Below are 72089 nucleotides of genomic sequence, written 5' to 3' on the forward strand. Positions count from 1 at the left end.
TAAGCTGCAGCACGATGGCCAAGACCATACAGCGGTTTAACTGGACAGGTTCTACTCAGAACAGGCCTCGCCATGGTCGACCAAAGAAGTTGAGTGCACGTGCTGAGCGTCATATCCAGAGGTTGTGTTTGGGAAATAGACGTATGAGTGCTGCCAGCATTGCTGCAGAGGTTGAAGGGGTGGGGGTCAGCCTGTCAGTGCTCAGACCATACGCCGCACACCGCATCAAATTGGTCTGCATGGCTGTCGTCCCAGAAGGAAGCCTCTTCTAAAGATGAATATCTATGAATATCGGGTATCGGCTCCGATAGTGCCATTTTTCTCGGATCGGGTATCGGTCAGAGAGAGCCGATCCAAATCCGAGATTTATTTATTTATTTTCGATTGTGCAAATTATTCTGTGTTACTTCTGAAGCCATACAATAGCTTAATGTGAGCTACATATGAATATTTAAGTCCTTACATTAAAGTTCACAAAAACTCTTTTCTCCGCTGTGGCTGTCAGTCATTCGTTCAGACTTTAAACCCTGGTCGCGTTCTGTTACAGCAGTCAGCTCGGTAAAGCTCTCTCCAAGATCATTCTGGGTTTCCATTATACTTGATTTGTAAATACATGTCTATGATTTTGCAAAAAGGACTATCTTCTTGCCGGAGTTTAATGTTGTTTTGTTACTTGCTACCGGGTGTCCGTGAGAACAAAACACGGGCATAGAAAAGACTAAATTGTTTTTAACTTGCACAGTAACTGAAATGTAAAACTGTTAAAAGAAAGGCTCAATAACTGTTGCACAGATATAATACACTACGCATTAATTTATCTTCCCTTTGTGCTTTGCAGTTTTTAACAAGAAGCGCTTACAATGCGATTCGTGCTCATAGACTGTCAACCCTCTACATTGGATGCTGAGTATATGATTAGCACAGATATATTTTCACTCACAGAACACTCCGACTGAGCGCTTCAGAGTTTCACTCTCCGTCAAGCGATCTGATATTTTTCAGTTCATTTGAATGGATGCGCAGCGCACCTGTGTTTGTGTATTTGGCGTAATGTGTTTCTAGTGTGAAGGCGCACGACTCGCCGTAGCTTTCTCTCACACACAAAGAGCGAGAGCGAGCGAGAGTTTACATGACATGCAGAATTGATGCGCTACATGTAAATGATATACTTTGTTGTATTTTCCTGTAAAAATAACAGTTCCTTTGTAATTCTTCAGCTTTAGAACTGCCGGGTTTTCCTGTAGTGGGCGGAACTAATGCGCTAACGACAATCTCATTGGCTGGCGCTCACTAATTATCGTTCCTGTTTAGATTTCAGCGAATCAGTTCGAGCAAACGCACACAACAATATTAAAAGATACACACTCTCTCTCTATGTATATATATATATATATATATGCACACACTGTATACATTGGCTGATGTAAACATGTTACAATGGTAGACACTGTAAACAAACTTTGTGGTCACAATTATGAATATGTGACTACTGATATAAACCTTGTATTTTATATGTACAATAAGCAGAATAATTGCAACATAAAGTGGAGGTAAGATTGCAAAGCATGAAGCTCGAGTCAAGTCCGAATCAAGACACAACCCATTGCAACGCGTTATGACAATGACGTCTCAGAAAGTCTGGCGGCAGATAAAAGTAAACAATAAATGAATGAGAGATCATTACAAAAGTGTGCATCAAATAAACTGAACACGGAAGATCAAACATGTGTGCTTTGCCTAGAACAGACCTGGTTCTCATGCGCCACACATGCACAAGATAAATTGCATTTGCTTCAATATTTTTTAAATATATGTTTTAAAAAGTTAAGTAATTATAAACAAATTAAAAGATTCAATTGCATAGACTTGTATGTATAATATATGTATGATTTGCATTTGCACATTCTACTTGAAATACAAAAAAAAGATCAAATTAATCACAAATTATTAACAGCCCTAGTTTAATTTTCTCAGTTGCCTAAGGGTATTTTATTTATATGTTGCTTAAAGTATTACTTGAGTATCAACGGTTAGTATTGTACCAAAGACAACATTTTGGTACTGATTCAACATTACTGTACATTAACTGAATGCATATTTTAGCATCATTTTTATTTTTGTTGCATGTGAATGCTGTTTATATTTTGCTATCACATTGATCATTTGCATGTTTACTGATCTTGTCCTGCTTTTTGTCTTTCTGTTCTATTTTTATCATTGATCTGCATGCACAAGGCCTTCTGTTTCTTTTACGGAGTCCAATCCCAGCAGCTGCAAAGAAGCGATTCCATCTCCTCCTCTGGCACGTCCTTATCAACAGATTTAGAGAGCGGGCGGCTCCTCAGGGATGACATATGTTCTTCGTGTTAACCACACACTCATATCTGTAAGGGCTGTGTGTTATTTAAAGAAATATAAACTCCTTTCCCTCATTCGCCCATCCACTGGTTACTTCCAAACCATCTGCCCAAACCCTTGACCTTAATCCAGCACCCATGTGGCTCAGAAATTTAGTATGGTTTTCAAGGAGATGAAGAACACTTTAATTTCTCATTGCACCCCCTGTCTGCAGACAGATAAGAAATAGAGTGCTCTCTTGAAACTTTTATTTACTGGTAGAAGCTATTCAATTATGGCCATTCGCAGCACTATTTTAAGTGTGGACCCTCTAGATTTGATGGCCTAAATTCTGCCTTTCATGTTTTAATTTCTCCCTTAAAAGATCGGCCCACACAGTGAGGGTAATGATAATTATAATCAGGGTTATGATAATGATCTGTTCTGCTATACCCCACTGATTCTTGAGTACAGAGACAAAACTGGCTACAAAACAGAAAAAAGTTTGTCTAAAGAAATTATTTTAGATGAATCTATAATGTTCTAGTGTCTATTCAAAATATGTGCTTTTACTTGCCAATTACTCAAGATTGGTCAAGACTGTCATATAGAAAATAATATGAGGATTATTTACTATAATCATTGACAAATCTAGCATTCACTTTAATAAATTAGAATGTAGTATATATATATATATATATATATATATATATATATATATATACGTGTGCATATTTCTTAAATATATACATGTGTGTGTGTGTGTATTTATTTACATTTAGTCATTTAGCAGACACTTTTATCTAAAATGACTTAAAAATGAGGACAATAGAAGCAATCAAACCAACAAAAGAGCAATAATATGCGACACATAGCAAAAAAGAAAACAAGTAGATAGAATAGAAAAAGAATATAGAATGCTAGTGTTAGAGGGTTTTTTACAAACAAAAAGGTTTTACATATAAATATACACATTATGTAAACACAAACTTTTATTTTGGATGCGATTAATTGCGATTAATCGATTTGACAGCACAATATTAAGTAAATTCTTAATAATTAAAACTACTATTTAAAATGGTTTTAGGAGAGTGAGTTTAATGTCAATTTTGATAATGAAATAGTAATGTTAATGAAAACGTTGTGGAAAATGTATTTCCTGTCTCAAGAATCAGTGAACTCCACTCTTTCACTTCTTTTTTGTTCCATAAACACCTGACTATGATATCATTCTCTGGAATGTAATTAACTTTAGCTGTATTTGGCAGAGAAAAGACATCAAGAGAAGAGTCTTCATAATGACTTGATTAAATATTGATGCCCTCGAAAAGAAAGAACAATTAAAAAGTCTTAAGATTACCGTGTCTGAAATTAGCCCATAGGATAACCATAATCAGCCGGGAGCGAATTATCTGCCTCCCACATCCCCGGTGGCGTAGAGCTGTGTCTAGAGCTGTGGCTTTCATGCCTTGAACATCTCATTGCGGACAAGACCAAGACTGGTAGAATCTCTCTGAAACAAAGAATTCTGCGTTATCACAATAGAAAACGGGCTACACAGCAAGTCAAATCTATTGCGTCCATGCAATATAAACCAGATCTTTCTTCCGAAGAGGTATAGGGTGGCAGCTATCTCGTGAGCACAGCATAACATTCACCATATTGTCCCAACCCTGTTCTCACTCTCCACATCAATTTCATGCTTTTTCTACACTATCCTTATAACTAAAAGTAGCAAAGAGGCCTAAAAATAGAATGAAAAACAATTAGATGGAATGCAAATAAAAATCCAAGCAGAAAGTCCTGTTTTATTGCTGTTTTTTATATATATCATGTTTTGCAGTGCAGTGACACTATAAGCATCACATTCACTTGAATAACCAAACTGGACTCTGTTAAGACTGTGTGTATGTACTGTAAGTGTGTCTGTGTGCATGTTTGTGTGTGTAGAGAGACTCACGCAAGCCCTCGTGTTCTTCTTTGACAGTGTGTCTCTTTCAGTGCTGTGATGGAAGACCTGGGCATATCCCTCAGGTGCCACAAGGCGTTGAGGAAGAGAGGCAGACACAGAGGAAGAGCCGGCCTGTCTGGAGTCTTATGTAACCACAAACGCATCCAGAGGAAAGAGACAGTGGCCTAGATCCACCTCCAACAGCCACACGAACAAGGAGCAGCTCTGCTTTTGACGTACCTGCCGGTGAAATCAATCTCTGAGGCTGTTTGTTTTTTCAATCAATTGTTTATGTGCTTTTTACTCATAAATTTGCAGGTTTTTATATTAGTATTATGTGGATTGTGTTGGTCTTGTGTTAAGTACACAGGTAATATCTGAAAATGAAAGGAATTATTTATTTTGAGATATTTATTAAAGTACAAGCACATTGCATTATACGGTAGCATTTTCTTGTGCTGTCCTTAATGTAATAAATAAAAGCGTACATTTTTTACACACATTTGGGCATTTATCTTTTTCCAGGCGTTCTTTTATCAGTGACTCAGGTTCTATTAATTGAAGCATTATATAACAACAGAAAATAACAGAGAAGATGCTTCTAATCCATGACTGTTCCAAAGGGAATGTAGCCATGGTTGTTTCTCCATTACTTTTTCCCCATTTTGACCCTAACAATTTAAAACGTTCTGCCTGCTACACACAAAGCGCCTGCTTCGAGGGACTGACCGAAGTATTCTCCCTCAAACTGAGGCACAATCAAATAAAGTTCAAAGGTCAGCCTCTGCTTCAAGAGCTACCTGCTCCATGACCCAGACAAATTACTCTCTGAAGATGAAATGCCTTTTCGCCCAAAATACATCAGATGTGTCTTGATGCATATCAGAAAAGATAAGACGTTCCAAGATGAGGGCGATCATCTTGATTAGATTTTTGTGCTCCAGATGAATTTTCTCAAAGCAAAGTGTGGCTTAAAAAAACTATACATACATACACATATATATATATAGAGAGAGAGAGAGAGAGACAACTGGACATGCTGGTGTCCCTGTTATACATATCAGCCATGTCTGGACCAGAAAGACAATGCATTTTCTAGCTCAGTTTTGGCCTCTGGGAAATTTAGACATGAAAGATGTTTTGTGGTGTTTGTGAGTTTGAGTTTGTGTACATGTGAGGGGAAGCTCGTGGGCTATTGGCAAACATACAGATATTATAGCACTTCAGAGAGACTGAGGGCCATTCACACTTAAGAAGATAAGGACTGCTCGGGGTTGTTTGGGCCTGGCAGTCAGTTTCAAAGCCCTCAGACTTTGAAACATGTTAGGGCTATTGAAAATGACTTTCATGGAGTCCTTGCTTTAAAAGCAGAAGCTATTATCATGTAGAAGTAGAGTTCAAATGCTTCTTTTTTTTCAGAAAATCTTAATATTTGGTTTGTCACAATGTCACAAACTTACTGATTAGTGGACTAAAAATATAGTTCTGTGTCTATTTTCACCCTAGAAAATTAATATTCTAACTGCATGTTATAGATCTTATTGTGAGATCTTTTTTTGTTTGTTTTCGATATCGTATTAATCAAAATGTGGCAACTGGACCTTTTGTAAACAACAGACTTCTCTCTGGCGACGTATGCCAGACTTCTATTTTATTAAAAATATTCAAATTAATAAATAAAATAACTAAATTATATATGTGTGTATATATATATATATATATATATATATATATATATATATATAATATTCTAATTCGTATATAACTGATTCCAAGATTTTTGTTGTCTCAGACTTCTGTAACCCACTGTATGTTAATGTGTCTATCTACATGAAGAGAATCACCTTATCCTCGTAAATAATTTGTTTGCTCGATTAAGATCAAGTATATGATATCAGTACAATGTAACAACATCTTAGTCATCGCTGAGGGTCAGATCGATGTCCCCTGATAACAAATGTGATCAGCTTTAGTTAACAAACCTTGCAGATCTGATTCTTGTGCTACTAAGTGCCTCTGTGATGATTAATAGCAACATCACATGAGAACAGAAACTATATGGTGTCACTTTCACACTAATGACAGATCACTCTCCTGATTTATGGTTTTATGCTAATGGGAGCTGTTTTGGGACAGCGATATATAAGCTATTTTTCTTTTCTTTTTTTCTGTGATGTGAAGCCTGCATTTAAAGTGTAATCTGACAAACACCTTGATTCATTTTGAAATGAAATCTTTAGTTTAAAAGAGAGGAGGAAATTGCTCTTCTGTTTCAAATTCACCTGTTACTTCACAGACAGTTCTGCTCCAACTCTGTCTGTTGAACTGCTTGGCAAGACCTATGGGACGGTTTATGTCAAAGCAAACACTGAACGTGTTTTTTTTTTCAAGCGAGGTTGAGAGGAAGCAGTGGGGAGAGAGAGAAATAAAGAGAAAAAACGTCAGGTTGTTCCCCAGTGTCATGCATAAACGATTCGTTAAATTAAGTCAAATTAACTTTTTTTACAGTGTATGCAGGCTGAACTGTAATTCAAAGTCTGTTTTCCAAAGAATTGTGCAAATTCACTAAACCAGGCCTGACATTAATCAACTTTCAATGAGTAATTCACTCAAAAATATGAATTCTGTCATGATTTACTCACCCTCATGTCGTTTCAAACCTGTATAACTATAATACCACCACCTAATGGACTGGATGAAGCACTGAATAGCGTACAGGAAAGCAATGGCAGCTCCTACAATTTTACTGTTCCGCTAATTAAATATCGAGTTGTTTTTAACCAAAATCAATTGGAGACAGTCATAACGTGCTGCCATTTAATTGAATTCACCCAACCGGATATTCATTGAATTTCTCTTCCTCCAAAAGATAGTGGGTTTGGAATGACATAAGAGTAAATGAGTACATTTTATTTTATTTTTTATTATATATTTTTTTGTATTCTTTTTATTTTATTTTTTATTTTATTAGTGTGTATATTTTACTGTGTGTGTGTGTGTGTGTGTGTGTGTGTGTGTGTGTGAACTATTCCTTTAAATTATATACAGCATAGTTTCAAGCTAGATTTTATTAAGCGTGCATTATACATTGGTTAACAATTAATCAATAGTCTGCATGGCTTATATGATGTCAGATTGGAAAGATATTTTCAAAGAAAGAGTAACTTGTTGATATATTGTAATTATTACATTTTTTTTCAATAACATAGACTGATTACCAGTGGTGCTTAACTCTTTAGAATTTTCTATATTTCTACATAAATATGACCCAAAAGATCACCAGATTTTCACATCTGAAAGTAGACAAAGAGAATCAAATGAATGAGCCAAAAATATATACTTTGTCATTTATTTATTGAGAAAAATGATCCAGTGTTATACATCTGTCCGTGGCAAAAGTGTGTGAATCTTTGCATTCAGTATACCCCATGTTGCAGCAATAACTGCAGCAATAACTGCAGCTAAACATTTCTTGTAACTGCTGATCAGTCCTGCACAACCGCTTGTAGGAATTTTAGCCCATTCTTCAGTACAGAACCGCTTCAACTCTGTGATGTTGGCGGGTTTTTTCCTACAAACTGCTTGTTTCAGGTCCTTCCACAACATTTTAATTGGACCGGACTTTGACTTTGTTCAACTTTGAACTTTGTTCTTCTTTAACCATTCTTTGGTAGAATGATTTGTGTGCTTGGGGTCGCTGTCTTGCTGCATGACCCACTTTCATTTGAGATTCAGTTCTCGGACAGATGCCCTGACATTTTCCTTCAGAATTTGCTGATATAATCCAGATGCAGCAAAACAGGCCCAAACCATTATACTACCACCACCATGTTTCACAGATTGGATAAGGTTCTTATGTTGGAATGCAGTGTTTTCCTTTCTCCAAACGTAACGCATCTCATTTAAACCCCAAATTTCTATTTTGGTCTCATCCATTAAACCTTTCTCCAATAGCCCTCTGGCTTGTCCACATGATCTGCAGACGGGCAGCAATGTTCTTTTTGGAGAGCAGTGGCTTTCTCCTTGCAACTCTGCCAGGCACACCATGGTTGTTCAGTGTTCTCCTGATGGTGGACTCGTGAACATTTAAGATGCAAAGTCGGCAACACCAAAGCTCCAAAAGTATCAAAAAATTTATTTTTTAAAAAGACTGTCGCATAGCATATGTGACGTTTCGAGCACGCAGGAACTATTCCTTTAAATTATATACAGCATAGTTTCAAGCTAGATTTTATTAAGCGTGCATTATACATTGGTTAACAATTAATCAATAGTCTGCATGGCTTATATGATGTCAGATTGGAAAGATATTTTCAAAGAAAGAGTAACTTGTTGATATATTGTAATTATTACATTTTTTTTCAATAACATAGACTGATTACCAGTGGTGCTTAACTCTTTAGAATTTTCTATATTTCTACATAAATATGACCCAAAAGATCACCAGATTTTCACATCTGAAAGTAGACAAAGAGAATCAAATGAATGAGCCAAAAATATATACTTTGTCATTTATTTATTGAGAAAAATGATCCAGTGTTATACATCTGTCCGTGGCAAAAGTGTGTGAATCTTTGCATTCAGTATACCCCATGTTGCAGCAATAACTGCAGCAATAACTGCAGCTAAACATTTCTTGTAACTGCTGATCAGTCCTGCACAACCGCTTGTAGGAATTTTAGCCCATTCTTCAGTACAGAACCGCTTCAACTCTGTGATGTTGGCGGGTTTTTTCCTACAAACTGCTTGTTTCAGGTCCTTCCACAACATTTTAATTGGACCGGACTTTGACTTTGTTCAACTTTGAACTTTGTTCTTCTTTAACCATTCTTTGGTAGAATGATTTGTGTGCTTGGGGTCGCTGTCTTGCTGCATGACCCACTTTCATTTGAGATTCAGTTCTCGGACAGATGCCCTGACATTTTCCTTCAGAATTTGCTGATATAATCCAGATGCAGCAAAACAGGCCCAAACCATTATACTACCACCACCATGTTTCACAGATTGGATAAGGTTCTTATGTTGGAATGCAGTGTTTTCCTTTCTCCAAACGTAACGCATCTCATTTAAACCCCAAATTTCTATTTTGGTCTCATCCATTAAACCTTTCTCCAATAGCCCTCTGGCTTGTCCACATGATCTGCAGACGGGCAGCAATGTTCTTTTTGGAGAGCAGTGGCTTTCTCCTTGCAACTCTGCCAGGCACACCATGGTTGTTCAGTGTTCTCCTGATGGTGGACTCGTGAACATTTAAGATGCAAAGTCGGCAACACCAAAGCTCCAAAAGTATCAAAAAATTTATTTTTTAAAAAGACTGTCGCATAGCATATGTGACGTTTCGAGCACGCAGGCTCTTCATCGGACTCGTGAACATTTAAGATGCAAAGTCGGCAACACCAAAGCTCCAAAAGTATCAAAAAATTTATTTTTTAAAAAGACTGTCGCATAGCATATGTGACGTTTCGAGCACGCAGGCTCTTCATCGGACTCGTGAACATTAACATAAGGTTTACTTAAGTAAAAATCTCTCTTTACAACTTTCACTTGTAATGGAGTAATATTTGACCAACAGCACTCAAGTAATGGATGTAATAATTTACTTAGTTGTAAGGGAATTAATCATTATTAATTCATTCAGGTTTATTTCTAGCTCAGGTTTTAAAAGAACTCGATCTGAGAATTCGAGGTCCACCTGATCAAAACTGACTTTGACTTTCAATAGTTTATACTTTTATCAGCTACTCGGCCAGCGAAGTTGTGTAGGCTTTGTCCACCTCTGCCTGTTATCCCGAACTCAGCGCACACATACACACTCTAAATAATTTGGCTGTGATAAAGCCATCCTGTCTATGGGTGGGACAAAGATTTTGAATGAGGGCTGCAGGTGCAGTTTTTGTAATGCTCTCAGGAGAATCCTCAAACGCACATTAAGCCATAGGAGATGGCATGCACAAGTCCAAGTCTAACGACTGTCCTCTCATACCAAATAACAGTCACCTTTGTCTGCGAGGCAAGCCTGTGCACTGATTAGACAGCGGTGAACAATTCTGGTTTTAATTCTGCAGTTCTTTAATGCTTCCATTTTATATACGCCATAAACACAACTTTGGCACTACTACTACTACTACACAATAATGTGGAGCATCTTTCATTCATCAATATTCATAAAGTATTACTGACGAAATGTGTATCCTTAATTACACGTTAGTTACTGCTGCCTGTTTGATTCAAAAACGGCTCATTAGAGTCACTCATTTGATAATTGGAATTCACTGGTTGCGCTGCTAAAAAAGATTCATTCGTTCGGAAATCGGACAATGGTTGTGCTGCAAGTTTTTGAAAATAAATAATAAGTTACTCGGAATTATTCGTTCTAAATGTCAAATATCCGGGTTTGTGCTATAAACTCTGAGGTGTTGCAGCAAATTGCGGTATTTTACGGTGTTCCTTGGCGTGGGTTGTTGTTGTTGTTGTTGTTTCTTTTTCTTCTTCTACTTCTATACATCAAAGAGGCTGTCAACCTCCAAAATGGACAAAATAGTTAACAAATTTAAAATTGTTAAAATCAGCTCATTGGTGCATAAGCATATTCAATTTAGCTACAGGACTCATCCTGTCAGGCTTATGAAAGGTTTTTTTTTTTTCCTTAAGTTTGACAGCCCCCGTTACTATCATTAAATAGAAAACAGCAGCTTGGACATTTTACTCAAGGAAGATTTGAAGATTTTATAGCTATAAATGATGACTCATAATTTTATTTTCTGGTTGTATGTTTCTTTAACTACTTCTGTCCATATTTTTATCAGCATTATTCCATTACTGTGGTACTTAAATATTAATTACGTTTTTGATTTAGCTTCTTTTATGATGATCTTTTGCAGAAACAGACCTCAAGACACCCAGCCTGTGTGAGGTCAAGAGAGGAAAGCGAGAAGGTGTGTAGTGGGTGCTGTTATCTAACTAACCTTTATATTCTGCACTGGAGAATATTTGCTCACTCTTGAACAAGGTCTTTGAAAAGATCAAGATCCGGCTCATAACGCCCATTTCTCTCAATGATGCAGCTTGGCTGAGATTGTGGGGGTGATCTTGTGTGGAGCTGAGGTGATGTTCTGAAAAACATTGAAATTAAGAAAAAGTATCAGTGACTCATACCGAGTGAATGTCATCATATCTCTGCACTTGTGTAGTGCAGCAGTGAATAAGAGCTTTTATTCAAATCCACACAGATGGCATAATATTGCTGTGCTGCTGAATGTGATGATGTTTACTGCCAGCTTAAGTTTTTTTTTTCCTTTTTAGTATTTTGATTAATTCTGGGATTCGGTTTAGACCGCCGTAATACTGTTTTCCCTGTCCCTAATCTGCTAACCTCATAACTCTTAATCAAAACCCCCAAGCCGTCCCTCTCTTTTTTGTCTTCAACATTGTGATCTTGAATGAATGAGGTCACAGATTGCGTGCATGTGACATGTGCCACTTATCTTACCTGAAACTACTCTCAAAACAAAACAGTGAGGGGCTTTGTGCTCCCCGTGGCACATTAAAATCAATCCATGGTACCTTGACCTAAAGGAAAGCCACATCCAGTGATCATCCACCAAATCAATTTGTCTCACAGAAAGATCTTCTCTGAAGACCTCTTCTTTCTCTGATTTCTTATCATAAGCTTCATGACCACAACCCTGGCGCAGAGCATCAGTTGTCTTTTTGAAACAGACCCACAGCATGACATTTTTGCCCTTGACAATTTACTCGCCCTCATGCCTTTCCAAACAAAACTACAAAAGGAGATTTTTTTTCCATACAATGAGAGTTCCTAGTCCCTATCCACGTTCATTGTTTGGAAAAGAGCAGCTTGGACATTCTGTTAAACATCTCCTTTTGTTTTCCACATCAGAAGTCATATGGGTTTGGAATATTTATTTATTTATTTTTGTGGATGAACTGTCCCGTTAAAAAAGAGAATACTAAAATCTACTGGCTTTAGAGGGATTTGTGTTTGTATGTTGAATTTGCACACCTCTAGTGTAGTCTTGTATGTTGAATAACCCATCTAGTAGCAGAGTTTACCCATTTCACTCAGAAATTTAATTATTTTATATATAACTATAATGTGAACATTAATATGATGTTTAATGTAAAATGAATACTAGGATACTTTGCATAGGAGGATACTGAGATACCAAAAAAGAATCTTTTCTGATCGTCCTTTGTCATATGAAGATCAATTATAACCGATGGCTGTCTGTGTACAGAAACTGATGATCGTGGCAGGTTAACCCAGGGGAACAGAACACACAAACATCAACATACTGTTCTGAAGCTGATAGCCGGACAGAACGTATCCATCAAAGTCATTGAAATGATGAAAAATGCCTCACAGCCTGTCATTATCCCAGCGCTCATTCTTAGTTCTGCGACAACACAGATTGGAATATGAAATTATTTCACAAATGTATCCTCAAGCTGTCGTTGTTTAGACTGGAGCGTGTTTACACACTACAGACGCAACTATGTTGCTGTAATTATGATCAAGCACGAGGAGACAGAGCGAATACGAAATTGTGTCTGGGTGTGTGCTGCCATCAGTTGGTACAACTATATCACTGCAAATAACAAAAACCTTCAGGTAACTCGGGGATTCCCAACTTTTTGTCAATTTAACCCCTTCGATCTATAATATTGTTAGTTTAATATTTATAGTTTTATTTATATGCGATTATAGTACTCATTAACATTGAATTAGCTTTTATTTTAATGTTTAGAATTCATTTAAATTTTTTTCGTTCAAAATATATATTTTCATTTAAAATTATTTTTAGTTCATTTAGTGCTTCTGTTTATTGTTAGTTTCTTTATATTAATTTTTGTTATAGCTACTCAAACTTTTTTCAGTTAGTTGCATGCATATATATATGCCTGCATGCAATGGGAAAAAGTAAATCTGAAAGTAAAAGTAAATTTAATCTAAAAATAAATTTATTTAAATCTAAATAAATCAGAAATTATATATATATATATATATATATATATAATTTCAGATTTATTTAAATAATAATTGTAATAGTTTTAGTTAACAATAACAACAAACAACATTTATATATATATATATATAGATATATATATATTTTTTTTTTATTAAAATAAAATAAAAAAAAATTAAAAACAATAAAAAGGAAAACAAGTCTATTTCAAAAGTACAAATTGTCATAAGTCATTTATTAACAAGCTTTCTGAAGAGAGGAACAATTTGGTCCCAAGCTAAATGTTAGAGCGGAATAATCAAAATGCATTAAATTTAAAAAGAAAAATGATCAGACTTTTTATTTAAGGCAGCATATACAATGAAACCATTTTTGCTTGCAAATAGATTTCCCTGCTGCCACAACTGATGGACAAAACCCCCCCACATATTTTTAAATTACACAAAATCAACATTGGTGAAACTACAGTATGTGCAGTTCTGAACACCTGAACCGTTTGATTCCCAGATTCAATAATCTATTGAGACTTTAAATGAGTGTCACAGTTTCAGCAAAAAAAATTACAGCACAGTGTAGTCCGATAGCTTTATGTCCCCTGAGAAGAAAAAGATTATTATTGAGCTGTGAGATGAGGTTTGTTGTGTTGCGAGTCCAAAAATGATCCTGCGAATTGAGGTTGATTGATTCCATAAGCATGTGAGGATGTTCGGGGACATGTGTGTTAAGACTATAAATGATCGTTTTAGGTAAAGGAATACTTCATTGAACACTGACCAATACAAACTGAATGCTAAAGCTTAAAGAGTTCAAGTAAAAAACTCAAATAAAACGTACAACCTACAATCAGATGAGGACAGTAGTGTTGTCACGTTTGTTAAATGCACCTTTAGAGTGTAATTAAAGTCCTTCACGGATTTTCGATGGTCCTTCCTTCAACCAACACATTTAATTTAGCAATTTGTCTGTTTCATGATTGCTGATGAGAAGATCAGTGGCGAGTTTCACCATTGAACTACACTCACTGTACTCAAATGCCGAGGCGTCAGGTGGACAGGTGTGTGATTGAGCTTCTACGACCCCAAGAGGTAACAGGTTCTGTGAGCTTGATTGTGCAACAGTATTTTCCACTGAGGAACTAACTGGTGGTTTGGCTCCAGAGCAACAAGTGTGTGTGCAGAAGTCTGAAGCCTGGGGCTGGTGTGCCTCGGGACTCTGAGAAAGGTCTGGGGAGGGGCACAGGAAGGCGGACAGCGGGCAGTCTGGAGAGGAATATTTGGCCAGCACCTGAAGCTGCTCGGGTTTGAGAGCGGCTTCGGAACAGACCGTCTCATACAGGCCTGAGTAACTCTGCCAAGCCTTCATCTTCATCTGATTAAGCTTTATCCTTTCAACGGTCAGCTTTTCTCGCTCGCTCCTCTGCAGGGCACAAAGAAACAAGATGTATACACTTTTTAAAAATATTTAGGCCTAAATTTAAAATTTGTTATTTATATCACTTTATTTTTTGGCATTTCAATTGCATATAAAATTTTACTGCATTACACAGTTTTAACAAACTATTAAACTTAAATTGCTGCATATGTATCAATCATACATAAATGAAACGAGATTTCTGCACTCAAAAATCCATGGCATAGTTAATTATCTACTTGCATCTATTTGATTTTATTTAAATAATCATATTTTTCAAAATACAATTTTTTTAATGCATTTATTCGAATGCCTTTGAATCAGCATAAATCTGTTCACTGTGAAAACCATTAGTTTGGTAGGTATGGTTCTCCAGGTATGAACATGGAAATATGGCTAGCTGTAGAACAAGCAATTCAGTAAAAATGTATGAGACTGGATTTATTGATGATGAATAAACCTGATTATTGTGTATTTAAAACACATTACATTTATTAATACTATTACATACATTTTATTTTAAGTTTATTAGTCTGTTTATTTTAAAACCGTGTAATCCAAATGGATGTAAATTTTACATGCAATTCAAAAGGTATGGATGAATCTCACCAAAACCTGTCCAGGTCATATTTCACCCAAAAATAACAAATCAGATTTTTCAAAAAATAAATAAATAGTCTTGTTCATCAGAAAATGAAAAATGTTTTAGGACATTGCCATACAATTCTTTACCATAATACAAATGTGAATAAATAAAATAATATGTAAAATATTTAAATGATTGCTTTGGTATTTTCCTTTCAAACATAATTTTTTAAAAATCATTTCATATACCTAATCAAAACTTTCATTGGCATTACAAAATAACTTATCTTATAAAATCCTATTTAAAAAAAGAATGATCCCTAAATAGTTGTGCATTTCCTGTGCATTTTCTTGAAGAAAAATCAAATGTGATCAAGTCACATTTTTGTGAATTTCACTGAAACAGCAGCTGAAGATCAAAACTTTAATCCTGAATGAGGTAACTGAAGTGCTTGAAGAGTGCACAGCTATAAACGTTGAGCCTTTAGGGATCACTCAGACTATAAGGATCTTTCGAATACTCACCAGTTTCTCGATTTCACACTCCAGGTTGTGTATGCAGTCAAGTTTCCGCTTGCGGCAGCGACGGGCTGCAATCCGGTTTTTGCTCCTTCTGCGGATGTCATGCACAACGTCGAGCTGCTCCCGTGTGAAGCACTGCTGCTTCAGCATCTGCTGGAAGTCATTCCTGCTTAGAGACACGATCTGATCCACAGAGAGCGGCAGCGCCATCTGGAGGAAAAGAATCAACATGTCTATCATCACCTAAACCAGGGGTTTTCAAACCTGTCCCCCAGCACTGCACATTTTGTGTCTCCCTCATCTAACACACCTGATGCCACTCATTAGCTCATTAGAAGAGACTGCAAGACCTGAATTAGGTGTGTCTGATAAGGGAGACATACAAAATGTGCAGTGCTGGGGGTCCTCCAGATGTTTATATTTGAACCACTATAATGTCAGCTTAGCTCAACATTTCGTGAGTATAAGATTTATGTGTTAATGCTTTTATTAAGGTCCTCATTAAGGACTCGTGTGGACTTTTGATCTCACTATGAGCCTGACAAGTCATTATCAGATGTGCAAAGTTGGTACGATTCCGGCCTGCTCAAAAGGCACTAAACAGTGCAAAGTCCAACAAACATTAACAAATCTACTAATGCTTAGCAGAAGTGCCAGGTTTTTGCTTACTGATCAACTTTCAACTGCACGAAATTCTTGTGACTAGACAAGGTGTGGGTCTTGAGATGCACCAGTTGTTAGAATGTCCATTTCTTTATTAATGTTATTAATAACATCTGGTGAGTCTCTAAAGAAAATCACCCAACAATGCAATTAACAGGTAAAGTAACTAATTGAATGTATCGCTGGATAATTACTAAACTTTTCTGAAATAACAGCAACTTTTATGGAAGAACAACTTCTTAGATTAGAAATGTGTTGCTTGACAATTAGTAAACAAAAAATGAAAATACATTTGCAACCATTTAGATTCCAAGACAACTTTGGATATTAATAACATTATTTTTATATGAATATAATTATATCTATTAATATAATTAAATATAATACTAATATATATATATATATATAATATTAGTATGATTAAACTGCTGTTAATAATGACAATAAAAATAATAATAATATATTTGTATAAAATATTAATCATCTGTAAATGTAATTTTTTTTTAAATATATTTGCCACCATTTAGATTGCAAAACAACTTTAGATAATTATTATTATTATTACTTTAATATATTGATTTATAATATTATATTGTAGTACTTAAATATTATTATTATTATTCAAATGCTATTAATAACAACAGCAAAATAATAATAACATTTGTTTAAATTATTCATAATCTGTAAATTGAAAAAAAGCGATCAAAACAAAAAATGTTGCAAAACAACATTACATAAAAAACATTATCATTATTATTATTACTGTTGTTGTTATTATATTCATAACATTATATTTGTATAAAATATTTATTATCTTTATCGTATCAGTCATAATAAAGGTATTTCCATCAATCTCTAGCCAGGTTCAGTCTATAAAGTAAGTCTGTGATTGATTGATTGATTGATTGATTGATTGATTTGTTTGTTTGTTAATTGCCTATTTTATTGTCCATCAGGACAAGCGAAGGTTTAATCGCTTAAGAATGCACATCTTTCCACAACAAACTGCACAATTTCATGCATCATTCAAGCACAAAAACTTAAGGATAAGGGTTGGTTCACACCAATGAAGCACCACTAATAAATACAAGCAGCCCTCACCTCATACACTCGTTCACTGCTGTAAGACTCACTGTCCCCCTCGGTGTCAAAACTATCAGAGTCCTCCCCTGATTGGTTGGAGGGTATGTATGGACTGCCCTGTGATGCTGGTCCCCCCTCTCCATCGTGTAGATGAGCACCCACCGCGCCAAAGTTCTGCAGAAACGGACACTCCACTGCTCTGGGATCCGGGTAGCAGCTTTTCAGACAGTTGAGATTCGAGGGTTTCGCCACCAAGCCCAGGCCAGAGGGAGACGCCTGACAAGAATCCGGCCAGAACGTGAGCTGTTTGGCCACCTCTATTTCCTCCATGCTCCTCTGTTCATTGCATCGGTCATCTTTGAGCTCCATGTATGGCCTCACAACTTCCTCCAGACTTGAGCGAGGGGACATTCCCCATTTTGCAGTGTCTCCTGAGTCACAAATGGATTGTGCCAACTCATTACAGGTTGGAAATGATGGCTGGCCTGTGCAAGGACCAGGACTCGGGGAACAACATTCAGGCAGAAGAGAATCTTCATCGCCAGTGAGAGGTGTCTTATCGCATGAAAAGACCTCCTTGCCGTCTTCATTGCTTGAGCGAGGTAGGCAGCTTAAAGGACAGTCGTCTTCTGTCCTGTCAAGGGACATGGGTTTTGAGCTGCAAACATCCAGACAGGATCGCTCCTTCCCACAAGCTATTTGAAACTTCCGGTACTTTGGGCACAGGAGGGAGTAATCTGTGTCTTTTTGGCTGTGACAGCTTTTTCCCACGTCCTCAATGGCCACCGAAGGAGGACAAGATGGCTCTTTGACTTTAAGCTGAAGCTGTGAGGGCTGAAGTAATGATTTGTCTTCATCAATAACATCATCCTTGTTATTCGAGCTCAATTCAGCCCCTCGTGATTTGCAGCATTTGGTTTTGCAGCACTTCCTCTGGACTTTTGATGCACTTCTGCTGCTGTCAAAGAACTTGGGGAGAAGGAAGTCAAAGCAGGCTTTGTCCAAGTTCTTGAAACCAAGAACAGAGGCACAGCTACGGATTTCCAGCACGTTCTCTTTGGTAAAGAGGAGTTTTGAGGTGTAGGCAAAGTCCAGCAAGGGTTCGAATCCATCTGAGGTAACCTTCAAAATGAAAAAACAAAACAATATATTTTAAATCAAGTGCATAAAAATGCATCATATCTCACACAGACGTTATGTAATATATGATATTTCTGCTGTAACTGGGCCAAAGATATCCCATGAACTTCCTCTTTCATTTCAGACCTTTAATTATGTTGTTACCTCATCAGGAAGGTTGATGATAATTCCTTCAGCTGTATGACTGGACACACGAGCGCTGAAATAATCACTGCAGGATGCCAGAACTGCCCGGTGGGCCCGATAACTCTGGGTCTCTGCCACAACAGTCACATCACACAGAAGATCTTTCTTCCTCTGCTCATTCAGACATTGCAGAACATGGGAACTGTGCACAGATGACTGGAAGGTGAACTTAAACGAATTTGAGTTTTCCACCGACATGCTGAGTTAATCTGTATGGTAAAAACATAAAGAATAGATTTGCATGCTCAATTCAAGGAAACTGTCATGTAGTAATCATGACTGAGATTATTTGGTTATAAAACTCATTCATTAGACATATAAAGCAGGCATCACGGTTCCTACACAGTTTGACCAATTACATTTCCGTGGCCTTTCCTTTTTCTAGATACAGATGTTTCAAAATCATATTATATATATATATATATACACACACAAACAAATATATATATTATGGATGTTGTATGCAGCAATTATAAAGTGCAATTTCTAATCAATCAAATATTTTAGAGCTCAGCATAACTTGTAAATACATATCCAATATAGAGATTTCCATATGGTGAACAGTTTTAAAATCCCCTATGATTTTTACACAATTTTACAAATTACAACAGTGATTGACCACTTTTTCAGCAGCATTGGTTCCAGAAGCATTTTTCCCATAAATTTTTGTTAAAGAGTTAGGCTATAGCCCATGAACCAAACGAACTAGCTAAGAAGTGAATTACAAAATGTGTTTATTGTTTATGTATATAAAAAAGCAAGAATTATATAAGCCAGGACCTGCCTGTAGAATTATATTTTTTTCACTAGTTAGCAGGGGATAGGAAATGGAAAACCAGGAATGGAATCAGAACGGAGTGACACTGTGTGTGTGGAAGATACATTTATACCACTCCACTCACACGACTCCGTTCAAGTTTTGTGTTTAGCTTGGCGCCACGCAAAGTGTGCTGTTTTGGCTTGTTTTTTCTCTTCATTTTTCGTTCGCTTCGATGGAGAAATGTTCAACAGCGCTCTTGCTCGCGTGATACTTAAGCACGTACGTGTCCTTACCCACGGGAGCTCCTTATCTCCGCCGTGTACTGAGAATTTGACCTAGTCCCGTCATGAGTGTGTATGAGTGTGTATGTGTGTGGCGCAAGAGCGTGCGCGCTCACTGCTGACTCATTGGGTTTTGCTGATAAAGAATGAGCAAGCATTTTCTCCGTCTGTCCCTTTCTAAACTCCTCCACTTTACAAGGAACTCAGGGACCAGTTGTCTCATACAGTTCAGCTGGAGAATTTGATGTTAAACGGAAACATTTGAGCTTATTCCCCTAACAACAGACGCGCCTTGGATGTAATAAAAACCGAACATTACGCCTGTTCACAAAACCTAGTGAGCCGCCTACCTAGAAAGCATCTAAGGCACTCCAGGTGCGCTTTAAATGTTAGATTGGAACCGGATACGACGCTTAAAATGCTGTCTAGGTAGTTAGCTCATTATGTTTTCAGACACAGCCTACGTCCGACAGGGAAAAATGACATCTGTACAGAATACCGTCGTGATCATTGAAAAACTCACAGTCGTATGTCGTGAAACAGAACAATATCCAAACTATACCATTTAATACGTTTTTACATTTAAATTAGACATTTTAAACTTTAACTATAAAGTTCACCCATCTCCATTTTCAATGTCTTTCTCTTTCGACACAAAACTAACAAAACCAGAAGAGATCGTATATACTCACCTGTCATATCACCGCAGAGTAAGAGGAAAAGTTGAATTTGATAGGCTACTACATACTAACTCGGCTTGCTTAAAGCGCTCACTTCTAACTATGAAAATAAGGAGGCGCTTGTATGTCACTCTGGTGTCATGTGACTTCTGCCAAAAAAAAATTGTTTTTGTCCCGCCTTGTCAAACAAAGCCCTCCTTTCATTGGTCCTCTTTCCTGTCAATCAATAACGTCACTACTTCCCTACTCTTCGCCTCCAGACCGCCTTTGTTTTCACCCACAGTCCACTGTACAGGCCGACAGATACATGATTTAACCTCCTCAGTCCCGAGTTGGGAAACTTTACAAACAATAGCGAAATAATTATGGAATATTTACTATATTATGGAATTAATTATGGAATATTTGGAATTGAGAACATGGAATCTAATACTATTCTGATCTACTTATCCTCACCAATGTAGCCAGACACAAGTCTTTACATAAGTTGTGAGTCATACTAACAGAAAAAAATATGTAACTATTTTCTGGTACAATTTACATATTATGGTTAGTAATTAAATGAACATGATGTGTGTAAACACTGTAAATGCTACTCACTTGAGTCTAAATGTCGAAACTAATCATATGCCATTTCATTTTGAACATTCACAATCATAATTCTGATAAAGAAAAGGAAACTTTCGCTAACTAAACAAAGCTCTAGATTAAATAAACTCTAAATCTGGAGGAAGCAAACATTTCATGCTGCTAAACTGGTTTGTGGACATACACCTCTGGTATTTCAGCTGTGTGGGATGGGGGTGTCGGCCATTGATATTTTTGAAGGGTTTCACAATCCTAAAATGAGCAGATCACATTTCGAAACCCAAGTTCCCTATTGCTGAGTGACTAAACAATGGTGTGTAGTCATACGTTTATCGTCACCTAGCTTGAACTCAAATAGCTGAACAGAAATGTAATTCCTTAATTCCTTTTTTTTATGCAACTGGCAGACAGTAAACAGTAAAAACCTTTACTGAGAGTAACAGTTACACTTTCACAGCAGAGCCTTTCAACTGTACAGTATAGGTGAGTGTACAGTATAGTACACTGTACAGTATAACATGCCCTTAAAACACACAAAGAAGAAAAAATTTGATATATTCAGAATGCGATGTCAGACATTTATGAGTGAGGCAACTTCTCAGCTCAAGTTTGGGCCACAAGAGCATCTGCTCTGAAATAAGCCCATATCAGCTTAACATATATTAAATATACATTGATTAAGTGTCTCAGTCTAAGCACACTGATTCAAGATCAGTTTTCTGCTTCAGTACATTACACAAGCACTGAAGGAACGCTGAGTAGTAAAGACCCAGAGGTAAAAGATCATTCGCATTGGAGTCAAAGGTCACGAGGAGCCCTGCCTCTTTTGACTGATCACTCGGAGCGTCTCTAGCTGCTGTGCACGTTGGCTATGGACCGTTATCAGATTTCGGTTCTCTTCTGTAAGTATCCTGTATTCTTCCTCAAGTTGCGCAAACTCCATCGACACCTTTTCATCCTCTAGCAGCTCTGCCATGAGCTCCCTCCTGAGTGTGACAAACACAAATGGGGAAATAACATGTTATAATCATTCATTACAGCACTTCTTTTACTGACTGTATTTAATGTAATGATGATATGTAAGGTGTGTGCTAAAGTAACATATTATGTGGGTTGGGTGTCAGACAGGTGACTACAGTCGGCGGTTCTGTGCCCGAAACTATTTTATAGGAAATGAAACTGTCAACACCATAGTTGTGGGTACCTGGGTTGATACAATGATTTAAATTGGGGGAAACAACTTATAGACAGTAGACGTCTAGATACAGAGACAAGTCTGTTGTTTGTAATGTTTTACTAGCTCAGAAAGACACTGAGCCAGTGGGTGATCTCTTCTACATGTGGCCTTTGGACCACAGTTAACCGTTTGAGCAAGGTTATAGGGTGGTGACAGGCATGTTTCTGTGTCTATTGTTTAATATGAAGGTTTAACATGTGGAAAATAAAGGGTTAAAAGTGTCTCACTGCACAAGGATGAATCAGAGATACTATACACAGCATATCACTAGGCAACGTCAGAATTGAGTCTCTATGAGTAATAAATCTGCAGTAAATATACAGAATTGATTTACAGTATATTCCTGAACAGCTGAGTTTGGTGCTTTATCTGAACTCAGTGTATCTGAAAAAGATCATGTGTTTTCCTCTTTAGGGGAAAAAAATGAGAAAGAGAACAAACACTGGAAATTTACAGTGGCATTAAGATGACAAGAAAGTTCTTGTGTTTCCCTTATAAATAAACCATATAACATATTACATAACAATATAAATATCATAGTATATATGGTTTACAAATATATGATGTAAAATGTTCTATACATTTTATATATAACAGTGTTGACTGTACTTTCCATTACATATACAGTATGTATATAGGCCATTAGTATTTTCACCAACAAAAAAGGGGGTTTTAAGTAAGTTATTTCTATTTTGCTGTAGTGTGTCAGTAGGAAATATCAGTTTACATTTTCAAACATTTATTTTGCCATTAATTGTAATAATCCAGTGAGATTTTTGTATGCACATTGAATCTGACAACAGCCAGTGCTCCACACAGAGTTCTGATCTCACCATCATCCCGTCTGTCTGGAATGACATGAAGAAACAGAACAAACTGAGACAGACTCAATCCAGAATGTGGCAACGTCTCCAAGTTGCCTGAAGAAACCTTTCTACAAAGCTACTTGAAAAACAATGTGCAAGTGTACCAAGGACAAAAGCTGTTTCAAATGTAAAGAGTGGTCACACCAAATATCGATTAATAAATAAATGTATTAATTCATAATTAAAATCTATTTATGACATTATTTTTGAAAGCATCCTCACTTTACAGCATTTTTACACAAGTGCCTAAAACTTTTCATAGCTTTGTAGGAAGGCTTCTTCAAGAATCTTGGAGACTTAGCCACAGTTTTTTTCTGTTTCTTCATATTACTCCAGACGGACTGAATGATGGGACACTGGCTGTTGTCAGACTCCTTGTGCATTCAAAAATCTCACTGGATTGTTACAATTAATGGCAAAATTAATGTTTGGAAATGTAAACTGATATTTATGAAGGGCCATAAGCCACAATTCATTCTGGCGCTCTCACACACTTATATTCTCTTTTTCACATATATTTCTGCTCTCACACACTTACATTCTTTTTTCACAAACATACATTTTTGCTCTCATAGTCACGTATTTTAATGAACACATTCATACATTTTCCTCTTATATTCATATATTTTATGCTCACAATCATAAATTTTCACTTTTGTTTTGTGCAGTTGCTTCATGTTGCCGATATTTTTTTGTTTGTTTAAGGTCAGTTTGGCCAGTAACAGAGCAAATAAACAATTAATAAATTAAAATAATAATAAAAAATAAATAAATCGGCAGCCATATGGGAATCAGACAATTTGATTGTGAAAAAATCGGCAAATGGAATCGGTCATGAAAAATCCTGATCAGTGCATCCTTGACTGGCATACAGTTAGACCTACCTGAAAAACTTAAAGCATGGTTCATTTCATTTTTATTATATTGTATCTATTTGTGCTAAATGGTTATCATTTATTTCAATAAAAGGTTATGTCAACAATGAAAACAGTAAGTCTGATTGATTGATTGAATGAATGAATGATTGTGGCAAGGCCAGTAGAAAATGTCCTTAGCTTTGGGCCCTGTCAACATAAAATCAGTATCATAACACTTGTACACAGATCTGTAGAACAAGTAGGTTACAGAATGAAATTTGAAAAGTAAAAGTTAAAAACTGTACTTGAAAAGAACTCAATCCAGAATGTGGCAACGTCTCCAAGTTGCCTGAAGAAACCTTTCTACAAAGCTACTTGAAAAACAATGTGCAAGTGTACCAAGGACAAAAGCTGTTTCAAATGTAAAGAGTGGTCACACCAAATATCGATTAATAAATAAATGTATTAATTCATAATTAAAATCTATTTATGACATTATTTTTGAAAGCATCCTCACTTTACAGCATTTTTACACAAGTGCCTAAAACTTTTCATAGCTTTGTAGGAAGGCTTCTTCAAGAATCTTGGAGACTTAGCCACAGTTTTTTTCTGTTTCTTCATATTACTCCAGACGGACTGAATGATGGGACACTGGCTGTTGTCAGACTCCTTGTGCATTCAAAAATCTCACTGGATTGTTACAATTAATGGCAAAATTAATGTTTGGAAATGTAAACTGATATTTATGAAGGGCCATAAGCCACAATTCATTCTGGCGCTCTCACACACTTATATTCTCTTTTTCACATATATTTCTGCTCTCACACACTTACATTCTTTTTTCACAAACATACATTTTTGCTCTCATAGTCACGTATTTTAATGAACACATTCATACATTTTCCTCTTATATTCATATATTTTATGCTCACAATCATAAATTTTCACTTTTGTTTTGTGCAGTTGCTTCATGTTGCCGATATTTTTTTGTTTGTTTAAGGTCAGTTTGGCCAGTAACAGAGCAAATAAACAATTAATAAATTAAAATAATAATAAAAAATAAATAAATCGGCAGCCATATGGGAATCAGACAATTTGATTGTGAAAAAATCGGCAAATGGAATCGGTCATGAAAAATCCTGATCAGTGCATCCTTGACTGGCATACAGTTAGACCTACCTGAAAAACTTAAAGCATGGTTCATTTCATTTTTATTATATTGTATCTATTTGTGCTAAATGGTTATCATTTATTTCAATAAAAGGTTATGTCAACAATGAAAACAGTAAGTCTGATTGATTGATTGATTGAATGAATGATTGTGGCAAGGCCAGTAGAAAATGTCCTTAGCTTTGGGCCCTGTCAACATAAAATCAGTATCATAACACTTGTACACAGATCTGTAGAACAAGTAGGTTACAGAATGAAATTTGAAAAGTAAAAGTTAAAAACTGTACTTGAAAAGAAAACAGGATGAATTTGAATAACATAATTGTATAGTTGTGTTAGGATGAGCTGATCAAGTATTGCAAATGTATTTCCTGGTTTGACAGTGACCTACTTAAAGTGGAAGTAATGGATACCAAAAAAAAAAGAGATGTGACATGCATGCATACATATGAACGTATATACTTATATACTCATACTTAAGTGTGTATGTGAAGTATATACAGTACATATGTGAAACTATATGAATGTGAGTTATAATGCAGGTATGTAAGAATACATATGTGCATGAAAGTCAGAATATATTTATGTGCTGAAAAGTAAAGTGTATATATATATGTAAGCAGAAATATATGTACGCAAAAGGAGAATGTAAGTGTGTGAGAACACCAGAATGAATCATGGCTTACGGGCCCCTCATAGATATTTCCAACTGACACACTACAGCAAAAGATAGAAATAAATAAATATATATATATATATACAAAAATAGATTCTTAAATAAGTCATGCAATTATGTATTTAATGTTACTTGTCTTTACATACATTTCACAACAATTTTATACTAGTATACTGTGTGATTTGAAAAATACAAATCTATTTTTGAACATCTCAACAAGGTTTTTCAAAAAAGGTTGTTTGAAATCCTAAAAAGTGGTATACTTTCAAGGCTCTACAGTGCACTTTCATTTCCATCAGTGTGGTTTTGCAATGTAAATGTCCTGCATACCACAATACAGTATGCCAGGTCTTGTCATGATTACACAGGCCTATTTTAACCAGTAGAGCAGCATGAGTTTTAAGGAAACATGAAGGCAGACAATGGCAGCTTTGATCAATTGTCTGTCTGTTCATACTTACAACGATGTGTGTTTATACAGAACATACTGTATCGGAGTATATTTATTAATAGTACAAACGCAATAGCATATTAACAGGGCAATTACCAACTCTGAATTTGAAATCAATCTCAGTAATATCATGAATACATGTTTGTGTTCTGAGTTTTTTTACAGCTTACTTTCTGTCTTCCAGCCTGGTGATTTCATGTTTGACCTGGTTGAACTCATCAGCCATCTTGCAGTGGTTTTTGTACACTTCAATGGACTCCTTTAGAGACCGACAGGGCAGCACCGGCTAGTGAGGAAGTTCATGACATTATTACATATTATTACATCACATTTTTTTTATTGGTGAAACAGAGTTTTATTTTTCCTTATACTTCAGCACAAACCACAATTGCTCTTTTTAATGAGTCAGTTGACATTTTATACAGTATGTTATAGTCAGTCTAAATACTTTAGCTACAAGAGTGACTGGAGATGAATTCAGGAACTTCATTTGATGTTATATTTGGATTGTCTGGTACATCCTGGAATATACACAGAATCGTCATACAGCCTGACAAACGCGGGTTTCAATCAATAGATGAAACATAATATGTGGAAACAGTTGGTGAGTCGCTTGACTTTTTTATTCCTTTTGTGTCAGGAACTTCTTCTTTCGCAATGACTCACGGCACAGTCCTACAGAATATCATCCACACGACAAAATGCTTCAACTTCTCCCAGTTTTTCCCCTAATGTGTGTGTGTGTGTGCGCGTGTTAAGTCCAGCCTATTCTGATTAAATAAGCCAAATAACATGTTGTGTAGCAAACTGAAAATAGTCAAAGGAGGAACAAATGTCCTGTCCAGTCAAGGACCAGAAAACAACAAACCTTTTAAAGCAGCAGTAAAATATTTTCGTGATCTGCAGATGTTTATAATATTGTCTGGGTGATTGTGAGACTATTTCTGTCTGATTTAGCTTCTTTCCACCATCATTTCACTTCACCCTTCTGTACAAACCAAGCGGCAACCTCTCGCTCTCTCTCTGAAGCCAACACGGAAGTGACTTAAACTGTACTTCATCGACTGGCCGCTAGAGGCTGGCTGCAAAAGGGAGTGCTGCTGTCACCACCGTCGAGCTAGGTGGGCGTGGTTTCAACATCCAGCTCCCGCCTCTTTGCCCATTTAGGATTATCTGGGAGTGACGCGCGCTGCCAAGATGGCGACGGCCGGCTCCGCCCACTTTAGGCTTCAAAAACGCTCTTCGGAATCCTACGGGTGACGTCACGGACACAACGTCCATGTTTTTATACAGCACTCACTCCTGCTAATTCTGCTGTTTAGTGCTAATATTAGCACAGTGGATTTAGCTTTTCTACAGTTTTTTTTTTTTGCACATCCGTCACACTGTATGACCCCAAACATCTTTAATACATACATCTTTACTATACAATACATCTTTAGTTGTGAGATATATAGCCAAATGTCTTATTATAACTGTACTCTCCAGCAGACTCTGTATTCTAAGCATGCAGTACTATGCCATCATGTTTTAAACAGATTATTAATAAACTTTACCTGCAGGCGTTGCTCAAGGTCAGGGACTGATGGAAGGGGATCCTCTGCATCTTTCAACTCTGACAGGAAAAGAAAGCCAAAGGAACATGTCTGGTATGAGAATGCTAATATTTGAGATCTTTACTCCAAGGCCTTAGTGGTGACATCTACATCCATCTAATCAGCTTAATCATACCACAGTGCACATGACACCACAGCATGTCCAGTAAGTTAGCTGTTTACACTGATCTAGATCCAGTTTCCCTTGTGTAAACATACATGTGGCCATTCACATAGAAACTGCTTCCAAATCAGTGCAAAAAGCCAAATTCGACGACCACCTGTTCGGACTCTAAATCCTGAACGGACAGATTGAAAGTAACTATCTCCCAGGTTCTTCGCAATGACTTGTCTTTAACGAGCGCTCTGACAGACAGCTTGTCTGCACTGATTCCCGCCATGCCAGCTATGTCCAAGTGGGGCTCACTGCTAAAAACAGGCCTGTTTACAGTCATGCATCAGCCAGATGGCCGATTAAAAGATAAATATACATAAAAATTTGCAAGGGCATTATCTGAAACATGATATGCATGTGATTCCTGCAGAATGTAGCATGACATGACAGGAGCATGACAGTTTCATATAATTTTGGCTGACTGACTGCATATATTTGAATTTTGGATTTTTTCCCACTCCGTCATTCTTTCATTGTTTTATATAATACAATATAATATAAGAAAAATACATTTTTGTAAATGTATTATTTAAGAGTACAAATGTTTAAAATATATACAGAACAAATAATGTCATATAATAATAATTGTATGTATAATAATAATATAATCCGATCATTTATTAGTTTGTTATTAATTTATTAGTTTTTTAGTGTTTATTTTAGTTTAGTTCCCTTTTGGAGTGATGAAAACCTTTAAGCTACTGTTTCCCCAGTTGTTAGTTGTTGTTTATTTCAGTTCAATTTATTTCATTGTAAACTAAACACACACAAAAATTATAATACATAATCACCAAATAATAAATAATTCAACATCTATCTATCTATCTATCTATCTATCTATCTATCTATCTATCTATCTATATTAATTTGTTAATTTCAGTTATACTAAATTGATATAATCATTTAGTTTTCATTAATGAGTGACTGTTAATTACATACACACACACACACACACACACACACACACACACACACAAACAAACAAAAAAAAAAAAAAAGAAGAATTAAGGAAGGGAAAGTAGGCTGAATGTGGCATGTTTATGTGTAGGAATCACATATATTTTTTAGTAAAGTGGCAGTGTATTTTACACACACACACACACACACACACGCACACACACACACACAAACAAACAAAAAAAAAGAAATGAAGGAATGAATTATGGGAAAGTAGGCTGAATGTGGCATGTTTATGTGTAGGAATCTATTTATGCTCCACTTTTGGGAAAAAGAAAAGAAGAGGACGCAGGGCAAAGTAGCGGCAAAACATTAAGTATTAAATGCTTTTAAATTTAGGCAAGTGTTCTAAAAGCAAATGAGTGAATCATGCAGCACTGAGGTATTAAACAGAAACCTGATGCTGCAATGCCCAGGCAGCAGCTGCCATCAAAGCATTTGCCCGAATAGCTGTAAAACACTTTGACAGCGCTGTTGACTTTGTGGCTAGGTATATTTTGTTTTTAAGATGCCAGAGATCAACTAAAATAGAGGGGGCACCTGTTTCTTTGTAAAGGATGGCAAAAGTTGAATTGATCCCACATGAGAGGCTTTGGGTGGGTTTTGCTTGTTGCCATTTTGGTAGAAGTCACACATCGTATGGACCGTGTAGAGCGCGGGGACACAACTCTATTTTAGTCTCTCAATCACAGTGTCTTTGTCACAAGCATGTAAACTCCTAAAATAATAATCTGCTTATCCTTACAAGATGTGTTACCTGAGGTTTCGTCGAGGCTGAAAGCGATTTGTACTTCAGGTTTATCTGCAGAGACTCGTCTAGTTGAGGTGATCATTTATTCCTAGAAAAAGAACAGATCTGGATTAAATGGGTGGATGTAAACCTTATTTATGCTTCAGATGTATGAGATCAGCAGCCTTTCAGGGGTCATGAAAAGGTTTCATCATGTGCCCAAAGTTGCATCAGTGATTAAACAATTGGAGAAAAATCCCCCTCCAGCCAGCAAATGAGATCATACTTCTGTATTGGCTGCACAGTGTTTCTTAGTGTTGAAATGACTTATAAAATAGTAATACTATATGTATACTTACTGTACTTTATGTTTATTTTTTGTGACTGAACATTACAGAATACGCAAGCCCAATGTTAGTGACACGAAAAAGGCTACAAATTCTTGGCTACTGTAACTTTCCTTTGTTAAAGCTAAAAGTGTAATTTGATATGTGTAATTTGTTACATATGTTTACATGAGACATTAAAACCCCTTACCTGACAATAGAAACGTATTTGCAGGAAACTGTCTATTAAAAATCTTAAAAGAGCCTCAAGAGTTGCTCAGCAAAAGACACAGAGCTGTAGAAACTCCATTGAGAATCCTGTAGATCTTCTTCCCTGATTATACCGTAAAAAGTCACCGTAAACTAGTCGTAATCCTCGTAGTGTACACTGAGAAGCCAAAAGCAGGTTCACAAACACAGCCAAAGTAATGGCTCTTCAGCAGGAGGCTGTCAGAGGGACACTGTGATTCTGTGTGTGCCAGCCAGACTCCACAATTAAAGGGATCAGATGGCATGACTTTAGTCTAGAACAATGTCCATCTCTCCAATCAGCTTTGAGTCACCCATACATTCATAAGAACAATGCAAAGGTTTGTAGTAGTTTTGTACTTTCTTTACAAGATGGTTCAGGGTTGTGATTTGTAAAATTTTTTGTTACAAATCACTCTGTTAGGTTTCTTTTATTGCAAACTAATAATCATCAGTGTAAGCATTCCGAGCTGGGACATCAAATTGATTGCAAAGGAAACACACAGAAAATAAATTAAAATATAAAAATATATTTAAAAATATAAATATAAAAATGAAATAAAAATATAAAGATATTTAAAATAAAGTCGACTAAATAAAACAGATTCATAAATAATAGAATAATAAATCAATACAGTAGAATAAATTCATAGATTAATTTGGCTCAAACAAGTTATAACAATTAGTTTGATTTATTAATTATTTAAAGTGATATGAATATTTATCAACATACATAAAGTATATCAAAATATTTTAACATTTAAATTTCTTTCAATTATTTTATTTATAATTAGAAGTTGCTTTTCAATTAAAAGTATATTTAAACACACACACACACACACACACTGAATAATTAAATAAATATAAATTATTTTATTTATATAAAATAAAATACAAATATAAATAATAGTTCTTTGATGAATTGCTTTGTTCCTCCCCTTTTGTAAGTCACTTTGGATAAAAGCATCGGCTAAATGCATAAATGTAAAAAAGATATATAATAGAATAAATTCATAAATTAATTTGGCTAATTTGATGATTAATTATTCAAAGTGATATGAGTAATTACTAATTAACTATATACAGTATGAGGAATATTAAAATTATTTTATCATTTAAAAATTAAAATGAGAAATTAAAACGTGTATAAATGAAAACCATACTCAAAAATAAACAAATAAATAAATAGACATTTTCTGTCATTGGGTGGGGATCAATCGACTCAATCGGCGCTCTACTCTCTCTCCTGTCTGGTTCAGTAATCCGTGTTTCTGCTCTCTGCAGCAGCGCCTGTTCTTTCTTAGCTGCATGCTTCTCGTGCGCTGCAGCCTCATCCAGCATCAGTCTAATATCTCTCTTATCTGGTCAAAATGGCACTTCACGTCCCCAAAGCTCCGGGATTTGCTCAGATGTTAAAGGATGGTGCGAAGGTAGGGCTGTTGAAGCAGTGTTTTGCTCGTGCTGTGATGTTTTAGTGCGCATGCAGTGACTCTACATAGAGGTTTCTAGAACACGGGCCTCATCCCGTCCGACTAACGTACCGGTAAAAGCAGCACACACTTCAGCTGAAGAATAATAGTTTGTACAAGGCCGTCATTACCATTAGGTCTTAATAAAATATCGAGGGATTGACAGTAACTGGGTTTGATTAGAAAGTAAGGTATGAATGAAGTTAGCATGTTAGCTGAAGACATGTGACAGACAGACGCCGCTCACACCTCCATCACTCAGGTAAAGTTAGGAAGCTAGTTGAATTTGGTAAGCTGCAGAATCACAACTATTTAAATGTACTGTTTTATTTAACGTCTATAAATAAGAACATGAATAATTTTACAAATAAAGGATAGCGTTTCTCTTAAAAGGGCAGTTCCCCGTTCGCAGTGTTGGGGAACGTTACTTTTAAAAGTAATGCATTACAATATTGCGTTACTCCATAAAAAAGTAACTAATTACGGTACTTAGTTACTTTTTATGGAAAGTAATGCGTTACGTTACTGTTGCGTTACTTTTAAAATCTGGACAGAGCTTACTTGTTTGTTTTTAAAATAAAAAAGTTCTGTTTTTGGCAAATATAAAAGTCTTTTCACACCAAAAGTGAAATGAATAAGCCTCAGGCTGAAGGAAATGTAAATGTACGCAGGAAGTAGGCGATGGCACAAACTTTGTGCTTGTGTTTGCTGGTGCTCTGCTGGAGCTTGCAGAGGAGCTGCTGAGAATGGGCCTGTCTGTTTCAGAGGTCAGTAAACTACTTTGCTAATGCAGTATGTCGCTGTCAGGAAAGAGGTTTGCATTGCGTGGTGATGTCTTCTAAAAAAAAAAAAAAAAGTTTGGTTCCCCGTACTACAAACTATGTATTTGTTTAGCTCTTTTTATGTATCAGACCCGAATGCAATATGAGGATTAAATAGTATGATTAATTCATGTTAAATTGAGAACTACTATATAATTTATTTGCCTTATAAATTACGTATTTGCATGAGCTGATGATTGTTAATTGTTTATCCCAGTTGATTGAGGGCTATGAGATGGCATGTAAGAAAGCTCTAGAGATTCTCCCCGATTGCGTCTGTTCGTCTGCGAAGAACCTGCATGATCTGGATGAGGCCACAGCCATGATCCGCTCAGCCGTCATGAGCAAACAGTACGGCAATGAGGACTTCCTGGCCAACCTTATCGCACAGGCCTGTGGTAAGGCATGATTGCTTCTGTGTACTCTGGGAAAATTCAGCTTGATTTTGTGATAATGTTTCATTTTATTTAGAATATTACTCATTTTACAGTCTCTATCTTCCCCGAGTCTGGAAATTTCAATGTTGATAATGTCAGAGTGTGCAAAATATTGGTAAGTATAAAGTGATCAATTTCGGCATTGCTTTAAACTAAATAAATGAGTGTCTGTGGGTCAGTTTCAGTTCTTTTTTTTTTGTCTTTGTAGGGCTGTGGACTGAACTCTTCTATGATGCTTCATGGGATGGTATTTAAAAAAGAGACTGAAGGAGACATCACATCAGTGAAAGACGCAAAGATAGCAGTGTTCTCCTGTCCGTTTGACTGCATGGTTACTGAAACAAAAGTAGGAAAATGCTCAGTGAATTGGATTAAATGTTTTTTCCTTGTGTATCTATGGGTTGACTTGAAATAGTATTTCCTTTGTGTGATGTTCAAAAAATGTGCAATGAATTATGTTCTCCTTAGTTTTTTTGGGCTGTCTTCCTTCAGTATTTCTTTCTGATGTTCCGTAGGGAACAGTACTTATAAAGAACGCAGAGGAGCTCATGAATTTCAGTAAAGGAGAAGAGGACCTGATGGAGGCCCAGGTGAAGTCTATCGCTGATTCAGGGGCCAATGTGGTTGTGACTGGGGGCAAAGTTGCTGATATGGCCCTTCATTACGCCAACAAGTACAAGCTCATGTTGGTGAGGTGAGACAGGCAGATCCCTTTTTTTTTTCTTTTCTTTTTTTCTTCTTTGTGCTGCTTGATTTTTTTTTTAATGTGTTGGCTTGTTAAATGACAATAAAAGCGACATGTCTGATATTTATGAATGCTGTTTGTACTTCACCCAGGCTGAATTCAAAATGGGACCTCAGAAGACTATGCAAAACTGTGGGAGCCACAGCATTGCCCAGACTGGTGAGTTATTTTGAGTTTTATTAATGGCACTTTGTGTGATGCAAGTTGGTGACAAGCCAGTTGACATCATTATGTGTCAGTCTCAGTCTTGTTGTTTTTTTTTTTCCTCTGGGTAAACAGACTCCCCCAACCCCAGAAGAGATGGGACACTGTGACAGTGTGTACCTGTCAGAGGTTGGAGATACGCAGGTTGTGGTCTTTAAACATGGTAAGGAAAATTTAACACATGATTCTTGTACGTTTACATATACATAATATATGTGTGTATCTACACCACTGTTCAAAAGTTTGGGGTCAGTAAGATTTTTTTAAATAATAAGTTTATTCATTAAAGATGCATTAAAGAAATCAAAAGTGACAAAGAAATATTTTTTTAGTATCAAATCAGCAAATTCAGTTTTGCAATTATGGGAATAAGTTACATTTTAAAATATATTAAAATAGAAAACAGTTTGTTTTCACGGTTTGTAACCATGAAAAGGATTTTAAAGGGGTCATATGATGCTTTTTTAAAGATCATTATTTTGATGATAAATAAATAAAATGGTACTTAAATGTTAACGAATTTAAATGTAAACAAGTACTAAAGTGCACCAAAAATGTAAATATATTATTATTATGGGGTGAAATGTGGCTAAGGCACTCAATTACAACTTACTGTATGTAGATAGATGTCTTTGTGACTTTTTTTTCTTGATTCTGTAGCTTAAGCAAACTGAGCTTTGTAAATATTGTTGTTCAGTCTGGCAGTGATGTATCCAGACAGCTCATGGCATCTCACTCCTTTTATTTCTAGATAAAGAGGATGGCACCATCTCTACTTTAGTAATTCGTGGGTCCACAGAAAACCTGATGGATGACATTGAGCGTGCCATCGATGATGGAGTTAACACCTTTAAAGTCCTTGTCAGGGTGAGCTACTTTAAAACTCCACCCCAAAAAGACTTTTAATGAAAGTCTTTTAAATGTGACCCTAACAGAAACATTTCCCCACAGGACGCACGTCTTTGTCCAGGTGCTGGTGCCACTGAAATTGAGCTGGCGAAACACATCACCTCCTATGGAGAAGTAAGCAAATCAATCTCATTTCAATTTGCTGTTGGCACAACCTGAACAGTGTAAATAATTTGAACATGTCCTCTAAAGTCTTGCCCAGGCCTGGAGCAGTACGCCATCAAGAAGTACGCAGAGGCATTTGAAGTATTGCCTCGTGCTCTGGCAGAAAACTCTGGCATCAAGGGCAACGAGCTGATCTCCAAACTCTATGCCGCCCATCATGAGGGCAACAAGAACTTTGGCTTTGATATTGAGGTGAGGGGTCTGCAGCATAAGCTTGCTTTGTAAGGGCTCCAAGTGTAAGCAGCAAAGGGAAATTAAGCTGTTTTTAATTTGGAGGGAGCAGACCTGATATAAATAGAAAGAAGGACCCTAAATCATGCATTTTAGGGTGTAATTGATGACAAAATATTTGTTTTAAACCATTCAGGGAGAGGGGCCTGCAGTGATTGACATGATGGAGGCCGGTATCCTCGATCCATTCCTGGTCAAGCACTGGGGCATCAAATTGGCCACAAATGCAGCCATTACCGTCCTCCGTGTGGATCAGGTTAGCTCTTCAATTTTCAATTATGTATTCAGTTTCTTATTCCGTCCATATTTAGTAGTTTAGGTGCTTTGCTAGCCTGCTTCTTTCTGTATTATAATGTGATGTGTATATGCCAGATCATTATGGCAAAGCCAGCAGGGGGACCAAAAGCCCCCAAACAGCAAGGACACTGGGACAAAGACGGTTGGGATGAGGAGCCAGACAAATTTGATACACATCATTAAGAAATTCAAAATAATTGCAAAGGTGCACAAAAACACCACTGTTTGGAGTGCTTAACCACTGGAGTGAACTGGGTTGCATGAACACTGTGTGGAAATTCACCATGAATTTGTTGACGAAATGAGTCTAGCCTGTCGTTACATCACAGATGAAATAGTTATGCTGTTTAAATTGAGCTGAGAAGCATTAGTTAACAGTTTAAAGGGTTAGTTCACCCAAAAATGAAAATTCTGTCATTAATTACTCACCCTCGTGTTGTTCGAAACCCGCAAGACCTTTGTTCATCTTCGGAACACAATTTAAGATTACTTTTGATGAAATCTGAGGGCTCTGTGACCCTCCCATAGACCGCAAGGTAACTACCACGTTCAAGGTCCAGAAAAGTCATTATTTTTGTTTTATTTGCGCTAAAAAAGTATTTTCGTAACTTTACAGTTGAACCACTGATGTCACATGGACTACTTTTTCGATCATCTTGGTACTTTTCTGGACCTTGAACGTGGTAGTTACCTTGCTGTCTATGGGAGGGTCAGAGAGCCCTCAGATTTAATCAAAATTATTTTAAATTTTACAGCTATTATTTATGTAGTTACATCAACATGACAGTGTGTTGTAGTGATGGGAATCCTTGCAGCAGCTTTTTTCTGTAGATGTTACTGGATTATCGTTGTACTAAGTTCATTCACCTCTTTCTTACCCAAAATGACATACTGAGATCAATGAAGTGTTGACAACCATTTTTTTCATGCAGTTTTAGTAATATTACAAAGCATCCACATAAAGAGGATGTGTACTTTACACCATCGCTCTCTGCTGTTGTTCTTGGAGCACTTCACTTCAGCTCCAATATCTACAGATTATTTGAATGAAAAATACATTTGTAGATCATGGGTGGTTAGTGTAGATCGGATTGCATAATATAATTATATATAAAATTTAAGTAGTTTGATATTTTACGTCAGAAAGATATATTTGCAAGCTATTAATATTTTGTCTGTATTAACCAAGTCGAATTGTAGCAATGCATAAAATGTAATTTACGTTTTGTGTTATGACTGGTTTATATTTTTTATTATGTGTGTATATAGAGAGAGAGAGAGAAAGAGGTGTATTTGTTAAATGTTACAGGGATGCCAATATGTGTCTGTCTTTGTGTTAAATTATGCAAGATGAATTTCAAAAGAATGCCCACAGTAATAATAGCAATGCATAGAAGTTCATTTACATTGTATTTTATGACATTGGTTTATATTTTAAAGCCAACGTCATTCGAAAACACCCTCCATCTACAAATAAATAAATATTTAGCTTTATTCTGAGACTGAGTCAATGTGAGGATTTGTATTCTTTCAGTAGCTGAATTATTAATTGCTTATACAATCGATAATTGAATATATTTACTGTGGAAACGATAACTGGCGGTTACGGCAGGGTTGCTCATCCTAATATCCATGATCTGCCCTCCCCGGGAGCGCGCTTGTTGCAAGAAACAGTGGACGCGCGCTCCCGCGGTGCGGTGCTGCTTAAACATGGCTGCTCTCAGCAAGTCCATACTGGAAACATTTGTCGTCCCACGTGTGCAGCTGTTCGGACACGAGCAACCTTTGAATCCCTGTCCTTATCAGCCGCTTAAAGTCTACGTACATATCTGTCCAAATAGGATTGTAAAGACCTTTGACGCATCAAATACATTATGCACAGGGATTTATGTCTGGCGTTCCGCATGACCTGTCCACTCACCTAATTTGTGAATGAATTATTTGGATTATGGATTATTTTATTCTCTTCTAAATGAGACAAATATTCAACCGTAATATTGTCCTCCGTTGAAAGCACGTCTATTAGCTTATAATTATAAATGACCAGCTAGCCTTTCCATTGTTTCCTCTCTTTTTCCTCTGTTACTCAGGAAGCTGTTGGGGCGTTTCTACTCCTGGTCAGCTGGGTTTGGGGCGGCACTGCCAGCCTCATACATCGCCATACTAATAGAGCGGAAAAGCAGGTTAGCCCTGACATTTCATCACAGATTTCCTTTGGCCTTTCTTTTATACAAATTTTATACAAATTATCCAAAGTTTAAACCAAATTTACACTGAACTTGCATATGGAAATGTACTCTAATGGAAAAGAGTTAAAGGTGCTGTATGTAAGTTTTTGACTCTACTAAAGCATAAAAATACCATAATATGTTTTCAGATATTTAAGAAACGGGCTAAGTTAACGTATTTGTTTATCTGAAAAACAATGCTACAGTCAGTTATTCTCCTTTGAAAATGTGCGTTCCGGGCCGGAGTGTCTGTCTCTGTTTTGGTTTGTGAAACCCCCCCACTGCCAGTTTACCCAATTGTATTTCGGCACCCCGGGTTGCCAGTTGGCAGGAAACGCAGCGTATTTAATTTCAGTCATGGAAGCTGGTAAACAAAAGTGTTGGTGTCGTCAATCTGGCAACCTGTGTATGCGTCAAGCCTGAGGAGGAGGGACCGGGTGAAAAAAAACCCTCTCCAATATTTTGAATTTGGACTGTAATACCTAGTTCAACCACTCGTTGTCAACCCTACATACAGCACCTTTAAGGCCCATTCACACCAAGAATGATAATTAGAACAATAACTATATTCACGTCCACACCAACAGAAGGTTACGTTCTGTTTATTGTAGGCAAGTGCTGCAGTTTTGTCATCTGCCACTTTTAATGCTCAAGCTCTTCAGTCGGGTAGATTCTGATTGGCTGTCAATGTTTATATCGTTCATCAGCTGAAAAATGTGATTTCTATTATGTTGTTCCTCTGTGTTGTCATTGTTATAGCTGCTGTGTGGACTTCACAGTTAACATAGAATTAGAACAATTGTTAAAATTGTATTGTTATAGTTTCCGTCCTTGCTGTGACGCTTGCATACAGTGAACAAGTAGGCTAATAGTGCAAAATGATGTTGAAAACCTCAATTAGTTCTTATATAATTTCTGTCTTCTCATTCAGGAGAGGACTCCTAACAATTTACATGGCGAACCTGGTAAGACTATTCAGCATTGCTTCTTTTCAGTTCCACTGCATTATTTCTTGACAGTTCTTTCATAGATGCATGACCATTTCCTGGCAGTAGTCAGGATCACATCTGTTATCTGTCACTTATGTTACTTTTTCTGGAAAGCTGTGATCAAAACCGTCTATTTCAAGGAAACCTCGGGTGATTTTGATCTAAAGTGCTCTGTGTCATTTCCAGGCAACGGAGACGATTTTCCGGATGGCTGTCACAAGGGGTCTTGTTAAGCCTATGAAACACGGAGAGGTACGTTACAGTTCATGCTTGGGGTTAGTAAGATATATATATATATTTTAAAGAAATTAATACTTTTATTCTGCAAGGAGGCATTACATTGATAATAAGTAACAGTAAAGACATTTATAATGTTAAAAAGATTTCTTTCAAATAAATGCTCTTCTTTTGAACATTTCATTCATCAAAGAATCATGAAAAAGTGTATCATGGTTTCAAAATATTAAGCAGCACAACTGTTTTCATAATGTTTTAAATTGTAATAATATTACTGTTTTTACTGTATTTTATATCAAATAAATGCACCTTTTTTTGTGCATAAGAGACTTCTTTTGAAAACAAAACAAAAAAATCATACTGAACCCAAACTAACATTAGTGTATCTGGACCTTATTATATCATGCACTGAGATCATTTAGTGCTAATGATGCAACCCCACTTTACATACTTGCAAAATCATTATTACTTTGAACTAACCTTGACCTGATCATAAAGTTTCATGTGATGTCTGTCTCATAATTTCCAGGTTCTTCTCTTCTGCTTGACTGCGTCTCTCTACATGTTTTTCTTCAGGTCAGTTGGTCAGGGTACTGCCTCTCAATCCTGGTCCTGGAGGACGCCAGCCCTGGTTATCTTATTTCTTCAACACATCAAGTTCATACAAGCCTCCGAGACTTGCTGAGGTCCTCCAGGAGCAGGATTGAGATGGACAGGCACACTCTTCAGAACAAATAAAAACCTAGTTGTTCAATTACAAACATTGACCCTTTTAACGTTCCAATTTCTGGTTTTATCTTCAGATGTAAAGATGGACTGAATGGCTTTGCATTCTCTGCCTTAAAGTAAGTTTATTTATCGGTTTACATGATTTTACGTAGTCCTTAAATTCCCAAGGATTTGTCATTAATCCTAAGGCCCTAGGAAACGCCCTGTTCAGAGCATAATCAACTCGTGTCAGACTGTTAAAGGAGATTATGTGTCTGGCTGCGGCAGATTTATAGTTGGCAAGGAGGAGATCCCAACACACCCTTGTCTTGCTGAGCACGTGTACGAACAGGGTTCGGAGAGAGACACACAGCCACCGGATGAGAGACCGGAGCACACGCCTGCCTCCAGGGAGAGCTGCATTAGAGCGTTTACACGCAAACTCCTAGACTCTATGTGAGTGAGAGAAATATACCTATGAAACACACACACACACACACACACACACACACACACACACACACACACACACACACATATATATATAAGACTATGGTATTTTTGACAGAATTTTATTCTATCCAAAACCACCAAAAAAATATTATAGAATTATACATGTTAAGTTTTTATTTTTAGGACTTTCAAAGTATGAAAAATGCAATTGTGCTTAATATTTTTGTGGAAACAGTGATAGTTTTTCCAGGATTTTTTGATTAATAGTGTTCAAAAGAATAGTATTTATTCGAAATAGAAATAATTTGTCATATTATAAATGTCTATAGTGTCACTTTAATTTCAATGTAATCTATATAAAGTTTCCTAGCTGAGTAAAAGTATTAATTTCTTTAAAAGAATTGTGACCCCAAATGTATACAACAATAGTAGGTAAAAATGGTGTTTGACTTTCATTTGACACTTGGAGTTAATTTACGGTCCGGCTTGTTTAACATTCAGCTTCATTTTCATGCATGAATGTTCCCCTGCCTCATAACACATTGTTTGCATTCATTGTGTGTGTGTGTTGTCCCCTTTAGATGCAAACATGGACCCAGGCATAGATGTTGCAAACACTATCAAGACAACTGCATCTCCTACTGTGTTAAAGTAAGAGTCTGAGACCTCCTAACCTGTGGGTGAACTATCCCTTTAAATATGATTTACTTAAATTGTATAACCAGGTTTAATCCTTTATTAGTATTGAAGCTGTATTTTGACTACCTCAAAGCTATATAATAGGTTCCTTTAAAAAAAAAATGAAATAATGTTAGAAATGCTTTAAAGATTGTAAATTCCTTTTAAAAATGTATTTATATATATATTTTGTGGTCAGTGAATTATCATAAAAGCCATATATATTAAATATGATTCATAAACGTGCATGGGAAAAAAATATTCTGATTTCAAAAAGATTTTCTATACGGGTTGCAATATAAAATGTATATGCATAATATATGTGTATGTATAGTCTACTAATAATCTACTGACTGTCTTTTTAGACAATGTATTTCAAAGGGATCGAGGCAGGCAGGTTTCCGTACTTCCCTCACGCTGACACAGTAATCTATGCCATCTCTACTGCCATCTGTTTTCAAGCGGTAAGTTTAAAATGTTTTTAAAATCTACCAAACTAAAAGCATCTTCTGCATACCAAGGGAAAATACAAACCACATTAAAATGCAGAAGCCGTTTGTGCCAGTGTGACTTATTGATGACTCAGTCATGAACTGATTGAGGATCAAGACACGTGTTTTTAATTTAACGAAAGACCGCACAAGCATACTTTAAAAGCCAAACAAAAATAAGTTTGTCAGGTTTTAAATGATAAGGAATAGTTTTGCTGTGCAAAATTAAGACATGAACATGCTAGAAACATGCTCCTAGGTGAATGATTTTGTTTAATATGTCCTGGGTGGATCTTATCAGGCGGTTATGGAAGTGCAAAATCTGAGACCATCGTACTGGAAGTTTCTACTGCGGTTGACGAAGGGCAGGTGTGTATTAGTGGAAAATATGATTGATAAGTCTCATTATGCATATGAATCCTTAAACGCATCAAGTTATTGATTTCTCTGTCCAGGTTTGCTCTGATGAACAGAAAAGTGCTTGATGTTTTTGGGACCGAGGCTTCCAAACACTTTGGTGACTTCACGCCTAAACTTGACCCCAGATACGTGCTGTGTCCCATCGACATGGACGTGCAGCTGGGCTGACAGGCCCGTGGGTATCTGCGAAATGTCTTCCCATAGACCAACAATGACACAAAGGCACGAAAAGCTCTTGCACACGATCTCTCTCCTATATTCTCTCGCCCTGGCGCTCTGTCATTAAATGTGAAGTGAAATTGTGAAGTGCTTATATGTTTACGTTGATGTAGATCTGAAGCATTTTGCAATGTAATTACCGCAGGCAAGATGTGACCTCTATGTACTGTACACACAATATCAGCATCGGTTTGTCTGAAGATGATCTGAAGTTCATAGGATAATGATTGCTTATTGGATTTTCAAGGACAGAATGACATAGCAGGAATGTGTTCACGCTAACTCGGCTATTCCTGGACTGCTTGGGATCTGACCTGCGATCTCTGTGTTTCATAGTCCGCAGCATTAACTAATCAGCTTTGAGACTATTAAATGTTTTACTTTTTTTTTTATTTTTTAAATACAATGTTTTTAGGTAGGAAAGTACAGAGACAGATTTTTACAGCTGTTTCATAGTCCGCAGCATTAACTAATCAGCTTTGAGACTATTAAATGTTTTACTTTTTTTTTATTTTTTAAATACAATGTTTTTAGGTAGGAAAGTACAGAGACAGATTTTTACAGCACAGTCGGGCACCTCGGAAGGATATGCTGGATTCTTTTTGGTCATTGTCATTTTAAATCCTACCAAAAATGATCAAATCAGTAATTAACTGTCTGCTATAGTCAGGATATGCGGGTTAAGCCATGTGAAAGGACCTTACTGACATCAGGGTTGTGTATGATCTCTTTTTTTTGTCTTTAGTGTGCTATGAGTTCTTGTTCCGATAGGAATATATTGAGACCTTCTCATAAGTACAGTTATTAGTACAGAATTTAACATTTATTACACGCCTATTATTGCAGATTTAATAGTCACAGATATTCTTTCAGGAGAGAAAAGCAGATTAAACTAATCTTAATGGACTTTCACCTTCACTTTCAGTAGGAGAGCTTTTTTTTAAAATTATCAATAATATAAAGTAAAATCTGACAAAATAATCGAAGTGTTGCTGTGTATTTGAAATGTAATTTATGTAAAAAGAAAGAAACCCTTATGTCTTCGATGTTTGTATAAAAGCGAAAGCTTTATATTAAACGCATTCTGAAGAAATAAGGTTCTAAGAGTGTTTTATTTAATTACATCTGGCATTATGAATCTAATTGTGACCCTTTAATTATTATTTTTTTGATTATAACTAAACTTTTTATAGTGCCATTTTCTTGTACAACATTTTGACATTTTGTCCCTCCTAAACTTTGGATTGAATTGACAGAGATGCTATTTAGATAAGTGATACATTGCAAATGTTACTGATTTGTGTAAATGTCCACTGGAGGGCGATGTTATACTGTTTAAATCGCAGTTCATCCACTATTTCAATCCATCAGTGCTCTAAATAGTTTACAAACAATAAGAGTGCTTATTTCCATGTAAACAGAGCTTAAAATAGCAGTATCTTTACTACGTGTAGTACACCTGCATTTGTGTTCCGTTTAAATGCTTAAAACCGAATCTTTGTTTATATGCATCCAAAAATACAGACTTTTTTTAAAACGTATATTTTAATCGCATCTTAATGCATGGCCTTAGAGCAGTGGTTCCCAATCCTGCTCCTGGAGAACCCCCAACACTGCACATTTTAGATGTCTCCCTATTCAAACACACCTGATTCAACTCATCAGCTCATTAGTGAAGACTCCAAGACCTCAAATGTGAGTGTCAGATAAGAGAGACGCCAAACACGTGCAGTGTTGGGGGTTCTCCAGGACCAGGATTGGGAACCACTGCCTTGGAGGATAATATTCTGTAAGTGTCCAACGAGGAGAGGCTTTTCTCATTTTTGCCCTTCGTATTCAGTTCACACGATCCTGACGCAGCACAAACTGTCCACGAAATAGTTACAAATGGCTTTGTCTTGTCCTCTCACTTTCTCATTGTCTTCGTCTACAGAGAAGCCTTTGTGTGTGAAATGTTTCTCAGACTTTACCTTTCTGTCCAGTCTCCGTCCCTCGGAGAGAGATAGACTCGCAGTCCTGAGAGGATCTGCTTATGCCTGCGTACAAGGGAGTGAACAATGATTCATTCGAACTGGCAGAGAAGTGAAGTCTCAGAGCCGCCCAAAAAAAGATACTTGACCTCCAAAGTACATTTATTCGTTTGCCAGACTTTCAAACTCGCAGTGCATTTAAAGAGCATATTTTTTCCAGTATGTGTTTTGGAATCGAACCCATGACCTTGATGTTGCTGACGTCATCAGCTCAAGTCAAGTCTGCTTTATTGTCAATTCTTCCACATGTACAGCACATACACACAGAGAATTGAAATTGCGTTACTCTCAGACCCTTGGTGCATACAGATAACACTAACAGTAGAACATAAATACAGATATACAGATTAAATGTAAAATACAACTATACAGCTGAGTTAGGTATAGAAATAAAATGACATACTTTGAGAAATGAATTCCATTTCTAGCTCCATTGGAAAAGCTCTAGCTGATGATGGAAAAGGAGTAGAATTAAATGTGAGATGCTTTTAGACTGCCCTTGCCACTTCTCCAAGGAGAAATATTCATTTGATATCTGATAACTCGTGATGATTAGTTGTTTTTTAACCGCAAAAACAGCTGGTGAAGACAGACTTCATCTGAAGGACAGATATCCAGATATCCGTATGTTGTTGTTGTTATAAGTTAAATTTAAATAAAACATTTAATTGATTAAGGGAATACAGAAAAAGAAAGAAAATTATAAATAATTCTATTTTAAAATACGAGAGTGAATGTGTGCAGAATAAACGGAAAATGCTTCGTCTTATTCAGTTGTAGCCTACCTGAATAACGCAAATGGTCCTATATTTTCCATTCAAAACGGCGAAATTTGACAAAATGTCCAGTAGTTTGCATCGCAGATATTACTGCTTGTCGTTTTACACTTCTATCATGAAAACAGTTGTCAAATATGAGCTACTTTCATCTTTCCTCACAAGCGTCGTGCTGGATTCATAATCGGCTTCTGCGAACACTAAAGCCCGCCATCTTTGATTTGCTTGGCCATCCCAGTCATTTTGACATTGATGAGTGCTAGTGCTGTAAGACATCTGAGACAGAGCAGCCTAAACATTTAACTTCTAAAACGTTGTCGTAAGCAACAAACAAGAGCATCAATATCAAATATAATAAGTGACAATTTGCCCATTTCTAATTATTGAGGACTCATCCCCCTAAATGTCTTTTGTGGTCTAATTTCATCTAATGGGAAAACCGTATTTAATTGTGCCAGTATTTTTACAATGACCTTCAGCTTATATCACATGGTAGCTGTAGCAAACTTTCTCTTGATCCACATCCTTCATGCTGAGATTTCCCACAGGGCCTTTAAAAATAACCGGTTGATCTAGAAGTTTCAGTGAGCACTTTTCAGGTGCTGGCCAATCAATCATTTTCAGCTGTCTCCATGGCAACTGAATCTCATCAAACAGTGTGAAGTACCTCCGAGGATGAGAGTGTGAATATGTGCGGCCAGAGTGTGTATTTATTGAAAATCATACTGTATGTGGTGGAAAAAGCTTGTGTTTTGTGGAAAAAGCTGGTCTTTTCTTGGTCACTTGGGTCTGACTGTAGTCTCACTGTCTCTATCACAATCATGGGCTCTAGGCTGGTTTTGCTTCAGGATTTTACTTGGACTTGGATTTTACACTGGACATTAAATGGTGGCAACTGAGTACAAAAATTGTTTACCACACAAAATGTAACAAAAAATATCCTTACAATCAAACATTACATTAATTTATATAGGTCCACAAATATGGGCCTTTTAATTAACCATGCATTATGTAAAAACAAAGCAAAAGCTACTGTATCATAGCCTGTGCAAATCGATGGGATATTTGTTGATGTAGCTTCATTTTTGGTAAAATCTTTTAAATATAATTATATATAAAATAAATAATAATGTAATAAAAAATACAATCAATATAACATTTTTATTTGATTTTGTTTTGAATTTCCAGTGTTATTTTAGTTTTATTAATGCTATAGTATTTATTAATATTTTGAATTTTCAGATTTCAGATTATTTTAATGATTTTTATTTTTCAGCGTTCTTATTGATTTTATATTGTTTGTATTTTTTAATTTTTATATTTAGCTTTAAAGGGGTCATATGACTCCTAAAAAGAACATTATTTGGTGTAATGCAATGTGTTTATACGGTTTAAGGTTCAAAAAACACTTTTTTCCACATATTGTACATTATTGTTTCTCCTCTATGCCCCGCCTTTCTGAAACGTGTCGATTTTTACAAAGCTCATCGGTCTGAAAAGCGAGGTGTGCTCTGATTGGCCAGCTATCCAGTGCGTTGTGATTGGCCGAATACCTCAAGCGTGTGACGGAAATGTTACGCCCCTTACCAAACTGTGATGCGACCGGAGCAACAAGACAAAAACATTAAAACCCATTACAAACGAGGCATTTGTTGCATCCAGTGGGGACATAATTACTGATTATAATGACTTGTACTGTCTTTTTACGCGTTGTATTGCGTATCGCGCCATGTAAACATAAAACCATGTCTGGAGAAACGACAAACAACAAGTGCTACTCTACAGTGCTCAGCTCGCGTTTGAATCATCAGTGCAAATTCTTTAAATATAAAAAACGTACTTACAGGCTGCGAGTCAGAAGAGCCGCCATTGTAGTCTACTCTACCAGGATCAGGAAACAGTCCTCCATAAAATGCGCTGGTCACATCGGAATATTTGGTTGAAGTGTTCTGGAACAGTGTTGTAAATACAACTTAACCACTGATTTCTAGTCGTGTAGCTCGCGTTTGAATCATCAGTGCAAATTCTTTAAATATAAAAAACGTACTTACAGGCTGCGAGTCAGAAGTACCAGACTATCCTTGCAAAGTTGGAACTGAAACACTTTATAGAAACAGACACCGGCATTGTAGGCTACTCTCACAGGAAACAGTCCTCATCCTCCGCAAAATGAGCTGCACACATCTGAATCCGCTTCGTCCACGGTGAAAGCCGATCTGGCGATCCACAGCACGAAGTTGATGTATTTCCTCAGTGACCAGCACGGATCAGCTCTAGGCATGATGAAGCAGATATTGTCCTCTTTTGGAAGACCAAACAAAGTAGTTTCGCTTTCACAATGAAACACAGCGCCTTCACGACATGGCGGCGGCGGCATCAACAATACTATAGCAAGAATAAAAGTTATTCTATATTAATTTGGGCGAAAAAACAAAGTATTATATTAATTCTATTATATTAATGAAAATTATTTGTAATAATTTTTAGTTAACAAAAACAATGCCACCAGGTCTATATTCTGTCAGGTTGGAGTTTATATAGCAAGTTGATTTTTTTTAAATATAATTTTTTATTATTATTATTTTTAACAAACATTCTACCCTTAATCTAACTGCAGAGCAAACTGGCCTCAGAGCTGCTGTAATTCTCAACAGGCAGCCTGTATTGGACAGATGTGCTCTCTGAGCTCTGACGGGGTGTGCAGGCATACTGTACAGCCTGTACTTCATTTAACATGAATCTATATTCTGAGCTCTGGCTGCTCTTGATTCACTCTAGTCCATTGAGAGTCCACTCCGGGGTCTATTTCAAATGTCCCACTTATTGATGGAATGAGGTGTGCTAGTCTTGGCTAAAGCAAATGACAGACCTGTCGTTTGAAAAAAAATGGCACACAATAGAGACCGCTGCAACTTTGTGGACTGAAAATGATCAATGAGATGCAAAACATGAAGCTCGACAATATGAATGCATCATTTTGAAACCAAATCTGTCTTTTTTTCTGAACTAACAAAGATTTTTAATCCTTGAAGTGTATTTTGAAGGGCTTACCTAATGTCGTTAGATCTCATTCTGGAAAACAGGAAGCATGTCACACACTTGAGCAATAAAGAATTTGGTCTTCAATCAAGTCCTGTGCTCTGAGCGGTTGACTGATGTCGCCACACATCCTCCAGCGCGGCACTTTAAGTGTTAGCAGCGTGTTTTGACTGACATACATTTAGAAGGCTGTCAAATGCCTGTCACATCAAACAGCAGACAGGAAATGTGTTCATTGTTTCCTGAAAAACTCCTGAGAGTTGATCCAATAACAGACCTGCATCATGACTCCATCCATTTCCTCCTCATCTTTAAACAGGAAATTAAACTACAGTCATTTAAATAGGAGTGACTCGCCAAACTTAGAAACCTAGAGAAGATTGATGCTTTGATACATTTGCAGATTGTTCAACTAGATTTATAGATTTCCGGAAGAAATGACAAATGACTATAGTCCAACTCCGTTCCATGATGGTTGCAAGGGTTGCTCTTAGGTTGCTAGAATGTTCTGGGTGGATTCTATGGTCACTATGTAGTTACTAGGGTGTTCTGAATGGTTGCTATGGTCTTCTGGGTGGATACTAGGGTTGCCATGCAGTTGCCAGAGTGTTGTGTGTGGTTGCTATGGTTTGTATACAGTTTCTAGGGTGTTTGCGTGGTTGCTAGGGTTTGCATATGGTTGCTAGGGTGTTCTGAGTGGTTTCTAGGGTCGCTATGTGGTTGCTAATGTGTTATCTGTGAATGCTAGGGTTGCAATGCAGTTGCTAGGGTGTTCTGAGTGGTTCTTGGTGGATGTTAGGGCTGCAAAGTGGTTTCTAGGTTGTTCTGTGTGGTTGCTAGGGTTCTTGCTAGGTGCTTACTTATTGAGTCAAGTAAAAGATGATATTCTGGTCTCGATATGGCTCAGTTCCCGCTTCAGTGTAGGTCTACTCAATATTTTATTTTTAAGGTGAAAAATCACTAGCCTTAGAAAAGATTGCTTAGAAATCATCTCAAAATAAAATAATAAATGAATTTTATAATATAATATTTATATAATTTTTTTATATATAGAATAAAATAATTTTATAATGTTAGATATCACAAAATGCTGTTAATGACCCTGATAATGGTTTTACATTGGTAGTCTAACTAGCTGAATGAATGAATCTCTTTAAAATAGCATTTTAAAGCCATCAGCCCTGTTCACATCCACCCACTAACTAGGTCAATGTGTTTTTCTTGCTAATACCAGTCAAAGTGATTAACTCTTATGGCTACAGACATGAGAAACAGTCTGAGAAAAGAAGGGAATGTGCATCATAATGGACAATATCTGGTTCTTCTTGAACACTAAACCCACGCAGCTCTCGTGTGTCTTGTGAAGTTCAGGGATCAAAGCGTTTGATTAAAATTAAATAAGCTTGTGTGTCTGTTATGAATTAAACTCAGTAGATCCAACAAGAGAGACCACAAACAAACATAAAAAAAAGATCAGATATCATATTCTTATGAGAGCAGTGCAAGTAGTGCAAATTGTCTATTTAGAATTGAAGAGGACTGCATACTGCACAGTATACTGCATACTGGCTACTCTTTAAAAATAGTTTGTGTTGTGATAAAATTGTCAAATTGTACTTTGCTACATTGCTGTCACATGACATTGTGTTAAATTCAGTAAGTGTCAAGATATCATAAGCATTAATATGGTAATTATGGTTGTTTTTTATTTTTAATCCAGTTTTGTATAAAAATTAATTTTTTGGTAGTATGATCAAATAATAAATCAAGATGTTGATGGTAAAACTGATACTGATATTGGTTCATTTTTGCTTTGTGGGTTTTAGTATTCCATGCAATATTCAGATTTTAGCAAATGTACAACGTCATCCAAGTTTTGCATGCATATAGAAAATGTAGTACATAATGCAAAAATAGTGTGATGGAATGCTATTCTAAACACATCTGATATCTTTCTATAGTTTCTCACTCACAAGGTGTCTCTGTCCATGAAACCTCCTGTGAAACGGTCTATTTTCTCACATTTGGTGCGACACTGACTGATAAGATCGGGACACGAGATGAACTACATTTGGATGTGTTCTCTTTCTGTTAGTTTTAATCTTTTATCTCTCTTTATCTCTCTATCTGTCAACATTCTTCCTCTCACTCTGTGAGCCTGCCTGTGTGCCTACAGGGTTTGAATCGCACTACTGACTACCAGATGGATGGCACTCCAGATATAAATGTACTTCAAGAAGTGAGAAAGACATTTTAGAAACTGCAGTGTCCATGAACATATTGGCATTTTTAAAGACAATACTTTTTTCACACATATTTTTGTATAGATAGATAATTGTTATTATTATAGTATACATTTTGATTTATAATAACAACAATACACAATAATAAAAACTTTTATTATGATGATGATGATTATTATTATATGCAAGATATATTAGTATGTGTAGGAATTTTAATTGCTTATACAGGTGCATCTCAATAAATTAGAATGTCGTGGAAAAGTTCATTTATTTCAGTAATTCAACTCAAATTGTGAAACTCGTGTATTAAATTAATTCAGTGCACACAGACTGAAGTAGTTTAAGTCTTTGGTTCTTTTAATTGTGATGATTTTGGCTCACATTTAACAAAAACCCACCAATTCACTATCTCAACAAATTAGAATACTTCATAAGACCAATTAAAAACATTGAATTTATTTAATACACGAGTTTCACAATTTGAGTTGAATTACTGAAATAAATGAACTTTTCCACGACATTCTAATTTATTGAGATACACCTGTAATAATAGTACTAAGTATTATTATATATTAGATATCCCTACAGTATATTTTAACATATAAAGTATTTTTATTATTATTACTGTTGTTGTTGTTGTTATCATTGTTATTGTTGCTTTATTTCTCAAGAATTGTGAAAGACGTTTTAGTCTTGTACTGCCCACAATTGTATTTTCTTTTTATATGCAATATATCTCTACAGTATGTACATGTATTTATGCATCACTACAAAACTTACTTCAGCATTTTAAATCTTGATTCTCTTTTTGGAAAATCTTGCTTGATATTTAGTCTGATCTGATATCCAGTAATCTGCTTTAATCTAACTGTTCCTTATGTAATATAAGCACATACAAATCTTATTTTCAGGCGGAAGCACTACATGAAGGCAGAGAATTGAGACAAACCACAAACAAAAACACTAGTCATGGTATCGTGTGTTTTTTTTTAGGACACAAAATATATTTTTTTAGGACAATCCATAGCAGTGCATTATTTTTTGGACGTATCAAGGCAGTACCATCATAATCCTTGAAGTGCCTTTTGAGTACATCATGTCCTGTACACGGTTCTGCCACAGAAAAGTAATGAGAAAGCAAGAGCGATTTCTATCTCTAAGTCTGAACAATGCAAAGTATGTGTGGGAGGATGTTTATGCGTGCTCATCTCCATCTAACTGTTTGGATGTGTGTGTGTGAGTGAGTGAATGCTGCTCTATATGAGAGAGAATCAGTGGCTGTGTGGGTGTCTGTGTGTGGGATGCTCTCTCTGGCAAAGCTAATGTGAAGTGTTCAGAGAGCTCAAGAGAAGCGCATAGACCTTATTTTCAGGCGGAAGCACTACATGAAGGCAGAGAATTGAGACAAACCACAAACAAGAACACTAGTCATGGTATCGTGTGTTTTTTTAGGACACAAAATATATATTTTTAGGACAATCCATAGCAGTGCATTATTTTTTGGACGTATCAAGGCAGTACCATCATAATCCTTGAAGTGCCTTTTGAGTACATCATGTCCTGTACACGGTTCTGCCACAGAAAAGTAATGAGAAAGCAAGAGCGATTTCTATCTCTAAGTCTGAACAATGCAAAGTATGTGTGGGAGGATGTTTATGCGTGCTCATCTCCATCTAACTGTTTGGATGTGTGTGTGTGAGTGAGTGAATGCTGCTCTATATGAGAGAGAATCAGTGGCTGTGTGGGTGTCTGTGTGTGGGATGCTCTCTCTGGCAAAGCTAATGTGAAGTGTTCAGAGAGCTCAAGAGAAGCGCATAGAGCTTTTAATAAACATAGGTAGCCATGCTAATGTCCACTCCCCCATAAATGCCACATTTAAAGCTCTTCTATTCTATATAGCACCACCCGAATGCCAATTATGTCATTAAGAATCTTGTTTGATCTAAAAACGTCCTGCACAGGATGTGCAAAATCTGGCCAGCCGTCTATTTCACCCTTCCAATTTTCTGCTTTCATCTTTATCTCTGCGTATCTACGAGACTTGTAGAAATCGACAAAGGCATGGGGATGTTTCAGCAAATTAATTTGGCTGTTTGATTAGACTGTTTTTGATAAAGCGCTGAGGAGGAATCTGCTGCTACTGATGCAGCTGGTATCTGTCACAGTTAGAGAGGAGTAACACCCTCACTCCCTCCGTCACATTCACTTGTTTTCTCTCCCCCAGAAGCCTCTTCATTCGCTCAGTCGCTGGAATCCAAGGCTTATAACGAGCAGTCAGCCTTCGAAACTAGTTCCTGTGCATAAATTATTTTAGCATGTTTATATTCAGCTGTTGAAATCACTGTTCAAAATGAAGAACTATTTTTGGTAGGATAAATGTTTTGAATGGACTTAAAATTTCATGTTTCATGACTTAAACTATGTCATCATTATTACATTGCCTATTTAGAAGCAAATTATTTCTTTAGTAGAATCACCTCAAAAGGAGTTCTATGCAAATGATTCCCTTTTTTTTTACATGAACTCAAAAAATGATTCGGGCCCTTCATAGACAGTGTTCACTTTACTTAAACATATCTAATTAGGAGTAATATGTATTTATATTTAATGAGTCCAACATAAAATAGTGTCATCTATAAGACCAATTTAAACTTGATCACCTAAATTTAGTTAGATTTGCGAAAGGGGACGCAACGCGGTAAGATTTCTGCGACAGTAACGCAACTTGACAGAATCATTCAAAAATCACAGCCAATCAGAAGCACTTGTGGGCGGGCTCTCACTTGACTACACTCGCAACAAAACTGATAGGTAGATAATCAAATTCATAAATCATAAACAATTTTAACATGATTAAAAATACACACCGAGTGACTTACTGAACGAATACTCCCACTTCACTAAACGAGTCGCTGTTTTTGAGTCTGAATGAGATTCGCAGTCGCACTAAACATCTTAATTGTCATATGCAATTACAATTACGTTATTTAAACAGTGAGACTTTCAGTGACTCATTATGTGTTCATAACACAAAAAGACACTTATTTTTGCCACCTATAACCCCCAATTCCCCTTAAGCTTTCTACACACTGCACGATTTTAGCAATCTTATAAGAGCATTACAAATCACACTGTGCGACATGGATCTGATAAATTTGGGTACGACATGTATGTAAACTGTATGAGGATGAAACCTAGGGACTCGTAGGCTACGACTATTGAAGAATAAAATGGATTAAGCATGCGCTAGTGGTAAACAAAAAGAGCATGATGAATCACAGTTTGGCAGTTGTATTTTTTATGTGTGCTGAAAAAGTAAGCCGTTTTAAGTTTTGGCGCCATGTTGCATTGATCAACATGCCATTTCATGTTGCATTTTTATTGGCAGGTCAATAAACGAGGGTCGTAGCAGCAAACACACACTGCGATGATCATGCTGAATTTCTGACACTGTCAGAAAATGATCGTATAGTCTATCTTTGGTCGCAAGAACGTGACAACGGCCATCTTTGAACCTCTCTCACAGTACAACATAGGACCACCGTTTAGGAGCCACAATCACAGAAAATTGCTAAAAACGGATGCGCGCAAGAAAACTTGTCCAGAGTTTTACATTATCAACTCATAAAAGTTCAACGGATACAATTTGACTTTTGTCATAGTAGAAGTCACACTTCAGGACTGTGCACCAAATCTTTTGACACTGCCAGAATTTCGTCTGAGGTAAAATTTGATCGCAATGGTCGGCTGTCCAAGGTGCACATGTCAAACTAACGATCAAAGACTACAGATTTTAACCTAGGATTGGAGGAATCTTTTAGGATTTGTGAAATTTGTCTCAGATGGCCAAATCGTGGCTGTCGTCTTCATTTTTCAAGACGAGCCAAAAAAACTCCGGCCATCTCAGCCGAATCATACTTTTTTCATTAAATATTTAGCATAAAATGTTTCTTTGTTACATTTATATTGTAAAACCTTACAAAACAAAACAGACTTTCATATTTCAAAGTGTTTCTTTATACCTTGACAACATCTCAACTAAATAGCTCACGAAAACATATTTAACGATACAATACAATCCCTAATAATACAAAACCTTCCACATAGACAAATAATATCTGAGAATAAAAATGTGGTGTTTGCAGCAGGTGCAGATGGATATGGAAAGGCAGCAGATCAATATACACATTAAAGGATTTGAATACAGCACATGGTGATGTAGGGAATCATGGGAGATTTATATAATGTCAATGAGTCATACAGTGAATCACTGCAAAGGAGATGTGAGATGAAGAGAGTGAAATTGGAGTGAACAAAGGGATGAAATGGAAGGATGGCAGTAGATAAGAAGGGCCAGGATGTTCAAGGAGACAGAGTGGATAAGGGAAGAGGTTGGCAGCTCTTTTTACAGATATAGTTTGAGAAATCTATTTTGTGCAAACAATTAAGAGACGTTTAACTTGATTATAAATACTTTATGGGTTATTGCACAATGCATGTTCAATATTCGTAAATTAAAAAACCATAAAAAACCCATCAAGTTGTATTTATCTTAGCATGACAGTCCTTTAACACTGTCAATATGGTAAAATATGCATACCACAGAATATCATTTAATTCTAGAGGTTAAATCCACAGGTTGTTGATTAGATGAAGGCATACTGAATTTTTAAATGAAACATATGCATGGATGAATCATTCATAATAAGACGCATTTAGAAAACGGGCGAATTCTTCATTTCATGGAAGCTTTCATAAAATTAACTTTCAGCTTTTAAAAACTAACTCTCTTATGAGAAAACCAAAGCAACATATTGATGAGTCATCCTGAACTAAACTGATTTTTGTCCAATCAAATACTTTCTAGAGTGAGAATGTCCCACCCACTATTACCACCTGCCACCAATTAGCAAGTAGCAAATCCTGGTTTGTTAATGTGATGAATCTATCTCCAACCCTGATCCTGGAGAGCTACAGTCCAACAGACTTAAAGTCTTCTACACACTGCACAATTTTGGCATCGTGAAACAAACGTGGCGATTTCTGTGATCGTGGCTCCTAAACGGTGGTCCTATGCCGTACAGTGAGAGAGGTTTAAATGATGGCCATTGTCGCATTCTTGCGACCAAAGATAGCCTACGATCATTTTCTGAAAGTGTCAGAAATTCAGCATGATCATCGCAGTGTGTTTGCTGCTACGACCCTACTGACCAGCCAATAAAAATGCGACATGAAATCAACACGACACGGTGCTAAAACATAAAACTGCTCACCTCAAGCTCTTATCCCTTCCTCTTTCGCCTCTTCCACTTTTTTCAGCACACGTAAAAACTACAACTGCCAAACTGTGATTCATCATGCTCTTTGTTGACCACGAGCGCATGCTGATGACGTTTCTTTCTTCTATAGTAACGTGCGTTGTAGCCTACGAGTCAAAATGTGTCATACAGTCTGCATACATGTCGTACCCAAGTTTATCAGATCCATGTCGCAAGTTCCAACCCTACTGGAGCTGAAATCTGTAAGATGGTAGCTCTCCAGGAGCAGGGTTGGACACCCCTTAACTCAAGCGTAACCTCATGTTTCAAAAGTACAAATGCGTAACCCAAACCTGTTTCAAAACTAAAAATGTGTAACCCAAACCTCCTGTTTCAAAAGTAAAAATGTCAAAGTGGAAAAAAACCTGCTCTTAAAGCAACTTTATGGCATCTTTAAAAAATGTTGTGACTTTAGATCAGGAATATAGCTGAAATGCAGATGCAAATCACTTCTGAAAATGTCTTAACAGGGGTGTTGCACATTAAAGACAGTCAAAAAAAAGTATAATGCTATTTTTCATTTAACACTGGGGTTATTCAAAATGAAAACTCAGTCCACCAGAACCAGAAATAACTATATTATGGTGTATATACTGATAAAACTTTCCTGTTTCTGAAAGCATATTCAGCCATCTGCCTGTGTGTCTGACAGAAGTAGTTCTATAATCTCTCACCTTGTTCAGTCAAGCATGCCAGTCCAGAACTCCCCAGGTTTTTGTTAGACATAGCACAAAAAGACCAAAAAAATAAAAAGTGCAGCTTCAAACATAAATACATTTACTTTGTGTGCAAGTTTAAAGTGTCTGTAGTTTAATGCTGTAACTAACGGACAGATCTCTGTGGTGGTTGAGGCTTATCGATGGTTGACCATAGTGCTGGAATTGGAGGGATGAGGGTGTGAAGATCTACGTCATCTTCAGTCCAAGGACAACCAATACTGCTGCCATAGATTTATGCCATCTTCTCTCAGGGTTTGAAACATGCAGAACAGGTCATTTCTTTATCAGAGTTGAGCTGAGGAGAGATGGTATCTGGAACCACTGATTTCAAGATATCATTCTCGCTGGCAATTATGTGTTTCACAAGGAAGTTGGCAGCTTCATTAATGTTGATGTTTTCCTAAAATTTTGAGAGAAAGAACATACATGAAACATTTTTTGACGACCAGGTTTCAGATTTTCAGATGTTTGGTTTGATCATTCGGGAATAGGACTGTGTTTGATCGGATCTGCCATTGAACTTGACCTGGGAACAGTAATGAATTATTAAAAACCCATGAAAATCCTACTAGATGGGGGTTAATTTAAGACTGATTGGACTCTTCAATAAGGATGAATGGACAGAGGTCCTGAAATAAATAAATAAATAAATCCCTTTGAAACCTCTCTATTGGATTTAATGAGATGCCCCAATGTTCCAACGGTCCATTCTCCCATTTCCCTCAGCAACTGCTCTGCATGTGAGTAGCAGGTCTACTTAGCATGCAAATATAAATAACCTTCAATCAGAAGCTTTAATCAAGCACTAAATGCTCTGACAATACAAGTTAGACTGCTAATATTTGTTAGACTGCTGTCAGTGGGATAGAAAAGCTATTTTATTGTACATATAGGTGGTCCTTGCTAATGGTGGCTGCCATGTTGAGATCATATGACCAACAAATTAATCTTGTAACTCTCCTGACACTTTCAGCTGTGGAATGAATTTATTACACTTATATATTAAATTCATATATATATATATGTATTTACATGGCACTCCAAAGAATACCACAGTACATATAAAAAACAAACAAAACACAGTATTACCTTGATACCATGTCCTAAAATGTATTTTTTATTAGTTTAATTCCCATGGTACCATTTGTAAATGGTAAAACGGTTTGTGGTTACCCTGTTATTTATTATTAATTAATTAATCAACGTTATAACTAAGCATGTTGGTGGATATATTTTAAAGTTCCAAACTTACTATGTCAACAACATATTTAATTGTTTGTTTAAGCTAATAAAAATTGTTGAATGTTTTCGTTAATCTAAACAAACACGGTCACGCCAGGGAATACTTAATTTATGCTTATAAAAACAATTATAATGTTAATAATATTTTACATTAAACCTTATAAATTATGCCTTATTAAATAATATGAATAAATTCTTAGTAAGTCATAATGTAGTCAAATTAAGACTTTTAATGATAAAACCAATGCAATGAAATTACATTTCTTTTAAAAAAGGCATACATATATATATATATATAACCTATATGGTAAGATAACTTAGTGTTTTCCATTCAAATGACTAATATTTTTACAGTTTATGTTTTAAGTGTTTGTTTAAAGACACTTTTGGCTAACCCTTTCAGCTTTATTGTGGTAGTAACTGTAACTTTACATTTTGGCTGAATCTATGGTTAACGTGGTAATTGTTTTTGAATATTTAGTGACTAAATTCCATAAGTTGTTATGTGCTACTTAAAAACAAAGCACTTTTTGCCATCTTGCTTTTCAGCATATTTTTAAATAAATGCTGACACGCAAATGTCTTGGCTTTGACACACTGCTATAGCCTACTTTCTCTTACCTGCGATGTCCCACAGCTGCAGCCGGACCGTCTCTGTGTCCCAGTTGAGAACTTTGAGCGCAAAATCCACCCCGATGGTCGCTCTGTAGTTAGTGGAGTACGTCTGATGCACATACCGTTTGATGATGCTGGTCTTCCCTACTCCCAAATCACCGATGACAAGGATTTTGTACAAATGCTCTTTCCGATTGTTATGCATCACTGAGGACATTTGTGTGGTCAGAGTTTATCACACCAACTAGTTATCTGTCATTGAACTTAAACTGGCACCGCCCAGGGCGTGTGACCAGCTGTCAGACAAACCCTGTTTCCTCATGTGCACTAAATTTCCTGCCATTCAGAGTTTGTTTACTCATGATGACAGAAACCTATCTATCTATCTATCTATCTATCTATCTATCTATCTATCTATCTATCTATCTATCTATCTATCTATCTATCTATCTATCTATCTATCTATCTGTCTGTCTGAGAGAAGAAGGAGAGAAGTACATAAAGGAGACGAAAGAGGGGGTTGGACTGCATTCCACACTTAATCATGGAAACTGTGAAAATAACAACCACGCAAACTCCAGTCATGGAACACAGCATCTCCAAAGACCTCATTTTGTGATTATATCCATGTATTCACACTGAAAAAAAAAAAAATTATATATATACTGTATATATGTCTGATTAAATGATTAAAGTAAAAAAAAAAAGAAGAAGGAGAGAAGTACATAAAGGAGACGAAAGAGGGGGTTGGACTGCATTCCACACTTAATCATGGAAACTGTGAAAATAACACAACCACGCAAACTCCAGTCATGGAACACAGCATCTCCAAAGACCTCATTTTGTGATTATATCCATGTATTCACACTGAAAAAAAAAAAATTATATATATACTGTATATATGTCTGATTAAATGATTAAAGTAAAAAAAAAAAGAAACAATATTTGTAATTGAGTCCCCTTTAATAACACTCAGGTAAAACCAATATTTTTACACGCTTTGAAAAGAAATAAAAAAGGCTTATCCACACCATAAATAAAACCTTGAAGTAACAGAAATATTGCAAGCTACATTCGTCCCACTGTCACAAAGCTTAATCCACTATGACCGTCATATTGAACCAGCACAAGTTAGTAGAAAAATACATCACACACACAAGGCTGAAATCTACATTCTACGAATGTCTTATCAGAAAAGGCAAAGAGCAAAAAATGCAAAAGACTTTTAGAAAATGTACAAAAGTTCTCAAAAGAACATTAAGCACTTATTTTAGCTAATGGCACTGCTTTGCATGCACACATGTGACCTTAGTACATTACACCTATTCAAGAAGAATACTGCACATTGATTAAAAGAATAGATGTCTGTTGGTAGGTACAATGTGCGTTCCTACCAAGTCTAAACAGTTCAACTTAAATAAGTTCATACAAAAATCCTATCTTTAATTGGAGACTTTCATGTGGTTTATAGGCTTTGTCAATGAAAACTGTAATGCCCTGTGTGTAAGAATCATGTCCACAGTGTAACAACAATGGGAACTTTGTTTTTGGCTCATCTTCTGTATGTATGGATTTGGAACAAAAGCCTAAGTGGATTAAAAAAGGAAATGATTTGCAAATGGAATAATTATATTTTTGGAATAGGCCCTGCATTATATATTGCTTTATATTACATAACTGTTCAAATGTTTGGGGTCAGCAAGTTTGAAACAAAAAGTTTTAAAATAAGTCTCTTATGCTCACCAAGGCTACATTTATTTGATTAAAAAACAATGTTATAGTCTTTACTGACACTTTTGGTCAATTTAATGCATCCTTGCTGAATAAAAGTATAAATTTCTTTCAAAAAAGCTTACTGAACCCAACCCTTTAAGTGGTAGTGTAAATAGTTGTTTTCTCTTATCTCCTATTAGTTTGTATAATTTTCTCAAATTCCATCTTTCAAATTAAAGTGATTTATTATTAAACATTTAAGTAATACTGGGACATGTTCAAATAAATTAATATATCCAGTCATCTGAAAGACATATTGTCTATATTAAAGTGTTAGATTTGGTCAATACCTAAATAAACCTGCCCTCACATCCCTTCTATTTGATTTATTATGAAAAATATAATAATAAATACTATTTTATTTTAAGTTATATGAAGTGGCAGAACATGCAACCTCTAATCTACGAAAATAAGAAAAATGACCAATATTTAAACAAACTACTTTGCACTCAAAGGCTTAATTTGGTCCTACATTCAACCATTTGCACTTCCGTTGTATGTGAAGAACCGTGCAAGAAGTTCATCTTGCTGACAGACAACAAGAGAGATAAAAATGACATCCTGGAGCATTAGTTTCGTAATTTTTCACACCCGTGTAGATTGACGTCGTTGGAATGTTATTAGTGGCTTTAAATCCAGGAAAACTTGCAGAACACAAACTGACCAACATCAGTAACTTCTTGCCAAGAAGGACCATAAACTTGTCAGAGCACTCTAGTGCACAAGAGCATATCAAGTACATCCTTAATTATCTGAAAAGCAGTTTGGTGAAGTGCCTTCCCCTACACAGATTGGGATTTTGAGGACGGGCTGGATTCCAAGCACCATAAAATGTCTTCAGCGAGTGCTTCTATATTAAGAGTTTACACTCCTTGACATTTACAGCTGGGTTTTGCAATCTAAGCAGATGCATGATCTCAGTAGCTGCCTCTCGGTCTCCTTCCTGCGCTCTGAATAATCTCTCAGAGCGAAGAGGAGCTCTGGCTGTAGTGCCGAAGCACCAGCTGGTCGTATATTGGAGAGCAGGGCTCACACAATGGCAGCTCTGAGGCTGGCGATGTGGGAGATTCGCTGATCGAGTCCACGGAGGAGTCTCTAAACGGCGAAGGTGGTGTCAAGGCGCCCAGGTCCTCAAAATCAGTGGTCCTGACCGCACACGAAGAGTCGTAGGTGCTGTCAAAAAGACTGGCGGGTGAAGCCCTGCTACTCCCACCGACATTGTGAGTGAATACATTTATATTTTGATACATTTGGAAGTGCAGATAGTGTGTGTGATTTATTGTTTTTTTGTTTTTAAGTTGGACCTGTTTTTTTTTGGTTGTTTTTCCTATGCACCAATCGATTACCTGCAAGTGTGCAAGGGTAATTGTTGATTAAAATACTACTAAAATGTAACGTAATTAACAGAAAAATTAAAAAAATTACTGTTAAATGTTAAACTCCATATATATTTAAAATATATTAAAATACTATATATATTTTTTTTTTTATAACATTTACCAAAAATGTATATATTTTTATATTAATTGTTAATTATGTTAATGAACCTTGTATACATTTCAATAATATACATATACATACATATATATATATGTCTGAAAAAAAAGAGCTGATATGGCTACTAATAATAATCACCAAAAGATATAAGAAGAAAAAGTGAAAAAATTGAAAACATTTTTGAAAAAAATAATTTATTGCAAAACACCATTTACATACCCACATAACAACACAGAGTGTTTTATGCAGGGGTCACCAAACTCGCTCCTGGAGGGCCAGTGTCCTGCAGAGTTTAGCTCCAATCCTAATCAAACACACCTGCCTGGAAGTTTGAAGTATACCTAATAAGACCTTTATTAGCTGGTTTAGGTGTGTTTGATTAGGGTTGGAGTTAAACTCTGCAGAACACCGATTCTTATTAACAATAAGAATGAATAGAGTGTTTTATGCCTCTGTGTGATGATAGTAAGTGACTTGACTGTCATGTAAATGATGCTAAAGGACATGCCAGCATATATCAATTGAGAAACTATCTGCCTTTCCAACACAGAAATTTAGACTACATTTATGGACTTAGTATGGATTTATTCAGGCCACAGAATCACCTATTTCAAAACAGTGAAGAGAGACCTTCCCCCTTCTGCTGCTACACCCTTGTTAGTGTGTAACACTACAGCTTAAAGGCAAGAGAGAATAGACCCTGCCATTAGACATCCCAATCCACCCATTCCAAGTGCAGTTACCACCCTCATCCAATCCTGTACATCAGACAGGAAATCTCTAACTTCAGTTCTCCTAATGCACCTGGGGACCCATCGACCCAAATGTGCATAACTCCGGAGTTGCTCCAGGAATGATTCAGGCATACAGGGTAATTGGTTGGGCTCTTTTTTCTCTTTCGAGGGGAATACTGGCTTTTTTTTTATGTGCTCTAAAATATGCTCAGTTGGGGAGTTGATTCATTTTCAGTCTAAACTCATTTTCATCCTCAAAAGCAAACCTTTGGCAGGCATTACGGAGAGATAAACAGATTTAATATGAGCTTTATTTATTTATATATTTATTTTGTCAGAAGCGGCTTCTTCTGCAATTGAGAGCTGTGACTGCACATCATCTTATTATAAAGAGGTAAAAATAAGGATTTTTTAAAACTGACATGAAAAATAATTGACACGTCATGCCTCATTATCCTTAAATTCAAAATTTTAAAACTGAAAATATAAAAATACAAGCTAATTTAAAATATTAAACAATATCATACAACTATAATAGCATATAAATCATACTAAAATAACACTGCCCTCATACTGACCTGACCGTGTCTGTGCCAGAGCATCGTCGTCTGAACAGGTTAGCCAAGCTGCTAGATCGGCTAGCGGCCGAGGCAGCTTTCCCGTCACCCACGTGCATCCTCACAACCGTCGATGTGGTGAAAGCACTGCGTACGTTCCTCTCAGGTTTGGCCAACATGATGTAGATCTTGGGCACAAACATGCAGCACAGCGCAGTGGTGGCGCTGAGGCTAACAGAAAAACACATGGTGATTATCTTGTAGTTTGAACCGAAATAAATTGGCACGAAAGCCAGCCAGATAATGCAGGTGGTGTACATGGTGAACGCGATGTATTTGGCCTCGTTGAAATTGGCGGGGACGTTGCGGGTCTTAAAGGCGTAGAAGGTGCAGCTGAGGATGAGCAGCCCGTTGTAGCCCAACGGTGCCACCACGCCGAGCGTGGTAGTGTTGCAGATGAGGTGCACCTCGCGTATGGACGGATAGTCGTAGATCACTTGCGGAGGTTCCATGATGAAGAGCGCCACGATGATGCCCAGCTGAATCAGGATCAGGATGAAGGCGATGACCAGCTGGGCGCAGGCGCTCATGAAACGAGGCTTCTTGGTGCAGATCTTCTTCTTGCTGCCCGCAAGGATGCGAGCAATGCGATTGGTTTTGGTGACCAGAGCGGAGTAGCTCATGGCGGGCGAGAGCCCTATTCCCAACCTCTGCAAGTAACAGTAGGCCACGTGCGGTTTGGCGATGAGGCAGAACGTACACAGGTACCCCAAACAGATGCCAGCCAGGATGATGAAGCACAGCTCTCTGCTGGAGGACTTCACCACCGGCGTATCGTGGAACCTGATGAAGACTAAAGTGACGAAGATGGTAGCGAGCAGGCCAAGGCAGGCGAAGACCACAGCTGCGATCGGCTCAGGATCTCCCCACAGAAGGTACTGCACCGGGATTGGCTCACAGCCTGAGGGACATGAATTTGAAAAGACGTTAATGTAATTACTAGTAATTACAAATGAACACATTCATTTGGTGCGATTTATTATGGAAAAAAGAATGTTAAAATTATTAATGCATTTAACACCCAGACCTGTATGTAATCTTACATTGCATGCAGTTGATTATGTGGCGAACATGATGCAGGTCGACGACTGACTGCGTGATGTAGCCTATTAGAATGCAGTTATATGTCCCTAAAATTAAAGATATGAGGGCAAAAATTGCCACATATAGGTTTTTGTCTTATATTTTTATCATTTGATGTAGTTTAGGAATATCACACAAGCAAGAATGTTTTTCCTTAAATGTCTGCACGATTGCAATTGATTTTATACAACAATTCAATAAACAAAGTAATATTGTGTTAAATTATACACACAATATTGTTGGTTTTGTTCAGTTTTGCCAACAAAAAAAAACAAAGCCACAGCAGAACTGTTTTGCTTTTTTTTTAGCAACACACAGCAGTGTTTCGATACTGAATGAATCCACGTTTTTGAACTTATTGAGTAAGAAATAAGGCATCGCTGTTTAAAGTGCCCCTGGAACTTTAAATAAAATGTTTCCACTTCAGGGGTTGCAGTTATACCGCATTAAGATCTATGTGCAGTGCAAACAATATTTATCATAATTTAGCTATTCTGTATAGTGCCCATGTCTATGATTATTTAGAATCACTGATGTGTGACATTAAAAATTGTACAGAGAACAGCCATCATTATGCAGAATTACTGTGCAACTTTATAAAAACAAATAGAAAAAAGAAAATGCGCAAAAACAAACAAAACCATCCGTTCAACCAAGCGCCATGCATTATGCATTAGAGGCTGACAACAAGCACTGATATATTTAGCATGTGCAATTTGCATCAACAGACAGAGGATGAAACTGAATCTTGATTTGGATAGCTTTTAACGAGGTTGGATAGATGACACTGAAGGTTTGGTTTTTACAGGTCAGATTCACAAACTAGCAACACCAAGAGCTACTCCGGAAAGTGATGGCCATGATTAACAAAGGTTTTTGTGAAAGTGCCTTTAGGGCAAGTGGGCATACTGGGCAGCCATCTCTGTAATGCCCCTGGACAGCTATTTTTGGTCATGCTCTGAAATCTCTGTAAATGTTTGTCAACATTACACTTCAGTAACATGTTTCAATCAGGAATAAAATATGATACCAGCTGCACCATAAGCTGTGCTTCTTAAGCACTAAAAAAAGTATTTTTTAGGCTGGTTCAGCTAAAGCACATGCATTAATGCTCATATTCAAGTATAAATGTTAACACTTTACAATAAGGTTCAATTCGTCAATCAGCAGAATTAGTTTGAATTAAGAGAAGCATGTATCATGCACTCACAATGACCAATCATTTTTACATTTATTAATATAGATCAGGGATTCCCAACGTTTTTGTTAGCCTAAAACTTTTGACCTCAAATATTTTCTATAAGTACTCCCCTGAGATAAGTTAATATTTCAATAATGTAACATATTTGCATGTTCACAGTAATCTGATATTGTTAATGGTCATATGACATGCAGGTAAACAAATTATATTTAGTACATAAGAAAGTTTTTAAATTGTAAATTTTGTTTACATTTTTTAAAATTATTTATTCATTTTAATCTTCATTTTAATTATTTCAATATATTCATTAGCTTTTCATGAATTCCCAGGTTTGGAAACCCTGATCTAGATTAATGTTAATTTATGAATATACTGTACTATTCTTTATTGTAAATTCATGTTCATTCAATTACTAATACTTGAAATGTATGCATATGTAGAAATGAACATTTACTAAGATCAATACATGTATTTATTAATTACTAATGTTGCTCATTGTTACTTCATGATATCTAATGCATTAACTAATGTTAAAGTATTGAAGATTATTATAAAGTGTTACTGTTTGCTCTTAAATATGAGTATTAGCATTTGCACATTAATTGGACCATCCTGAAAAAGACCGTTTTTAGTGTGATTTAAGCTTAAATAAGGTGATTGGATGTTTTAACTGTTGGGACTTGTGAACATTTTAATTTCTCCTATTTATATATCTAAAAGTGCACCATCTCTGTTATAGAGTCGTTGTACAGTGCATAAATGCTGTAAACATTGGTATAAAATCCAAAAACTACTAAATTAAAAAAAAGAATTGCAGGTAGTCAAACTCAAAACCACCTGCTACTAAATGTCGAAAATTGGCATTAAGGCTCTTGCATGAACAGCAGAGCGGCCTCGGCTCTCAGTAATGCACTACATGCTGAGAGACTGCTGCTTCAGGGCTTACGCTTGACAGCAATTCTGGAACATTCTGATGGGGACACCCGCCAAGTCCAAATCTCTGTTTTTGGCATTAAGTTGCCATGGTCCAGATTTTCAAATAACGCTCTAAGAGATAAATGGGTCCCCTATGTTATTCAGTGACCCAGATACTTATATCACACACTGCTGTATGAGATGATAAGCTTATGTGGCTGCTCTAAGAAGTTTAGAATCATGGGTAAACAACGGTTATGACTTCTGGATGAACTACAAGAAGAACTACATTTTGCTCTGAAGGTGGATGTAGATTCACCTGTGAGGTCATCTGTAGGCCAGGATCCAAGCACGCACATACGACAGGTGTATTCATCAAACACAAACTCGTTTTCTTTACATGGAGTGCAGGTCCAGCAGCAGCTCACCTCACCCTTACGGATAACCTGAGGTGGTCAGAACAGAGAGGTCAAGTTATGTAAGATATAGATTTCTGTGAAGAAAATACTTTAGCTCTCAAAGCTGCCACCACAATGCAAAAGTGTTGTGGGCGGTTGGTACAGTGTTATAAGTGGTTTTTAGTACATTGCTATGTGGTTACTTAGGTGTTTTGAGTGGTTGCCATGTGGTTGCTAAGGTGTTGTGGGTGCTTAAGGTTCTACCTCCAAGTTTATATGATAATCTGCTCTCTAAATATGGCTTAGGCTTCTGTATCAGTATAAGTCAATGGGATTTTTTCAAACATGTATCATCTGCTATAAGAAATTTTCATGTCTGATTGGTTAGAAAACATCTCTGCCCATTAAGATACATGGTTTGAGATAACAGGTCAAAACTTTTGGTTTAAGGTCTTTCAAAAACGTCTATCCACCTTATTTTTCCCGTAAGAGCAGGCATGATCATTTGTAAATTTAATGTGTCTGGGTTCTGGTCTCATCCGCTTCCAGCTATTTTTAGCTGTACAAAACAGCTCTTTTTGCTGCTTGATATTGCAAACTGGTGTGTCTTACCACATTATTCTAATGTATTATCTTAATTATGAACACACTGGTTTGTAGTGCAAACAGTTTTACTGTTTACTGAACTTTATTTTTCTTCTCGTTATTTCCCTACAGTGGCTAATGAACCGGAAGTCTCACACATTCACACAAAACAGCTTATTTCCCTGTTGAAAAATAAGGTGGATATTACATCTTAATAGTTAAACTAAAAAATATATGCTGCCATTCAAACGTTTGGGGTCAGTAAACAGTTATTTGAATTTGTAAAAATATTTCACTTTTTTTTTTATATTTCTGATTGAATAAATGTAGCATTTTAAGAGAAGGACTTTCTCACTGGTTTGACTTATTTAAATGTTAACATTGTCCAACATCTAATGTATTATCTTAATTATGAACACACTGGTTTGTAGTGCAAACAGTTTTACTGTTTACTGAACTTTATTTTTCTTCTCGTTATTTCCCTACAGTGGCTAATGAACCGGAAGTCTCACACATTCACACAAAACAGCTTATTTCCCTGTTGAAAAATAAGGTGGATATTACATCTTAATAGTTAAACTAAAAAATATATGCTGCCATTCAAACGTTTGGGGTCAGTAAACAGTTATTTGAATTTGTAAAAATATTTCACTTTTTTTTTTTAAATCAAATCAGCCTCGGTGAGCATAAAAGACATAAAAAAACAAACAAATTTACCGGCCACAAAATTTTGAATGGTAGTGTAAAATAAACAAGCACATTAACACTTAAATAAACTGCATTTCCAATAATGACACATTTACACTGACATAACACATTTTCTTCTCAAATGATTCCTTTTTCACCTTTATCTGAGCTTTTTCACAAGGATCACTGCACACTGATCTGATGATGGCACTGCTGTTTGCCCAAATCTCCTCGTCATCCATCTTCAGCCCACTGTTGTCCCAGCTGCCCACGTAGATGTAGCTATAGTCCTCCTCACTCATCTGTTTAAAGTTCATGATTTCATACCTATAAAAACACACGTAAATTCACTGTTACAAGCGTGAAACGGTTAACCCAGGGTCATTCATGTTTTGCTCATAAAGTCATTCAGTCTAAAGGAAGATATTTCTGAAAATCACAATGACATCAACGAGAGACTTTTTTCATTCTCTTTAAAAGGAGTTTAGAAGCACATTCTGACTTGCGTATGGAGCAGAATATGAAAGATTCCTACCTCCCCGGGGAGTCTCCATTCTCATCAAACAGCACCAGTTCTCCCGAGACACCAGAGAAGTTTGTCCTCATGAGGAATTCTAAGAGTTTACCTCCATCAATCGGCCGCATGGCTTCACACAGACCGGCGTAGCCGGGACACAGAGACTTCTGCATGGCGTGCAGTCCGTAAGCCATTGAGTAGATGGCATTGATCACAAAGCCCATCTTCGTATCCTGAGCGTACTGGTGTCGGAGCGACTCTTTCTCTATGAGACGTGTAGTGAAAACAAACAATATATTGAGTTCTAAAGCCTCTTTTTGTAGTATCTATTCAGTGCTTTCATCTGCCGCAGTAATGTCTTTATCTTCATTTAGGGGCTTTTCTCAGCATATACTGATATTATGCAATTCTTTTGATTACATTTTTGTTGATTTAATAGATTCACTATTAGATAGATGATAAATGGACAGATGGATGAATAGATGAATAGTAGAAGGAAATATGGATGGCTAGATGAATAAATTATGAATACCTGAATGAACAGATGTATTGATGGAATGAAAGACGGATGGATGGACAGGCAGATGAAGCAGCGAAAGGACAAATGGATGTATGATGGATGAACAGATTGACATATGGATAATGCATACAATCGAATAGATTAAATTATGGAATGATAGATGGATGGATGGATGGATGGACAAATACATGAAGTAGTGGAAGGACAAACAAATGGATGGATAAATGGATGGGTAGATGAAGCAGTAAAAGGACAAATGATGGATGAATAGATTGACAGGTGATGTATACATGAATGAATAGATGAAATGATGGAATGAAGGATAGGTGGATGGATGGATGGATGGACGAATAGATGAAGTAGTGAAGTTGACATTATTATTAAGTATTATTACTTTGTTACATTACACCACTGAGGATAGGTGGATGGATGGATGGATGGACGAATAGATGAAGTAGTGCAAGGACAAATGGATGGATAGACAAATGGATGGATTTATAGATGGATGGAGGGATGGGTGACTGAATGGATGATGAATAGATGAATGAATAGATGAATTGATGGAATGAAATATTGATGTATAGATATTTGGATGTATGGATGGGTAGATGAAGCAGTGGAAAGACAAATGGATGTATAGGTGGATGAATATATTGACAGATTAATATATGAATGATGTATACATGAATTGCTGCAGCCTGGAATTGAACTGCTGGTTTCGTCTGGTCAGAGGAGAACTGCCCCCCCGCCTGAGCCTGGTTTCTCCCAAGGTTTTTTCTCCATTCTGTCACCGATGGAGTTTTGGTTCCTTGCCGCTGTCGCCTCTGGCTTGCTTAGTTGGGGACACTTCATTTCCAGCGATATCGGTGACTTGATTGCAAATGATTGCAAAGATACTATTTAAACTGAACTGAGCTGGATGATGACATCACTGAATTGAATGATGAACTGTCTTTAACTGAAAAATGAGTGTTTACTATTGTCATTTTGCATTATTGACACTATTTTCCTAATTCCTAAGTCGCTTTGGTGCATTTCTCAAATCAGAAATGAAATTCTCAAAACTACTTGTACAACTTCCACATCATCTGGTCATTTTGTACACATCATAAAAGCAGTTTCTCATTATTTTGAACAAGCTGCGATTGCTTTGGTACATTCATGCAATTGATTATGTACATTTATCTGCGGTTTCCTACATGATCAGTTGCTAATGTAATGTTGCTCAAAATGTATTATATAGTTTTCTGTGCAATAGTCTTACCCCTCAAAACATCTAGTCTTTAGTTCATCGTATAAGTCATTAAATGCAAAAGAGTTGAACTGGTTGTCATAAAGTGTCAAGCACATTTAGATTAAATGATGGAATGCAAGATTAATGTATGGATGGATGAAAAAGAGAAAGTATTGGAAGGACAAAGATGAACAGATTGACAGATTGATGGATGGATGATGTATAGATGAATGAATAGATAATTTGATGGATTGATGGATAGATGGATCCATAGTTGGATGAATAGATGGATAAATGAGTAAACAGTTGAATGAATAGATGAGCTCATAAGTGCATGAATGGATGGATAAATAGATGGATTGATGGATAGACGAAGGGATGGATGAACTGATGAAAAGACAGACATTCAGATAAATTGCCCTAAAATCATGTAAGCTGTGGGTGTGACATGGGAGATCGTGTGAGATCATCTTCCACTCACTGGTGCAGGTCTTGTTGTATTTGTTGCTCTCTTGAGGATGTCCCTTCAGCCGGCACTGGAAGCGGTGCTGCCAGAACTCCGGAAACCAGGGGTTCTGGAGGTTCGTATCCGGCTTCAGGTTCAGGTAGTAATCATCAAACCATGTGACATAAGCAGACTGCAGCTTGATAGTAATTCCCCCCGCTGCCTCCCTCTGGAAGCCGTCAGTGACATCATAGCGGTCTGCCCAACCATCGCTGCAAAGTGTGCAAGAGACAAGAGAGTAATGAATGGCTCTTTTATAGAACAAACTCCCTTGAGAGACGGTCAGGGAGGCTCCCTGTCCAAACTGACCCACATAACAGGCAAAGCCCAGTAGTTATGACCAGGTTACTCTATAAATTAGGTCTTGAGGACACAGCAGGCCAGTATTTCATAGTGACAGTACAGTGACAGACTCATAATAAACCTCTCCATGAGATGTATGTGCTCCAAAGTTTCACCATTAAGCATTAAAGGGATCTCTGGTTGACAACAAGTCTTGCCTTCTCCTTAAAACCTCTTTCATACAGACAAAAAAAAAAGAAAGAAAAGAAACTACACTTTTCAGCGTCCACTCCATCTATATGTTCTCAAACACTTCCTAAACTCATAGCGCTAAATGTTACACAACTCAGCAGTGTGTGGGAGGTATCATTTTTGTTCTCATGGTAGGTAAGGAGAGGCTTTCATAACTTGTCCTTGGAGGCAAAAGCAATGGGAGGGAAGCATAGAGGAGCATGTTAGTAGCAGCTTGAATCATCTCATGGAAAAGAGCTGAACAGCTCAGTAAACCCACACACTGACCCCAGCAGGTCAGCCTCCCTCTGCCCACTGCTGCTGCAGGAAAAAAAAAAAAAAAAAAAAAAAGACAACAAAATTTCCAAAGCAAAGGTGCCACTCCCTTTAAAAAGATGTCTTTACAGCACATTAAAACATATTGCAAAATTACAGTTGGGCGAATATTTGCTATATACATTTGATATTATTTTGGTGCCAATATTAACCAACAAGTAGGAAATTTCTCACTTGTTCTTTTGTGCTATGAGAGCACTAAAAGAGAGACGTTTTATCAGTACATCTTATTTAAACCTTAGCAGAAAACGTGCAGATTGTTAGTTTGAATGAATCAGTTCAAAATACTGATTCAGTGATTTGCTTGTGTCTGCACTCAAATATGTTCATGGAAACACTCAAATTTCGATGACCGTTACTCAGATTAAATAAAATCCACAAATCCATCTCAATGCAAACCCAATAATAGCATCAGGGTTGAATACCATCAGAAGTCTGAAAAATGTTGAGAAGATGTATTATTTTGCAGAACATTATGTGTCCTATAGTGAACTAGTCACTATATGACTGTGGTTAGACATAAATTGTCTAAATGAAAAAACAAACAAAGAAACAAGCAAACAATTATTACTTTTACCTGTACAACAGATAATTGATTAATTTCAATCAGTTTACATCTATTTTTATTTTGGTAACACTTTACAATAAGGTTTCATTTGTTACATTAGTTAACTACATTAGTTAACATGAACTAACAATAAAAATACTTTTATTTATCTAGCATGTATTAATCTTAGTTAAGGTTAATTCCATCATTTTTTAGTAAAAGAAAAAGAAAACAAGTCGATAGTATAGAAATTGAATAGAGAGTTCTCGTGTTAGAGGGTCA

General features: G+C 36.6%; 6 protein-coding genes across 8 annotated transcripts in view; 3 read left to right on the plus strand and 3 right to left on the minus strand.

Moving 5' to 3' along the window:
- Positions 1–4796, plus strand: part of LOC107555187 (glutamate receptor ionotropic, kainate 1-like) — a 61055-nt gene extending 56259 nt beyond the window's left edge. For 2 of the 3 annotated variants that reach the window (XM_016237906.1, XM_016237908.1), the window contains 2 exons: positions 2236–2386; positions 4339–4419. In XM_016237906.1, coding sequence (XP_016093392.1) covers positions 2236–2370 — 135 coding nt within the window. In that variant the 3' untranslated portion in view covers positions 2371–2386; positions 4339–4419. Of the gene's footprint in view, positions 1–2235; positions 2387–4338 lie in introns of all 3 variants that reach the window. The other variant, XM_016237905.1, reaches the window with a different exon arrangement.
- An 8787-nt stretch (positions 4797–13583) lies between these two features.
- Positions 13584–20726, minus strand: LOC107555188 (transcription regulator protein BACH1-like). Its single transcript, XM_016237909.1, has 5 exons — positions 20598–20726; positions 18823–19073; positions 17557–18660; positions 15796–16002; positions 13584–14691 (listed from the first exon to the last, which is right to left on the minus strand). Exons 2-5 carry the CDS (start codon positions 19060–19062, stop codon positions 14221–14223), a joined length of 2022 nt encoding a protein of 673 aa, XP_016093395.1. The 5' UTR covers positions 19063–19073; positions 20598–20726; the 3' UTR covers positions 13584–14220.
- Positions 20727–21702: 976 nt separating this feature from the next.
- LOC107555143 (MAP3K7 C-terminal-like protein) lies at positions 21703–30670 on the minus strand. Its single transcript, XM_016237841.1, has 5 exons — positions 30425–30670; positions 29915–29996; positions 27987–28045; positions 26601–26716; positions 21703–22159 (listed from the first exon to the last, which is right to left on the minus strand). Exons 2-5 carry the CDS (start codon positions 29988–29990, stop codon positions 21979–21981), a joined length of 432 nt encoding a protein of 143 aa, XP_016093327.1. The 5' UTR covers positions 29991–29996; positions 30425–30670; the 3' UTR covers positions 21703–21978.
- A 1162-nt stretch (positions 30671–31832) lies between these two features.
- LOC107555130 (T-complex protein 1 subunit theta-like) lies at positions 31833–35977 on the plus strand. The gene is made up of 13 exons (XM_016237830.1): positions 31833–31892; positions 32603–32698; positions 32970–33150; positions 33243–33304; positions 33398–33535; positions 33705–33883; positions 34027–34093; positions 34214–34301; positions 34890–35005; positions 35090–35161; positions 35240–35404; positions 35580–35699; positions 35816–35977. Exons 1-13 carry the CDS (start codon positions 31833–31835, stop codon positions 35921–35923), a joined length of 1452 nt encoding a protein of 483 aa, XP_016093316.1. The 3' UTR covers positions 35924–35977.
- Positions 35978–37450: 1473 nt separating this feature from the next.
- LOC107555131 (transmembrane protein 135-like) lies at positions 37451–42541 on the plus strand. Its single transcript, XM_016237831.1, has 11 exons — positions 37451–37506; positions 37792–37923; positions 38900–38933; positions 39144–39209; positions 39724–39770; positions 39998–40039; positions 40191–40358; positions 40937–41006; positions 41399–41497; positions 41826–41893; positions 41980–42541. Exons 1-11 carry the CDS (start codon positions 37451–37453, stop codon positions 42110–42112), a joined length of 915 nt encoding a protein of 304 aa, XP_016093317.1. The 3' UTR covers positions 42113–42541.
- Positions 42542–60880: 18339 nt separating this feature from the next.
- The window catches only part of grm5a (glutamate receptor, metabotropic 5a), a 22802-nt gene continuing 11593 nt past the window's right edge, over positions 60881–72089 (minus strand). The window contains exons 3-8 of the mRNA XM_016237832.1: positions 70388–70623; positions 68171–68417; positions 67794–67962; positions 66285–66411; positions 62728–63667; positions 60881–61121 (exon numbers count right to left, since the gene is read on the minus strand). Coding sequence (XP_016093318.1) covers positions 60881–61121; positions 62728–63667; positions 66285–66411; positions 67794–67962; positions 68171–68417; positions 70388–70623 — 1960 coding nt within the window. The remainder of the gene's footprint in view (positions 61122–62727; positions 63668–66284; positions 66412–67793; positions 67963–68170; positions 68418–70387; positions 70624–72089) is intronic.

This window comes from Sinocyclocheilus grahami, unplaced genomic scaffold, assembly GCF_001515645.1.
Source record: "Sinocyclocheilus grahami isolate Dianchi unplaced genomic scaffold, SAMN03320097.WGS_v1.1 scaffold526.1, whole genome shotgun sequence".
Classification (NCBI taxonomy): Eukaryota; Metazoa; Chordata; class Actinopteri; order Cypriniformes; family Cyprinidae; genus Sinocyclocheilus; species Sinocyclocheilus grahami.

Coding starts and splice junctions, on each gene's coding strand:
- LOC107555131 (XM_016237831.1), top strand. CDS start 37,451: ATGGCTGCTCTCAGCAAGTCCATACTGGAAACATTTGTCGTCCCACGT. Junction 40,359..40,936: donor CGCAAACTCCTAGACTCTAT/GTGAGTGAGAGA, acceptor TGTCCCCTTTAG/ATGCAAACATGGACCCAGGC. Junction 41,498..41,825: donor CTGCCATCTGTTTTCAAGCG/GTAAGTTTAAAA, acceptor GGATCTTATCAG/GCGGTTATGGAAGTGCAAAA.
- LOC107555188 (XM_016237909.1), bottom strand. CDS start 19,062: ATGTCGGTGGAAAACTCAAATTCGTTTAAGTTCACCTTCCAGTCATCT. Junction 18,661..18,822: donor TCATCAACCTTCCTGATGAG/GTAACAACATAA, acceptor TTCATTTTGAAG/GTTACCTCAGATGGATTCGA. Junction 14,692..15,795: donor AGTGTGAAATCGAGAAACTG/GTGAGTATTCGA, acceptor TGTGCCCTGCAG/AGGAGCGAGCGAGAAAAGCT.
- LOC107555130 (XM_016237830.1), top strand. CDS start 31,833: ATGGCACTTCACGTCCCCAAAGCTCCGGGATTTGCTCAGATGTTAAAG. Junction 32,699..32,969: donor TGGGCCTGTCTGTTTCAGAG/GTCAGTAAACTA, acceptor TGTTTATCCCAG/TTGATTGAGGGCTATGAGAT. Junction 35,162..35,239: donor ACATCACCTCCTATGGAGAA/GTAAGCAAATCA, acceptor TGTCCTCTAAAG/TCTTGCCCAGGCCTGGAGCA.
- LOC107555143 (XM_016237841.1), bottom strand. CDS start 29,990: ATGATCACCTCAACTAGACGAGTCTCTGCAGATAAACCTGAAGTACAA. Junction 28,046..29,914: donor CAGCCTCGACGAAACCTCAG/GTAACACATCTT, acceptor TTTTCCTGTCAG/AGTTGAAAGATGCAGAGGAT. Junction 22,160..26,600: donor ACCAGGCTGGAAGACAGAAA/GTAAGCTGTAAA, acceptor TGTCACACTCAG/GAGGGAGCTCATGGCAGAGC.